Source organism: Ziziphus jujuba, chromosome 7 (genome assembly GCF_031755915.1).
Source record: "Ziziphus jujuba cultivar Dongzao chromosome 7, ASM3175591v1".
Taxonomy (NCBI): Eukaryota; Viridiplantae; Streptophyta; class Magnoliopsida; order Rosales; family Rhamnaceae; genus Ziziphus; species Ziziphus jujuba.
Genome location: NC_083385.1, coordinates 23,621,661 through 23,693,749, shown reverse-complemented (window position 1 = coordinate 23,693,749; position 72,089 = coordinate 23,621,661). Strand labels below are relative to the sequence as shown.

At 32.1% G+C, this 72,089-nt stretch overlaps 1 protein-coding gene, 1 long non-coding RNA gene and 1 other non-coding gene across 5 annotated transcripts; 2 read left to right on the top strand and 1 right to left on the bottom strand.

The window, feature by feature from the left end:
- Nucleotides 1–17,404: 17,404 nt before the first annotated feature.
- On the top strand, nucleotides 17,405–17,511 carry LOC112489760 (small nucleolar RNA R71). The gene has a single exon (XR_003054032.3). It is a non-coding gene; the product is annotated as a small nucleolar RNA R71 (small nucleolar RNA).
- Nucleotides 17,512–21,389: 3,878 nt separating this feature from the next.
- LOC107427204 (uncharacterized) lies at nucleotides 21,390–25,969 on the top strand. Of its 3 annotated transcripts, XR_009639783.1 has the most exons (5): nucleotides 21,404–21,823; nucleotides 25,023–25,226; nucleotides 25,306–25,365; nucleotides 25,509–25,560; nucleotides 25,728–25,969. It is a non-coding gene; the product is annotated as an uncharacterized LOC107427204 (long non-coding RNA). The 3 variants fall into 3 exon arrangements; XR_009639782.1 differs by lacking the exon at nucleotides 25,023–25,226 and having other exon boundaries at nucleotides 21,390–21,823; XR_009639781.1 differs by lacking the exon at nucleotides 21,404–21,823 and having other exon boundaries at nucleotides 21,830–25,226.
- A 3,677-nt stretch (nucleotides 25,970–29,646) lies between these two features.
- LOC107427198 (uridylate kinase PUMPKIN, chloroplastic) lies at nucleotides 29,647–34,587 on the bottom strand. The gene is made up of 7 exons (XM_016037560.4): nucleotides 34,231–34,587; nucleotides 32,586–32,733; nucleotides 32,433–32,486; nucleotides 31,917–32,008; nucleotides 30,972–31,198; nucleotides 30,092–30,268; nucleotides 29,647–29,979 (listed from the first exon to the last, which is right to left on the bottom strand). The coding sequence occupies exons 1-7, from the start codon at nucleotides 34,440–34,442 to the stop codon at nucleotides 29,870–29,872; spliced, it is 1,020 nt and encodes a 339-aa protein (XP_015893046.1). The 5' UTR covers nucleotides 34,443–34,587; the 3' UTR covers nucleotides 29,647–29,869.
- Nucleotides 34,588–72,089: the final 37,502 nt, after the last annotated feature.

Sequence of the window (72,089 nt, the reverse complement as noted above, 5' to 3'; positions counted from 1 at the left end):
ACGTCTCTCTGCCTCCTCCAAGCTCTCCAATTGATCTTCTAAAACTTTAAAACTTTAAAACCCTAAAACCCTTAAGAGAATCTTAGAAACTCCCAAAATTTGGTTTGTTTCTATTTAAGCCTCCTAAAAGCTCTTAAATAACTCTCTAAACTTGTATATCTCCCTTCAATGTAGTGGGGGCTATATATATAGGGCCTTGGGAATCTTTTTCTCTCTTTATTTTCAATGTGGGAGTCTTGGAAGATACCTTTTTTAGGCCATGAAAAGGGTTGGACGAATTTCATGTGTAAAAAGGAAACTGTATCTTACTTGGTCTCTACTACTTTCCTTTTATCTAATTCCTCCTAAAAAATAGTTAATTAGTCTAATTTACCCTTAATGAAGCATGTGACATGACATGTGCCTCATTAATGATAAATTAACCAATTATTGCCACTTGTTTTTATCTTGGCCCTCAAATTGCCTTGATTCCCTCTTTTGATCAATGGTGGAGATTTAACTAGAATATTCCTTTTTATAAATTCCAAACTTTAAATGATGATAACTCTTTGCTCGCACCTCGAAATCTAAAAATAACGAGACATTTGAAATCCTCAGATTGTGATGATTCATATGACATCCACTTCCACCATGAAATTCTCGATAGAATCTTTATGGAATCTTCAAGGTATCTTTCTGGAATCTTTTTAATGCTTAGTCTGTTCGAGCTCAAATCTTGCTTCCCACCATAATTCGACCCAAGGAATCCATCTTTATGGTTGTTTTCTTAAAATTCTTCCTCTTTCACCTAGATTAAGAAAAATACATAATTAAGTATCTTTCCATAACAAATTAACACAAACTAACAAATATTAAGCTATAAATATGGCATAAAATCATCAATATTTTAGACCTAACAGCTAGCAACAAAAACAGCATTTTCGGCCAAAAAACTCCTTTAATGCGTAAACCACCATTTTAGATTCATTTGATTCTATGTTGTCTTGATTACATGACCTTTTATTGATATTCATTGAATTCATGAAGTGTTGGAACCATTCTTTGCAGTCCAGAGTAAAAAAATGCACTAAAACAGCTATCTTGGTCTGTATCAGCCTCCATTACTTAAATGCTTGAAACAGGTTTTAAATCTTCAGGTATTGACAAGCCCTTTTGAGAATTGATAACTCCTTGTATAAGGCCAATCAGATTGCCCTTAAATCTCTTAGCTTGAGCCCTAGTGATTGGCCAAGTCTTCAACTGTAGTAGATCTACACCCTAGCAGGTTTTCGATTGTGCGGGTACGAGCGAATTCTCATCATTCCCCTCCTTTTAAAACGGATTTTTCCTCAAATCAAAATCATCACCTGTAAAAAAGGAGATAAATCAGAAATGTTAAATATAGCACTAACATTATACTCACCCTGTAAGTCAAGTTTATAAGCATTCTCATTAATCCGTTCCAAGACTTGAAAAGGTCTATCCCCTCAAGGCATAAGCTTTGACTTTCTTTGCTTTGGAAACCTCTCCGTTATTAAGTGAAACCAAACCCAATCTCCTGGTTTGAATACTACCTCGAGAAATCTCCTGTAAAAACTAGCCAAACCATGAAAACATCTTACCTGGTAATGGTAACAGGTTTCGGCCACTCTAGTATGGTTTTGATACGAACCTAGGATGATTTGCTCCTAAACCTGTATTATATTAGCTCAGATCTAATTATGTTCAAGTTCTAATGGTCACCTAGACCCCTAACCAACTTGTGATTAGAAACCTTAGTATATAATGAAGACGCCACAATAGGTGATGGAAGGCCTATTGATAAGTCAAACTAAAACACTCATTCACTAATGGTGTTTTAGGTGTTCAAAAGAACAAAGAGAATTCAATCTCACAAATAATTTTCTGTATAAAATTTAAGCTTGATTTCTCATTGAAAATAAGCCTTTAAATAGACTTTGAATGGACAAAATAAAACCCTAAAAGGATTAGGAAATTTCGGCCAACATAGAATCCAATTAGGAAATTGCCTAATTTCACATCATTTCCTAATCTAACTTGGATAAATTAATTCCCTTATTTTGAATTAGGAATTAATTAATTTACAATAAAAATAATAAAATAATAACTTTTCTAAACTTATTTTTTCAGAAAATAAATAAATAAAAAATCAAAAAGTAAAGGTAATTTCCCAAAACAAAAAATAGAAATCAAATTAGGAAACTAGAATACTAGCTTTTTAACTAAGTTGACTTTGATCAATTTGAGCTCCAAATCAGCTTCTATATACCTTTTAGGATGCCAAATAATATTATTATGGAGTCCCACACGTTTCCCTTGGCTTGGAGGAAAGAGAAAAAGCCAACTCAGCAAAATATAGTAAAGCCAGCAAATAATATAGCAAAACCCGGCCATTTTCTCTCTCATGCATACACCTCTTAAATGACCAGAAAAGCTTCAATATTGACCAGATCCCATGACTTCTTAGTGATATCAAGTAAATTTGAGAAGATTTGAATCCATTTCCTGCTATTCGGATTCCATAAATGCACCAAAACCACTATCCAGGTCCGTATCGGATTTCACCAATTGTATGCTCAAAATAGGCCTTGTATCTTTGCGTATGAACAAGCCCTTTTGAGAATGAATTTCCCCTTGGATAAAGTCAGCAAGGTTTTCCTTAAACCTCTTAGCTTGAGCTCTAGTGATCGGTCTGGTCTTCATCCGTATCTAGTCAGCACTTTAGCGGGTTGTCGGTTGTGCGAGTTCGGGCGGATTCACATCAGGTTTTCACCTTGGATTGGTCAACTTTAATTCCTGTAGCACTTACAAAAAATCCTAGAAAAACCAATTCATCTTTACAAAAATCACACTTTTTGAAGTTAGCAAATAATCTCTCCCAAATTTTCAAATTTCCATTAGTTAAAGCTCTCAACAATGCAGATAAAGTTCTATACAACAAAAGCATCTTTATAAATCATGACCAGTAATGGTTTCTTTCTCAAAAGTGCCTTAATAACATCCCTAAAACTAAGATAGAAATTTTTATTTTTCTTCTCTTTCCTCTCTTTTTCTTTCTCACTCATGGATCCCACTACTTTCACCTCACTCTAGGCTTGTCCTCCCCTTTTCTCACTCTCACCTTTAGCTTTGTTTTTCCACTGAAATTTGGGTTTTAGAATACTTACCTAGTTGGTCTTGTTCGGTCTTGCCCCCTTAGATTGGAGTTGAAGCCGTGGGTGCCACACTAGTTCTTTGTTTAAGCTTTTCGGCCTCTCTCCTTTGTTATATTTGAAGTTGGTCTCTAAATACCTCCTTGGGAGTCAATGGTTCCAGCTTAACGTTTTTACCTTTAAATGTAGAAAAAAATAGCATTCTCTCAACCATAATGTATAGTATTTTTATCGAATTGCCATGGTCTACCTAATAAAATGTGTCCGGCATGCATAAGCACAACATCCACATATTTTGTCTACATTGAATTTTACTTTGGCTTGTTTGTTTAGTTTCATTTCACTACTATCATTAAGCCATTATAATCTATATGGTTTGAGATGTTTAATTGTTACTAAGCCTAATTTTTCCACCACAACATTACTAATTACATTTGCACAACTCCTACTGTCAATTATCATACTACAAACTTTACCTTGGATTTCAGAACGAGTATCGAAGATGTTCTCTCTTTGAATTTGATCCTCATCTTTGTACACGGTCAAACTCTCCTACTCACCAAGCTCAATTTGGAATTTGAAGCATTTAATGTTTCGACTTCATCTTCAAGTTCCTCCTCTTCTTGCTCCGTTTCACCTCGAGTTCCTTCACTTTCAGATTCTAACTCACCATTACCTTTCAACACCATGATTCTCCTATTCGAGCATTGGTTAGCAATGTGTCCTCATCCCTGGCACTTAAAACACCCAATGTCATGAGTTCTAGAAGGTTTAGGATCTAATTTACCTTCATTCCTTAGTGCTTGGACAGATTCAATTTTAGCCTCTCTTTTTAGCTGATTGCTGCTTTCATCACCTAGCTTCAGTTTTGGCTTGTTGTCATATGTGGGATTGCTTCGCCAAACATTTGGATTTGACCTCCCACATTTTGATACTCCTCCAAACCACGTACTTATGCCCCTCCTCTTGAATTGAGTCTTAACTTTGATAACCACATGCAACATCTCTTCCAATTCCACATATTGTTGTAATTGTAGTTAAATGGCCATTTCTCGATTCAAGCCTCCCGAAAACCTTGCCATGGTTGCCTCATTTGTCGCCAAGTAGTAATAGGTTCATCACCTACTCTTCTTCGGATACTTTGCTCATTTATCCACCATTGGAGTGCATAATGTCCAAACTCCAAAGCTGCCAATTTAACCTTCTTAACCTCCAAATAGTGATGACAATAAAAAATCATCTCCATTCGCTCCTCCCACTCTAGGTAAGCCTCTGTATCACTTTTTCCCATAAAAGATGGTATGTTGACCTTAATATTTCCAATATCATCATCCTCTTCTCTTACTGGTCTCCCATGGATTGGTCTTCCTTGGAGTGCAAAAATATCATCAATTTCTTCATCAAGGTTATCTCCAAAATTACCTTCCCCGAGTTCCTCTTTAGGTCGCCCTCGGCCTCCTCCGCATCCTCGACCTTGACCTCGGTCCTCCTTGTGAGCTTTCAACTCTGTCCAACCTGTGATCTAGGTGATCAAAACGAGCATTCATCTGTTGGAGTTGTTCCATGATTGTCACCATGTCGGTATGTTAGCCTCCAATTCCCGTTGCCTTAGAATCCCCTTTGAATCCCATGGATTCCTCTTCATTAATTCTTAAAGATCCATCTCCTCTCCTCATCCTTGAATCTGCCATGTTAGTAAAAACAATACAAAAATCCTCACCAAATTCACTTCCTCACGTGTTTCACTTAAACAAGGTCTTGACACTCGTGTTTACACACTAGTTTCGACTTTTACCCTCTTTTAAGCTTACACTCTCTTGCATTTTTCCACTCAAAGAATTATCTTAAAGTTCTAATTAAAATACACACAAAATAGCATCTAGATCACAAGTATGTTCTAATTAAACTTATCAACAAAACATTAGCAAAAAGCAAGCAATACCGAGTGAATTAATAAAACCTAGTTCTCGGTTTTTCTAGCAAAAATAAGGTAAATCAAAAAGCAAATTTTCAGAATGAATAAAAAACTAACCAGAATATTAATGAACCAATAATTCAAGGATAAAATATAGAAAAGAGATTCAAACAACGAACAAAAATCAATTCGAATAAAAATATGGAATAGTTGTTGATTGTTGTTCTTCTAATTTAAGTTTTTGTGTCAAATCCTTTAACAATTTTAATCCAAATAATTTTAGCACTCAAAATTCAAATATCCAGCAGCAAAATTGAATTTCCAGCAACTCCAAATGTCACAATTCAAAATTTCCAGCTCAAACAAATTCTAACTCCCAAATTTCAACAAATCGGCCTTCTTTTTTTTTTTTTTTTTTTTATTCACTCACAGAACTCAAACACAACTCCAGTAGCAAGAATCAACAACAAAAATTGCAGTACTAACAACAAAATTCCACCAAACCTAAGACCTCAATCCAATAATAAGAAATTGCATAATTTTTAGGTTTTTATGCAATATGCTTTCAAAACTCTCCTTTTTATCTTTTTTTTTTTTTTGGGGAATATATTAATGCAGCTAATTAAGATTAAAACAGCAAATAAAAAATAACCCTAAACTAAATTAACAAGAACAATGATGAAAAATAACCAACAAACTAGAAACCAAAAATACGATAAGACAAGAAAAACCTAATTTGACTATGAATAAATTCTTTTTTTTAATATGCAGAATGTGTAGAATAGATGCAACCTTAACCTAATCCTACAATTGCAGATTAACACAAAACAAAATAAACTAAATAAAATAGATCAAACCTGAACAAAATTCAGCTCTAATATCAAATGATATGAACCTAGATCAACTCATGCCTAAACTCATGTTATATTAGTCCGGATCTCAATTAAGTTCAAGTTCTTATGGAAAAAACCTTAACCCTTAACCAACCTATGATTAAAAACCTTGGTATAATGAAGACGCCACAATAGGTGATGGATGTCCTATTGATAAGTGAAAACTAAAACATTCACTCTCTAATGGTGTTTTAGGTGTTTAAAGAGAAGTAAGAGAAGTAAGCTTCGTGAAGTTATAAGCATAAATATTTCTCCTCATCAAAAAGCCTTTGTGCATGGTTACTAGATTGTTGAAAATACAGTTATGGCCTAGGAAATTCTTCATAAAGTCAAGAGTCACAAGGGGAAGAATGGCCTTATGGTTATAAATGTTGATCTAAAAAAGGCATTTCATTGTTTGAATGGAACTTTTTTGTTGAGTGTTGGATTGTTGGGGGTTGGCTGAGGACTTTCATGAGTTGATTTTCAGTTGCTTAGCCTCTATTTGATACTACTATCCTCATTAATGGAAATGTCACGACTTCTGTAATCCTTAAGAGAAGTCTTCAACAATGTCTCCTTTCCTATTTATCCTGTGTTGAAAGATTCTATGAAGCCTATTCTTGGTGACGAAGGCTAAGAATGAGTTGCATGGTATTATGATATCATAAATGCCCCCTCTGAGTCCCATCAATTCATCAATGATTTACTCATTATGTGTCAAGCTAATACCAAAGAGGTTTTTGTGGTGAAGGAATTTTTTGGCACATATTGTGGTTGGTTAGACCGATTAGTGAATCCTAAAAAATCAAGTATTTTCTTTTCAAAATACACTAGAGGAAGAGAAAAAAAAGAATTGTACAACGGAGGTTCTTAGTTTCAAACAAATGGGACCCTCTTCAATTTTCCTAGGCAATAAGTTGATTTTCAGAAGGAACAAATCTAAAGATTTTGGCAAGTTGAAGGAGAATGTCCAAGCTTGGTTAGAAGGTTGCTCCTCTCCAAGGCTAGTAAACTGACTTAAGTCAATTATACAAGCTATCCTTGTTTATTCTATGTCAACATTCTACCTTTTCAAAGTTCTTTGTAACCCCTTAGATGCTTTGATTCAGAAATTTTGGTTGAAGACCAACTCTTGTTCTAAGAAGTTCCTTGCCTTAAAAAGTTGAAAAAAAAAGCTATGCAAAGCTAAAGACAAAAGAGTTCTAAGCTTAGGAGATTATGCGACATGAATTTGGCTTTACTAGTCAAATTGGCTTGGATGGTTACTAAAAGAGAGGATCTAATGTGGGTCAACATGCTTGAGGCTAGATATTTAAAGGGGAACTCTTTCTTTGAGCAATGTCTTGAAAAAAGAAGCCATACAGTTTGGAAAGTAATCATCTATACTAGGCCTTCAATGTCAAAGAGGGCTTGTTTTAAAGTAAGAGATGGCTTTGCTATGAATCCTTAGATCGACCGTTGGATTCTTAAACTCCCTAATTTTTTGCCCAAGTCTAATAAGGATGCCTCTTATTTTTCCCATTCGTAGAGTTATGGAATTCAAAGATTTAGATTCTAACAGCTAGAACAAAGCTCTTATTAGGAGCTTGTTTGGTGAAAGCTTTGCAAATTGTATCCCGTTGAAGTCTTGGCCTAATATTCATTGTCAAGTTAATTAAATCTGGCTTGGTAATAATCTGGGTACCTTCTCTATGAGTAGTTTCTTTTTTCTCAACTTCACTTACCCTTCCAATGCAAATTCTTTTTGGAAAAATCTTTGGAAATCAACATTCACAAGCATCTGAAGATATTTCTTTAGAGAATAGCTATTGAAGTCCTTCCTCCAAAGGAACAGGTGAATAAGAAAATTCAGAATGGTGATACTTTCTGTGCTGCTTATGATGCTACTATTGAAAGCTATTTCCATGTGTTTAAGAAATGCAATGGCTTTCACACATTGGCATTTTCGAATAAATTGTTAAGATTTAACTCAATCTTTAAATTCTTATTTTTTTCCTTGACCCTGGAAATGATTTTTACTTCCAAGGAATGCCAAAGAAGAACATTTCTATCTTCTCATGACTCTCTTTTATTGTTATTAGAATGTTAGTAACAATGTCAAGGCATCAAGAAATTGAATCTTTTAGGGGACACTCGTCGCCTTGAAATTCTAGTTGAAGACTTTAAGAATGCTTTGAAATATGTTGTTTTCACTGATCATGGACCCTCGAGCTTTGAATTTAGGCAGGCCCCTCCCAAAGATTGGAGGAAGATCAACATAAATGCAACTTTTAAAGACAAGAAGGCTGCGCTTTCTATGGTTAGGTGAAATAACAAGGGGGAGATTGAGTTCTCGGCATCAAATATCACTTAAACAAACAATTCTTTTGAAGCTAAAGTTAAAGCCTTTGCTTGGGCTTTAAGTTTTGTTGTTTCTTAAAGTTGGAATTACCTTCAATGGTTTTGAAACTCTTTGGTGGCGGTTAATGAAGTCCTTCCAGAAACAATCCTGCTGGTTGGAATTTTATATATGATATTTTGAAGCTTAGACAATTATTTGCCAATGACACCTGGTCCATTCTATGGAATACTAGGTCCTCCAATAATCTTACTCATAGTTGTGGCTAAGTTTTCTTTAAAAGAAGATTTGTATCTTTATTTTTTATATGGTTAATGTGGATTCTATTCCCTCTCATTTCTTAGATATTGCTATAATTGACATTATGGGATCCTCCCACTCTTTACAAGCCTATCTTTTTGGGGCTTTCTTTTGTGCTTGATGCAGAAGTTTTATTACACAAAGAATAAGTTAAGATAATTGGTTTAATATACACATACATACATACATATATATATATATGTATGTATGTATATGTATATATACAAAATTTCTATCATGAAAGAAGTCACCCAACACTTGGTGGGCAACAAATATCCAATCGTTCGATTTGCATGATCATACAGATTTGACAGCTGATATGTAAAATCAACTCGCAAGTGCACGAATCGTTTTCAAGTAATAAAGTGGAAAAATAGGGTTGTCGTACCCAAGGGATTAAGTATTAAGTACCAAAGATAATTAGGTTTTGATAATATTTGAACTAAAATTTAAGATGGCAATTGAAAACTAAATAAACTAAATTAAACAAAAGCAATCAATTAAAATTAGATCAATTTCAAGTAAGAGAGAGAATTGAATAATTATGAATACTAGGGCATTTGATTTCACCACTAACTATTCCAATTTAATTACTTAAATATGTGAATTTAATTAACTAGTAATTTTGTTAACCATACTTAATCACAAAATTAATCAAAAGTAGTTTCCACTCACAATTGATAATATTCTCATAACCTAATTTATTCCTTCCGGCCTATAAATTAAATCATGCAAATTCATCAAGCATAGATTAAGCAAATAATATGGCATGAGACATAACTATTTTCCAATCAATTATGCATTCATGTAAATCATTGGATATCCATAATATTATCCTTTTCCAAGCTTAAATATTATTAAAATCATTCATTCCTTCCGGCCTATGAAAGCATTAAGTATACCAATGATTTATTAACAAAACATATTACTAATTAAATATAACTCAACATATATTAAAATAATTAAACCTTCATAGTTAGGGCTACATCATAGCCCTAGCTATGAAAATTAGTTCATGGTAAAAATAATTTCAACATCCATAATTATTAAAAATAATTAGATTCACAATTAAAGAGAAAGGAAAAGAGAATAAAAACTATTGAAGAAATTCTCCTCCAAGATCTCAAAGTCGTAGCCTTCTTCTCCAAGCAAGCCCACGTCTCTCTGCCTCCTCCAAGCTCTCCAATTGATCTTCTAAAACTTTAAAACTTTAAAACCCTAAAACCCTTAAGAGAATCTTAGAAACTCCCAAATTTGGTTTGCTTCTATTTAAGCCTCCTAAAAGCTCTTAAATAACTCTCTAAACTTCTATCTCCTCCTTCAATGTGGTGGGGGCTATATATATAGGGTCTTGGGAATCTTTTTCTCTCTTTATTTTCAATGTGGGAGTCTTGGAAGATACCTTTTTTAGGCCATGAAAAGGGTTGGACGAATTTCATGTGTAAAAAGGAAACTGTATATTACTTGCTCTCTACTACTTTCCTTTTATCTAATTCCTCCTAAAAAAATAGTTAATTAGTCTAATTTACCCTTAATGAAGCATGTGACATGACATGTGCCTCATTAATAATAAATTAACCAATTATTGCCACTTGTTTTTATCTTGGCCCTCAAATTGCCTTGATTCCCTTTTTTGATCAATGGTGGAGATTTAACTAGAATATTATTTTTTATAAATTCTAAACTTTAAATGATGATAATTCTTTGCTCGCACCTCGAAATCCAAAAATAATGAGACATTTGAAATCCTCAGATCTTGATGATTCATATGACATCCACTTCCATCATGAAATTCCCAATAGAATCTTTATGGAATCTTCAAGGTATCTTTTTGGAATCTTTTTAATGCTTAGTCCGTTCGAGCTCAAATCTTGCTTTCCACCATAATTCGACCCAAGGAATCCATTTTTATGGTTGTTTTCTTAAAATTCTTCCTCTTTTACCTAGATTAAGAAAAATACATAATTAAGTATCTTTCCATAACAAATTAACACAAACTAACAAATATTAAGCTATAAATATGGCATAAACTCATCAATATTTTAGACCTAACAAATACCCCCAAACTTAAGATTTGCTAGTCCCTAGCAAAGAAAAAGAATAAGAAAATAAAATTTTATTTAAAAAACATAAGATACTTTAATGAGGTGCCTCAAAGATTGTATAACATATGACTTTTCAAATGGTTTCAAAGTAATTATGTAACCCAATACCTTATCTTCCATCCAACACATATGATACTTCCAATGTGTGTGTGTGGAAATCAATTTATACACTAAATTATCATATGCTTGAATAAATTTACAAGAATTAGAGATTTATAATAAAGTATGAACTACCATATGCTTGACTTAACTATCACTCTCCACTAATGTAGGTTAATGCACCACCTTAAATCATTAGGACTTCATGGTTTCTATTGTTAAGGCTAATGGATAAGGCTAAGAAAGAAAAGGATAGAATAAATCAAAGAAAGAAAGCTAAAATTAAATATTAATGAATAAATTACTTGTAAAATTTGTTTCTTTATTAGAACTTCTTTTCTTATTTTAACTTCAGTTTCAATATCCTTTTTCTCCTTTTTATTGTGCATACATTCTTCAAATCACACATATTCTTTCTTTATTTCCCTTTTTTTTTTTTTTCTTTCTTTTCCACTAGACCCCCAAACTTATTTTTCTTCTTATTGCACATTCAAACCTCCAATTTACACAAAAATGCATACTAGAGCCAAATTCACCAAATACTTAACCTCCAAACTTTATTTATTTATTTATTTTCCTTTTTTTCATGTTTTTTTCTTTTTCAACACTCAAATAAGCTCACAAGCATATATTCATATCAATTCAATTAAAGCTCTCTTTGTAGTATGTTCAAGGTAGGAAAAAGAAATTTAAGGCTCAAAAAGGGTAAGTAAATGTGCTTCAATGAAGAAAAGGCTCTAATAGATCTTTATGCATCCTAAAGGCTCAAATAAGGTACTAGTGGAAGATAATGTATTAGGTTGGCTTGAAAGGCTCAAACTTAAACAAAGATGGCCTAAATCATATTCTTAGTAATGCATTCACCTAGGATTTCGCCTCAAGCAATAATCAAGCAAGTTCTAGAGTTCAATTAATAATAAAGTACTCTAATTCATGCAAACCTTCTTCAAAACACAATCTAAATTATGCATTATTGATTATGTGCTCAAAAGTTATTGAAAGTAACAATATGCGAATATAACTTCAAGCATTTAAGCATACACAAAAACAAATCCACCATCTAAAAACCAATTTATTTTCAATCATAGTCTTATCATTGGCTCATTAAAGTACTTAAGAAAACACCACAAAAACAATTTTTTTTTTATTTTTTTTAATTTTATAATAATGAAGGAAAATAAAAACTAAAACTAACATTTTTGAAAACTTATAAAAACAATTAAATGGACAAGATTTAAAAGATGCAAAGCATGCTTTTCACCCCCAAACTTAAAATGAACAATGTCCTCATTGTGAAAAACATAAAATAAAGCAAAAGTAAATAAAAGGTAAAGAATACTCCCCTTTGAAGATATGGAATGTTCCTCGTAATGTGAACAAATTTGATGTACTCCAATGCATATTCAAGGTGGTTATACTCCAGAAACCTAACTTTAGACTGAAATTCTCAACATTCGTCTTTTGCTCTTTTACACCTAAACATCTTAAAACCTTGCAAAAACTCAAACAAAACACATCAAAACAACCTAAAAACAAGAAAACAACTAAAATAAATAGATAAATATAAGGTAAAGAAAGAAACTTGGGTTGCCTCCCAAGAGCGCTTGTTTAAAGTCATTAGCTTGACTTCATCCTTTAACTTAATTAAGATCATCCAAGTAGAGGCTAGTCTTAAGCACTCCACCTTCATAATATGGCTTCAACCGCTGCCCATTCACCTTAAAACTTTCATGTCCCGGTTTGGTGATTTCAATTGCTCCACTTGGAAAAATTTGTACAATATCATATGGTCCACTCCATCTTGATCTTAATTTACCTGGAAACAATTTAAGTATAGAGTTATAAAGAAGTACCTTTTGTCCAACATGAAAATTCCTCTTTTTAATCATCTTGTCGTGCCATCTCTTTGTCTTTTCTTTGTAAATCTTTGCATTCTCGAAAGCATCCATCCTAAATTCTTCAAGTTCATCCAATTGCAATAGCCTATTCTTGCCAATAGCCTCTTGATCAAAATTGAGAAACTTGGTTGCCCAATATGCTTTATGCTCCAATTCCACGGGAAGATGACATTCCTTACCAAAAACCAGTTTATACGGAGAAGTACCAATGGGGGTCTTGTAGGCGGTCTGGTATGCCGAAAGTGCATCATCTAGCTTCAAGCTCCAATCCTTTCTTGAAGCATTGACCGTCTTCTCCAAAATCCTCTTTATTTCCCTATTTGAAATTTCTACTTGCCCACTAGTTTGTGGGTGGTAAGGAGTAGCAATTTTATGTCTAACACCATATTTAGCAAGAAGGGATTCAAATTCTTTGTTGCAAAAATGTGTGCCACCATCACTAATGATTGCTCGGGGTGTACCAAATCTAGTAAAAATGTATTTTTTTAAAAATTTCACTACAACTCGTGCATCATTAGTAGGTAGTGCACTAGCTTCAACCCATTTAGAAACATAATCCACAGCAACTAAAATATATTTATTACCACAAGAAGAAGGAAAAGGACCCATGAAATCAATACCCCAAACATCAAATAATTCTACCTCAAGGATATTCTTCAAAGGCATCTCATTCTTCCTTGATATGTTCCCGGTTCTCTGGCACCTATCACACCCTTGCACATAAATATTAGTATCTTTAAACATAGATGGCCAATAAAATCCAGAATTTAAAATTTTTGCTATGGTTTTTCTAGTCCCAAAATACCCCCCCATACTCACTAGAATGACAACTTTTAATAATGGACATTGTCTCTTCTCTAGCAACACACCTCCTAATTATACCATCGGCACACTTCTTAAAAAGATAAGGGTCATCCCAAAAGTAATACCTACTTTCCTTAAGAAACTTATTCTTTTCATATGGTTTTTCCAAACTAGGCGGCATAACATTAGTAACCAAATAATTAACAATGTCAGCATACTAAGGTACATCAAACATACCATCAACCTTAAACACTTTCTCATCTGGAAAACACTCTTCTATATCTCTTTCTTCTTTTTCCTCACTCAATTCCAACCTAGACAAGTGATCAGCTACTAGGTTTTCTACTCCTTTTTTATCCAAAATTTCTAAGTCAAACTCTTGAAGTAACAAAACCCATCTAATTAACCTAGGTTTAGACTCTTTCTTACTCATGAGGTACTTAATTGCACTATAATCGGTATAGACAATGGTCTTAGAACCTAACAAATATGCTCTAAACTTATCAAAAGCAAAGACAATGGCAAGCATCTCTTTTTCAGTAGTAGCATAATTAAGTTCAGCATCATTCAAAGTTCTGGAAGCATAATAAATAACATGCAGTTTTTTATCTTTCCTTTGTCCCAAAACAGCTCCTATAGCATAATCACTAGCATCACACATAATTTCAAAAGGTAGATTCCAATTAGGAGTACACATAATGGGAGCACATATTAATTTTTCTTTCAAAAGATTAAAAGCATGCATGCATTCATCATCAAAAACAAAGGGAACATCTTTATTCAACAAGTTACAAAGAGGTTTAGTTATCTTGGAAAAATCCTTAATAAATCTCCTATAAAAGCCCGCATGCCCAAGAAAACTCCTAATACCTTTTATTGAAGTCGGTGGAGGCAATTTCTCTATAACTTCTATTTTAGCTTTATCTACCTCAATTCCCCTTTTAGAAACCTTATGACCTAAAACTATGCCCTCTTAAACCATAAAGTGACATTTTTTCCCAATTAAGCACAAGATTCGTTTCTTTACACCTTAGAAGAACCCTAGATAAATTTTGCAAGCAAGAGGTAAAAGAATCACCAAATACACTAAAATCATCCATAAAGATTTCAATGATATCTTCTACCATATCCGAAAAGATGGACATCATACACCTTTGAAAGGTTGCAGGTGCATTGCATAAACCAAAAGGCATCCTTCTATAAGCAAAAGTTCCATAAGGACAAGTAAAAGTAGTATTTTCTTGATCATCAGGGGCAATAGCTATTTGATTGTAACCACTATAACCATCTAGAAAACAATAATATTCCTTACCGGCTAACCTTTCTAACATTTGATCAATGAATGGCAAAGGAAAATGGTCTTTTCTAGTGGCCTTATTAAGCTTCCTATAATCAATACACACTTTCCACCCAGCTAACCTAGTAGGAATAAGCTCACTCTTATCATTCTCTTGCACAGTCATCCCACCTTTCTTAGGAACTACTTGAATAGGACTTACCCAATTACTATCCGAAATAGGATAGATAATCCCGGCATCTAAAAACTTTAAAATCTCACCATGAACCACTTTCTTAAGATTAGGATTAAGCCTCCTTTGATGTTCTACAGTCGGTTTATAGTCTTCCTCCATAAGTATTTTGTGCATACAAATAGAGGGGCTAATACCCTTAATATCAGCTATAGTCCAACCTAGTGCAGTTTTATGTTCTCTTAAAACTTCTAAAAGTTTGGCTTCTTGGTCCTCACTAAGGGCGGATGAAATTATTACTGGAAGGGTATTATTAAATCCTAGAAAAGCATATTTTAAATGACTAGGTAGTGGCTTCAAATCAATTATAGGTGGGTGCTCCACACTCGGTATCTTTCTAGGTCCACTCTCAACTAAATCCTCAAACTTTCCAACATAATCTACCTCACAGTGGGTGGCTATATCTATGATGTTACACTCTTGTTTTTCTTCTTCTGTACATGGTCCAAATAACTCACTCAATCCTAAGGGATCTAAATTACTTTTCTTTGCCATATCATTTACCAATTCATCACATGCATCGACAAGAAAGCAGCAAGAAATTTCATCAAGATTAGGAAATTTAACAACATTAGGGATTTGAAAACTTACCTCCTCATTGAGTACTCTAAGGGTTACTTGCCTTTGTTGTACATCAATTAGGGCACGTCCGGTTGCAAGAAATGGTCTTCCAAGAATGATTGGAATGTTGTCATCTTCCTCCATATCAAGTATCACAAAGTCTGCAGGGAATATGAACTTGTTTACTTTTACAAGTACATCCTCCAATATTCCCCTTGGCCTTTTTATGCTTCGATCTGCCATTTGAAGAGTCACTGTGGTAGGCTTCACATCTCTCACTCCAAGCTTCCTGTAAATGCTATATGGCATCAAATTAATGCTAGCACCTAAATCACAAAGAGCCATAAAATTATAATGTCCAATGTTACACGGGATATCAAAGCTTCCTGGATCTTTTAACTTGGGTGGAATCCTATGGTGTAACCTAGCACTACTCTCCTCACTCAAAGCTACTAACTCATAATTCTCCCACCTCCTCTTGTTTGACAATATCTCCTTCAAAAACTTAACATAGGAAGGCATTTGTTCTAAGGCATCTATGAAAGGGATATTTACATGCAATTGCTTAAATACATCAAGAAACTTTTTAAATTGATTATCTAACTTTGCATTCCTAAACCTAGATGGGAAAGGTGGAGGTGGGGTTTTCTTATAGGCTTGATTCTTCTCCTCATTTTCGTTGTGCTTGTCAATAGGTTTGGTTAGGTAAGGTGATGGTTCAACTTCCTTTGATCCAGTTGGTGAGCTCTCGGCCTCTCTTACATGTGGTGGTATGTACTTTGTTGGTGGAGACTTCATGGCATCACTTAAACCTTCATCTTTTCTCCTATAAACCTCATTATGCTCCACATTTGATTTGGAGTTGTCATGTGTGACCAAGTGTGATGTTGAGTCTATAGCGCTCTCTTCATCTTCATCATCAAGAATTACCATCCCTTTGTCACTTTCTTTAGGCCCGGCTACTTGCTTTCCACTTCTTAATGTAATGGCTTGAACCTGCTCCTTTGGGTTCTTCTCCGTTTGGTTTGGCAAAGTTCCTTGACTTCTTTGGAATTGAGTTGCTAATTGACCTATTTGGTTCTCCAAGCTTTTGATTGCAGCCATTTGGTTGTTGAACATTTGACTATGGTTTGTCAATTGTTACTCAGTTCTCTGCATGAAAGAATTAGTATTATTAGATAACTCTTGCAAGGATTGTTCAAGTGAAGAAAATTGAGTTTGAGCTTGAGAAGAATTTTGATTTTGATGTGCAAGTTGCGGCTTTTGGTAGAATGGAGATTGGAATTGTTGTCTTTGAAACCCTCCACTTTGTCCTTGATTAGACCCTTGCTGGTTGTTGTTAGACCATGAAAAATTTGGGTGGTTCCTCCATCCTGGATTATATGTGTTAGAATATGGATTGTTTTGTTGCTTTTGGAAGTTCCCTACAAAATTAACATCATCAGAAGCAAAGGGATTTCCAACTTGGCAATCCACACTCTTATGATCATGAGCACCACATAAATCACAAAATAAAAAATTATTAGTAGATTGGATAGAATTCACCCCTATTTGACCAAATTGAGTGTTCAAGGTCTTCATGAATTGGGTTGCAAGTTGAGCTCCTAAGTTGTTAATATCAACGTCTTCCACGGCCTTTACTTGACCTCTTCCATTTAGTCTCCTCTCACTTGGATATTGGTAGTTATTATGGGCCATCTCTTCAATTAATTCAAATTCTTCTGATTGCCTCTTCTTCATTAAAGAACCTCCTGCAGCTGCATCTACCAATTGTTTGTTACCATAATCTAGACCATTATAGAAAATCTGTACCTGTATCCATGTTGGAAAACCATGGTGTGGGCATCTTCTTAATAGTTCCTTGAAGCGCTCCCATGTATCATACAAAGTCTCTTGGTCCCATTGACAAAAATTGTTTATATCACTTTTCAATTTTGCGGTCTTTGATGGAGGAAAGAATTTGTCTAGGAATTTTACCTCCATAGCATCCCATGTAGTGATAGTACCTGCAGGTAAAGAATTTAATCACACTTTTGCCTTGTCTCTTAGAGACCAAGGAAAAAGTCTTAATCGAAAAGCATCATCAGAAACACCATTTTGTTTAGACATATCACACAATTGAAGAAAACTAGAAATATGCATGTTTGGATCTTCATGAGGCAAACCACAAAATTGAACATTATTAAGCAAAGAAGTAGTAGATGCTTCAATTTTAAAATTGTTTGATTCAATGGGTGGTCTCCTTATGCAAGACAAATCACCAACTTTCTTGTGAGCAGCATACTCGCATATGGGCAAATCATCTTCTCTTTGGTTGGCCATTGCGCCTTCTTGAGTTCCTTGGTCTATACGTACCCAAGTACCCCTTATGGCTTGTTTTCTAGGTGCTGGTTTATTTTCTAAGTCAACTCCCTCCTTGAACTCTTGATCACCACTATGACTCATACACAACACCTAATTCCTAAAAAGAGAGCAAGTAAAATAAATTAGAAAGAAAATTAGAAAATTGAACAAGAAGAAAAAAAAAATTATTAGAATTCTAATGGCTCTAACTAATCTAACAATTAAAATCAATTAGCAATAAAGAAAAACAAACTAACACTTAACTAAAAGATAAATGAAAATAACTCTAGGAAATAATGAACCAAACGAATTGAATGCAAAAAAAATTAAACCCTTTTGTGCAGGTATGCTTTTAAAGTAAACAATTATGGCAAACTAAAATTTCAACTAAAAGTAAGCTAAACCTAATCTTATTCAACCAAACAAATAAAAAATAATACTAAAATCCCTAAGTATGCTAGACTTGTAACCTAAGCACCAATAAATTAAAAACACAATTTTGGTTTCAAGTACAACAAAATAAGTATTAAAAATTCAAAGCAAGTTGGCCAAACAAGCAAAGAATTAAAACCCTAGCATGCAACACTAAAACCAAAATTAAGAAACAAATATAAAAATTTAAAATAAGAAAACAATGATCAAAGTACTACTAAACCCAATCTGAATTAATATTAATGCCTTAATCCTCGGCAACGGTGCCAAAAACTTGATATGTAAAATCAACTCGCAAGTGCACGAATCGTTTTCAAGTAATAAAGTGGAAAAATAGGGTTGTCGTACCCAAGGGATTAAGTATTAAGTACCAAAGATAATTAGGTTTTGATAATATTTGAACTAAAATTTAAGATGGCAATTGAAAACTAAATAAACTAAATTAAACAAAAGCAATCAATTAAAATTAGATCAATTTCAAGTAAGAGAGAGAATTGAATAATTATGAATACTAGGGCATTTGATTTCACCACTAACTATTCCAATTTAATTACTTAAATATGTGAATTTAATTAACTAGTAATTTTGTTAACCACACTTAATCACAAAATTAATCAAAAGTAGTTTCCACTCACAATTGATAATATTCTCATAATCTAATTTATTCCTTCCGGCCTATAAATTAAATCATGCAAATTCATCAAGCATAGATTAAGCAAATAATATGGCATGAGACATAACTATTTTCCAATCAATTATGCATTCATGTAAATCATTGGATATCCATAATATTATCCTTTTCCAAGCTTAAATATTATTAAAATCATTCATTCCTTCCGGCCTATGAAAGCATTAAGTATACCAATGATTTATTAACAAAACATATTACTAATTAAATATAACTCAACATATATTAAAATAATTAAACCTTCATAGTTAGGGCTACATCATAGCCCTAGCTATGAAAATTAGTTCATGGTAAAAATAATTTCAACATCCATAATTATTAAAAATAATTAGATTCACAATTAAAGAGAAAGGAAAAGAGAATAAAAACTATTGAAGAAATTCTCCTCCAAGAGCTCTCAAAGTAGTAGCCTTCTTCTCCAAGCAAGCCCATGTCTCTCTGCCTCCTCCAAGCTCTCCAATTGATCTTCTAAAACTTTAAAACTTTAAAACCCTAAAACCCTTAAAAGAATCTTAGAAACTCCCAAAATTTGGTTTGCTTCTATTTAAGCCTCCTAAAAGCTCTTAAATAACTCTCTAAACTTGTATATCTTCCTTCAATATGGTGGGGGCTATATATATAGGACCTTGGGAATCTTTTTCTCTCTTTATTTTCAATGTGGGAGTCTTGGAAGATACCTTTTTTAGGCCATGAAAAGGGTTGGACGAATTTCATGTGTAAAAAAGAAACTGTATATTACTTGCTCTCTACTACTTTCCTTTTATCTAATTCTTCCTAAAAAAATAGTTAATTAGTCTAATTTACCCTTAATGAAGCATGTGACATGACATGTGCCTCATTAATAATAAATTAACCAATTATTGCCACTTGTTTTTATCTTGGCTCTCAAATTGCCTTGATTCCCTCTTTTGATCAATGGTGGAGATTTAACTAGAATATTATTTTTTATAAATTCTAAACTTTAAATGATGATAACGCTTTGCTTGCGCCTCGAAATCCAAAAATAACGAGACATTTGAAATCCTCAGATCGTGATGATTCATATGACATCCACTTCCATCATGAAATTCCCGATAGAATCTTTATGGAATCTTCAAGGTATCTTTTTGGAGTCTTTTTAATGCTTAGTCCGTTCGAGCTCAAATCTTGCTTTCCACCATAATTCAACCCAAGGAATCCATTTTTATGGTTGTTTTCTTAAAATTCTTCCTTTTTTACCTAGATTAAGAAAAATACATAATTAAGTATCTTTCCATAATAAATTAACACAAACTAACAAATATTAAGCTATAAATATGGCATAAACTCATCAATATTTTAGACCTAACAACAGCTCTGGATGATTATCACTCACCATATGATGCCTGATTTCACCCACTATAGAACTCCTGTGTGTGTATATATATATATATATATATGTATGTATATGTAAAGTCTAGTTCAAATCACGATGATCTGATAGTTTTAATATTAAGTCTTTTTTTTATTAGTCCATGAATCATATTAAAAGCTAGGATTTAAAATTAAAAAATGATAAAATTCAAATTTGTTAACATAAATGTGATTTTCAATATAAACCATCAATGTGATCTAAAAGTTAAAAAAAAATAATTCTTAATATTTATCCTAATATTAAAGATTTGATTTAAACCTAATTTTATATGTGTGTGTGTATATATATATATATATATATATATGAAATATATATATATATATGAAAATTGATTGATTTAAAAAAGAAAATATATTTATATATTTATATACACAAACCTATACATACTAAAATTTTGAATAATAGGCTTAAACAAGTGACCTTTTGGGTTAGTTAAAATGCCTTTAGAATGAATAATTGGGGGCTTCTACTTGGTTAAAAGAGAACTTTTCTCTTCATGACCAAAATATCTATTCCCACTGCATTTTTTTTTTTTTTTTTGTAAATTTACTAAAATTCCCCTTGAAATTTTCTTTTCTCCATGATTTGCCTAACCAATTTTCTTTTCCATTGGAGTTTATTTTTATTGCCATATCTAGCTCCATTTTTGTGGCAATCATGAATGACTAATGGCAGCACTACTTGAAGGTTGGACAACAGATATCTAACCACCTCCGGCGATGCTTCATCATCGGAACTAAAATTTTGCTGAAAATTTTTGCAACTTTATTTAAAGGTATCTTCGCCTATCATTTAAACATCTTGTATGAATAGTTGATTGCTACAATTCAATGCATAGAGTAATTTAATATTATTGAGTACTTGGAATTTTACTCGCATAAGGAAAGGGGAGAGAGAGAGAGAGATACACTTTTATGCAAAAAGATAAAGGGATATTATGACATGAAGTCCTTATACTATGCAATTCGTGACACTTTGGTCCCTAAATTATTTTTTTTAACAATTAAATCCCTAAACTCATTGAAATTATTTACCGTTACAACAAAAATCAATTTTGTCAATAATGTTAACAGAAAAAACATGTGAGAGGAACATGCCCATTTGACAAGGACAATCAAGGTCATTCTCATGTATTCCCCTGTCCCTCATCGTGTATTCCCGTTTGCAAAGGGAAGAGAAAATTTGGGGAAAAAAGATCTAGGGTTTTAATTATGAAGTGTGATAGATTGATCAAACAAGCAAATTAAAGTTTATTTCTTTCTTTTCAATGGAACCTCACGAAGTTGTTAGGGAGAAAGATCAAAGCATGTATCAGACAAGCAAACTGAAGCTTATTTCTAGTTTGATGGAACCTTGGAAAGTTATTAAAGAGAAAAATCAACCCATAGATTGTAAGTATTCCCTTTTAAATTTTGAAGTTTGACCATTGTAAAATATGCTCTGCAACTGTGTATTAAACTTTGAATTCTTGTCTGAGTCAATATGTGATGAAAGTTGAGAAACATGGAATGGGTATCTAATTCTCAAAACAAAAGAAAATGCATTAGTCTATACCAGTTAAGACTTTGTGGAATGGAAGAAAGCTTCCGACTAAAATTAGATTTAAATCTCTATTTGTCGAAACTAAGTAAAACCAAAGCCTTTGTATATGTATTCTTTGTATGAAATATTGGCAAATGGCAACAAAGTTGAATACTATTTATATATTTTATATATATAACTTTAAAGAAATTATATTTTTTTTCAAAAAAAAAAAATTAAAAAGGTTTCATGATTGGATTGGACATTGAAATCAACAAGTGTGCTTTCAAAAAGGAAAATTGTTTGAATTTGAGTCCATCGTATTATAAAACAGAGTTTTTAAAGAATTAATTTGTGAGGAAAAAATACTAAGTGAGAACTATTTAAAAAGAGAAGACCAAATAATAGATGAATCATCTAGATGTTTTTGGTTCTTGTCCATGTTGTAACTATTAAACAGAATGCTTTGGATCGACTCTGTTATTATTTTTTCTATATTATATACATTAAAAAATTAAAAGCCTCCTAATTAAGCATTTAACTAATATAATATTATATATATACACACACATATATAGAAGGATACAATAAAGATCTATTCCAAGTTGATATTTGTAGCCTGTAGAGACATATTTTTTGCATAGATTTTATCTTTTATTTTGTGTGGTTGAATTGTTTAGTCTATGAATATGCTAAAAGTTTCTATGGTCATGATCCACTAGTATAATTTTTTGTATTTGTTTATAAAAGTGGTCTACCATTGATATGACATAGTATATTTTATAGTTATTTTAGTGTTTGCATGTTGTCCTACGAAGAAAATAATGGTTGTTTGTACTTGATTTGACCTAACATGCATTAACTGCTTTTATTGGGGTTGTTATGTGCTGAAATAAATTGTGGTCTTTAGGTTTAATAACTGTAAATTAGGAAGCCACATGAAATCGTATCCTTGAATAGTGAAACTTTAAATGATGGCATGCAAGTAGAATCACAATACATATCAACATTATCTTGGCCACAGTCACAACCACAGCCAGAGACTTAACCACAACCTAAATCAATGAAAAAGCCCAAACCAGTGACCCAATCCGATTTCCATTCTAGTGGCCAAACCCAAACCCATCCTCATCTTCAACCTAATATCCAGTCTTACATAGATGAATTATTATTTGATGACTTTGTCTTTTATGTTGATTTTGATTTGCCTAACCTTACGCCTCATTAACCATCAAAACCAACCGTAAACTAAAAATAGAACTAGAAATACTAATGATATTGAGGACGAAAATGAGTATGAGGGTGATGATCCTAATTTACAACAATTTGAATTTGAGCAGAGTGATAATGATGATGTAGCTTTTATGGACAATATTGATCCCACTATTGAGTTCGCTAGTTTTGAAAGTGTTGGTTATGTTAATTCAGATTATGGTGAGGATGATGAGATAAAGAGTATTTATGGTTCATCAAGTGATGAGGATGGAGTAAGAAGACAATAGTTTCATGAGTTCAATGTCGAGACACATATGGGTCATCTGGAGTTCAAATTAGGAATGTTATTTTCTTCGATTGATGACCTTAGACAAGCAATGAAAGAATATGGGATTAAATCTCAAAGGGACATAAAGTATTAAAAAAAAAAAGATAAAAAGAGGTTTCGAGCACTATGTAATGGTAAGAAGTGTGAATAGATTTTGTATGCTGCAATAATGAAGGACAATAAGACTTTTCATATTAGAAATTATTTTGGATCCACACTCATAGCTGCAAAGGAAATTCAACAACCCTAATGTGAACTCTAGTTGGATGGCCAAGAAATATGACAATAAATTTAGTTCAAATCCTAACTAGAGTTTGAATCATTCTTGGACACAATTAGGAATGACCTTGTCATAGAAGTAAGCAGACAACAATATTATAGGACTGAAAGGTAAGCCATGAGGATGATACAAGGAGGTATTGAGAAGTAATATGGGCCGATTTGGGATTATTATGAAGAGTTGAAGAGAAGCAATGAAAATAGCACAGTTGTTATGAAAAATGAATTTCAATGGGAGGTTAGTAGATTTCAAAGGATTTATATCTGCCTAGGAACTTGTAAAAAAGGGTTTAAAGAGGGGTGTAGGCCATTGATTGGCTTTGATGGTTGCCACATCAGAGGACAACATCAAGGCCAACTATTAACTATTGTGGGAATTGATAGTAACAATGCAATGTTTCCAATTGCATATTCATTGGTTGAAGTTGAAAACAAAGACACTTGGAGTTGCTTTTTGGAGTTTCTTATTCAAGACCTTGATATAGGGAACTCTAATGGTTGGACATTTATCTTAGATAGTTGGTGAATGCATTAAAGGACTTCTTGTCTAATGCAGAACATTAGCACTGTGTTAGACATTTTTACAACAACTTTAAAACAAGTTTTAAGAGTTTGGCTTTGAAACAAAGGCTATGGTGTGCAACTAAAGCTAGTACAGTGGCAAGATATGAAGCTGAGATGACTAAGATAAAGGAATTATCTGGTGATGCTTTCAAATGGGTAAGTGAGAAGGTTCCTAAGCATTAGTCTAGATCATATTTTATGACTATGCCAAAATGTGATATTCTGTTGAATAATTTATATAAGGCTTTTAAATGGAGCATAATAGCAGTTAGAGATAAGCCTATTATAACCCTATTGTAGTGTATTAGATGCAAAATCATGTATAGAACGGCATCTAAAAGAGAGGCAGTGAATAAGTGGAATGGGGAGCTTGGACCAAGGGTGTCAAAAATATTTTAAAAAATGGAGTTTAATGGAAGGATTTGCATACCTGATTAGGTAGGACAACTAAAATTCCAAGATAGAATGGTAGATGGATGTCAATATGTGGTAGATCTACAACAATACACTTGCTCTTGTAGAAACTAGGATTTAACAGGGATTCCATGCCCTCTTGCCATATCTGCTATTATGTTAAGAGACATGGAACCTTTTTTGGCATTTGTAAACCCATGGTACAAAAAGGATGCCTATATGAAAGCCTACTCCCCTATTGTGGCCTAATGAATGGCCTAAATTTATAGCCGAAGTCTCGATTTCCTCCATTGTATCCACCCAAATTTCACAAGCTACCTGGTAGACCAAGGAGAGTTAGAAGAAAGGAACCAGATGAACAGCCATCCAAAAAGTTAAGGAAGAGTGGTGTGATAATGACCTGTAGAAAATGTGGATCAACTGGCCATAACTCTAGGTTGTGCAAAGCATCTTGTGCAGAAGCAATTACAAAGGTGGAATACGCTTTTTACCTTTTGTTTCAATCGTATTTAATTTTTTCTTTTTTTTTTAACATGTTTTGCATAATTTCAGCAGCTTAATGGAAGGCAAACTACTGCATTAATAGCAAATGAACCAACACAAAATACAGTGGTAAACTTTCAGATTTTCTTTATATATTAAAACTTTTAAGCTTTCACCATGAATAATGTATATATGGTTTCATATTGATATTTTAGTTTCAATGATATTTAATTTTAACTTGCTTTTTTTGACATGTTATACAAATTCAACAGGTGAGTGGAAGGCAAACTACTGCATCAAATGGCAAATGAACCAACTAAAAAAGTAAATGTAAACTTTCATATTCTCTTTATATATTAAGACTTTAAAGGGACACCATATAATATATATATATATATATGGTTTTATATTCAATAACATTCTTATTCTAGTATCTGGCTTTATATTAGTATTGGATAAACACTAATTTATGTATTGGTGTTTTTGCATAGCATCAGGATAGATAAGCTACCAGTAAAGGGGTCATCAAATAGAAAATGAAGCATTGCCATACACATGTTTTTGGGGTTGTACATTGTATTTGTGGCTTTCATTTTGAAACAGTTATTTATTATTTTTTTTAGGACACTAGAAAATGAATATTGTATAGTCAATATTGGTAAAGTACCAATATGTGACAGATGCTATTTTTATTGGTAAAGCACCATATTTTATGAAATAAATATTTGTTAAATGTTGTTTATGAGTAAGAAAATGGCACATGACGTTTCCATATACATGTAATATTTTGGAACAAAATGATCAAATATTAATGAAATATATTTTGACCAATGATTGTCCAAATTTATGTATTATGCTTTATTCACATTTATGTGTTAGCTCAAATTGAAAATAAATATTTCAATGGCTGTAGCATGTCTATTTTTTGAAAGTAAACATAAAATACAGCATGTAAAGTTTTTGAATATCTAATTAGTTAGACAAATTAAATACACTATAAATTTACATTGTCATTTCACTCCATTTGATTAAGTACAAATATCTAAGATGTTCAATATCAGCACTCGAGATGTTACATAAAAAAGTGCCTTATCGACTCTCAAAAATCAAAGCTAATTAGTTACTTGGTTAACTTAATTTCTATAATGGATCCTTTTCTTTTGGATCCCAGGCAAACTGGCAAAGCCAACTTTGGCCCTACCCTTTAGCCAGCCACACTCTCCGTGTTTTTATTACAATTTTAATAAAGTTGCAGTGTGTACTTTCTGACATATCCAGGCATGCACTTCCACAACTAGCTCACTCCCAACAAACCGAATCTGGATCAGAAAACCGTATTGGGGCCAATATGGTAACAAATTATAATGAAACGAAGCAAGATATTAACATTGCCACAAATATATATGATGTCTGGCTCGAGGGCAATACAATTTCAACAGCTAAAGTATGAACTGGATCATATGGTATAATAGAAGATACTTATCAATGGTGTTGAACCATAAGCTGTCCTTGTGCAACGGTGGAAAAATGATGGAAGCATGGTACAGGAGAAAAATGTGAGATATGTAATATTAAAACACTTTTATGGGAAATATATATGTGGCTTTAAAATTTACAAATAAATGAGTTTCATTGTCAAAGAAGCACTCTTTCAACCGATAAATACAGAGACTAGTCAATAAAGATCGCCAAAACTGCCCCAGACTTTATTATTAACTTAAGAGCTTAATATAAACATGAATTTTCCAGTATATGAGGAATAGGTATAATGACAGGAACATTTATTAGTAATTACGAACAAATATAACTGCAGGATGAATAATTAAGCATGGGAGCATCATACCTTACAAACAACAGCAGTGAACACAAGCAAAAGATAACTCAAGCAATGAAGTCTCACATATTTCTTGATGACATATATATCCTGCATATTAAGACAAGAAGTAGTTAGCGCATTTTTGAAAGTCAATAAGGCATAAGTAACTTCAACTTCCACACCCCCCCCCCCCCCCCCCCCCCCAAAAAAAAAAAAAAAAAAAAGCAAAAAAGAGCCAAAAATCATTAAAAAGTGCTCCACTTCAATCCTGTACTCAAGGCTAATTAGTTACTTGGTTTCATTACTTCCTAACAACATCTAGCTATCATTAATAAAACATAGTTTACTAAGAACTTTGTCTCTCTTATATGACACGTAAATTTCTTTGCTATTCTTAAATTAGTTCTTTTTTATTTGCAAAGAGAAATGGAAAAGACCTATGGATTATGGAAAGAATGAAGGCAAATAGGGACTGTGGCTATGTTAAAAAGCTTGCACCAATAAACAAACATTTATTCATTCCCACATACATAAATAAATATGGATTTTCAATATTTAATGAAAAGTAATTGTAAGTTTCCGAATACACCATTAGACATTCATGGGAGACCTTTCAAAAAATTAAACTGCCCTCATTTTCACTTATAGATTTCAAATCATTCCTTAATTTTATCCTTAATAAATCATAGTCTTAAATTCAAATAAAATAAATATTAGATAAATTAATATTCGTAGATTTAGTATACTCAATTACTCACTTACAGGACTCATTTATGTCATTAATAGGATTGACTTGTTTATTAATTTATAGTAGGGCTCTTAATCCCACACTTTTTGTAATATTTCTGTTAGTCCATTGGATTGGAGACTAACTTTTTTTTTTTAAGCTCATTGACTTACCCATATTTTTATTATTATTATATTATTAAATAATTATTTTTTTGTGTGTGTTAAAATTAATGAGTAAGTCTGATTTGCAGAGACTATAAAATATCTAGGACAAGCAAATAGATATAGGATGGTATTTTGTGATTAGGGTTTTAGATATTAGTTTGAGAATAGTATATTCATAGGCACTATTATTATGTTGTTTTCTATTTTGCAGGATTAAAGATTTAATTTATCAATGACTGCATTTGGAGGTCAGTAATTTATGCTTTAATAGAATTTGTTATATATATTTAAGGTCCGTAAATTTTAACAAATACAGTTAAACTTTAATCAAAACCGAATAACTACCTCAATATTTATTTTTATAATTAAAAAAAATAAATAAATAAATAAAACAAGAATTAGAAAGAAACCTTATTTTTTGACAACCATGGAACCTTCTTCCTACATTTAAGTTAGTCCAAGATGTCTTTTCGGCAACAAGGCATCCATCATGGCTCACTTTTCAGTCCATTTTTATTTTCTTCTATGATTTGCGAATTCCATCTTACATTTCTTAATTCCAAAATCAAAGTTGCAGACCTAAGTTTTTACAGGATTTGGGGAAGAGACGTGATTGGTATCGAGTGCAAATGACCTTGGTTGCCCTAGTCAAATAGGCATGTACATCTCACATGCTCTTTCTGTTAACATTATTAACGGAATTAATGTTTTGTCCCAACGGTGTATAATTCCAATGAATTCCAGGATTTATTTGTTAAAAAAAATAGTTTAGGAACCAAAATATCACATACCCGATAATTCAGGGACTTCATGCGATAATATCTCAAAAATAAAATAAAAACAAAAAACCATAACACCCATCTCATTAGTCATCACTGATAAGTTTGCCGTCAAGAGAAGAAATTTTTAAAAGGAAATAAATTAAAAATCAAAGGGCTTTCGGTAATGTCATAAGAGAAGGCAGTTTAGCACGAAATTGGCATCATGTAAAAAGAATCAACCGATTAAAAATATGAGCTGAAGTGAAAGATAAATGAGTTTAAAGTTTAGGACAATTTAACCTACCTAAGACTACAAGACAAAAAATACCATTTATTAGTTTAATGTAAGATTATTTCATTATTATTAGGTTAAAAATTTTCAAATGTGTCATTTATTAATAAAAATAATCTAGATTAAATTTATACTGTATAACTTGTAATAATCAAATCAATCTCCAATCAAAATCTCCAGCGCTATCTTTTGTATAAAAATAATTTTGTTTAGATAAAATATAAATTTTCAATTTAAGTCTATTGGGTTCTTTGTATCAAAATTGAGTATTAACAGTGTTTACATTTAACAACTAAAATACATTTTTTTTAATCAAAAAATAAAAGCATGCTTTTATTTTTTTTAAAAGAACTCATTTAATATTGTATTTCTTAATAGAAAATATTAATTCCATTACCTATATTAAAAGATTTAACAAAATTAGGTTTTAAAAGTTCAAGTTTATAGGAAGAAATGTACTATTAATTCCAGTACCATAATTATAAGATTTAACAAAAATTAGGTTTCACATACTCAAGTTTTCAGAAAGAAATCTTTTTGTTTTTAAATTAAATATACAGCTACTGTTTTGACTGATCTTCCACGTACAATTGGAATTTTACATTTTGCTACTAAACCAATAAATTGGTCGTGGTTAGGAAATGCAATAAAATAAAAACCGTAAAAAGAATTTTATTCGCTTGGGAGAAATAAACCTGAAATTAGAGCCAAATTAATTCTTTTTAATCTTTTTCAACATCCACAAAAATTATTTACAAATTAGATGCTGAGTAACAGTTTTCTTCCACTTCAACTTTCAATCTTCAAATGCTTCACTAGCAAACTAGCATCCACAACTCTTTGAGATCAAAAACCCATCCATCATCATCATCATGTTTTCGCTGCCATAGAATTCCTTGTTCCTCCAATAATTGTGCCAACCCTCTCTCCTTTTATGGCTCTTGAGATGTAACCTGGTTTGGATAGATTGAAGACAACAACTGCAGCAAAGCAAAGAAGCTCAGGCCTATATGTGACGTTTACTTACTAGATTGTTATATATAAGCCCTTAAGTGTGGGCATAAAGCTTAATTATCTTCAACATAAACATACCAGGAATGTTATTTTCTTGACAGAGAGTAATTGCAGTCATGTCCATTACGGAAAGATCTTTCGAAGTCACCTCCTGATATGTTAGAGTGTCAAGAAGACGAGCATTTGGATTTCTCCTTGGATCATCATCATAGACCCCATCAACATTTGTAGCTTTCAGCACCACCTCTGCATTAACTGGGTCATCATTTGAATAATGATTAATAGTTCAAAATCAAAGTTGTTAGTTTGAGAAATCATTGTCAACCAAAACAAGTTGTAAATATGCAACTAAAATCCTATAAATCCCAACTTTTGTCTTTTCATATTTTTCCCAAATGAATTTTCCACTGCCCGAAAAACTTTAGATGTTTAAGCAGCAAGCCGTAGCATTTTCCTTGTCATTTTGGGAAATTATGGAAACCTAAAAATTTGGAATTCCTTTTCCTCTTGATATCAGGAGTATCATGACTACGTTAGGATAGGAGTAAGGAAAAAAATTATACGTGAATGGATAATCTAGCAAAATTCCATATGAAAATCTCACATACATTTCACATTATGATTAATATGTTAGTACCAAACAAAAGAAAAAGTGTAGAATAAAATAGGAGAGAGAAACAGGGTGAAAGAGAAGCATGCAGAGTGAGGGGAAAATGAGAATAGCAAGGGAGGTAAGTTGATAGTCTTAACATCTCTAAAATTACCCATATGCAAACTCAACATTAAGTATAAACTATCTGAAATAAATAAGGAAATCCCAAATAAAATAAATAGTTAAAATTAATAAGGAAAGGCAGAACCTAAATAGAAACTAAACACTAGGGGATAGACTATTATCTTCACCATTAATAAATACCAAAAGCACTTGCGTATTCCATATAAACAACTAAAAACTTACTTTCTGCACAACGAAGGGCAGCAGCGGTATCTGTAGTGAAAAATGGATTTCCTGTCCCAGCTGCAAAAATTACAACCCTCCCTTTTTCCAAATGCCTTACAGCCCTTCTACGTATATAAGGCTCTGCAACCTCAGACATTCGGAATGCAGTCTGCACTCGAGTAGGGATGCCAATACTCTCCATCGTTGCTTGAAGAAATATGGCGTTCATGACAGTTGCCAACATCCTATAAATTCAGTAAATAAAATAAAGGAACAGGGAACTTTAATTGATTTTTTTAATTATATAAAATAAATCAAATAAATCCTCCTATAAACTATGATTTAAAACTTTTCTTGAACCTTGTCTTTTCTGAATCACCAAGTTATATGTTTTTACTGTCCCACATAATCCTCATATCTCAAGTCTTCTTCCCTCTTAAACTCCCTTTTAGATTTGGGATATTAGAGTAAAATAGAAAATATACATACAAACATATGGATATATTATATAGTGGCAATGTGCTAACTGTGGTGTCCAAATCTTAACTAAATGGATGGAACCGTAAAAGTAGTATTGGTATTTAGTGCCTACTGACAAAGAATCCTAAATTTTTGAAGGAATCATTAAAAGATTCAGTATAAAAGCCTCTGTCTCGAAATCCTTCTATGGTACAGACAATAAAAAAACATATTTACAGATAAATGTTGCAACACTGACAAAAATTTAAAGCAAAAATAATTTTGCATCCGTAACGTAATTCTGTATGTACTTTAGGTTGTGGTGTCCAATCAATTACTAAAAAACTATATTACCTCAAAGCCTCACTTGCAACTTTTACACAAACAAAACGAAAACGTGTACAGAACAAAAAATAAACCATATCAGTGGTAAATGACTTGAAGGAAAAATGCAGCTCCTTCGAGCTCACACTGCATCTAGTCAATCCAGATAAAAGGGAATACCCAATGTAATCAGCAGATGAACGGTCAAGACCACTACTTCCAGCCCAGGAGGAGCCACGGAATATATTCCCTCCACCAACCACAATTGCTACCTGCAGCATTTGCTTAAGATGATCAAGACATTCACTAAAACCAAGAAATTAAATTCTATATCACTTGATCTTTATTGTAACAATTTAATGAAATATATCATATTTTATTTGGAAAGTACATGTAAAGAACATTGCAACTGATCCAAAATATTATTATGGTTTCTAATTTTTCTGTATAATTCAACAATTAAAACCTACTTCACTTGTTATAAACATAAAGTGTATCCAAAATTGCATATTATTCCCTGCAATCAGTTGAAAGTGTACAGTAGTCAACAATAAAAATCACAAAACAAACTGCAAAACCAACACCACTTGACCTTATATATTTGTATCTGTGTTTGTGTCTAAATATTTACATGTTTGTTCATGCACGCATGCATTCCATATGTACATAATCTAGCTGGTCGTGTTGAAAATATACCTCAATGCCAAGGCGAGTCACAGCTGCAACCTCTCTTGCAATTGACATCGTGATCTAGTATTTTAGGCAAAAGAAAATTATAGCCATGCTTCAAAAACCGTCTTCAGGAGATTCAAATAAAATAAACAGAGATATAATCATTGACAGTCTGACCTTCGGGTCAATATTCTGTGTTTGATCCCCAGCAAGTGCTTCTCCACTTACTTTAAGCAAGACCCTTTGCCATTTATAAGATGTTCTTGACATGGTGGTTTCACTCATTGTCAACCCAAATGAAGATGCAGATGAAATTTGTGACCGCCTGATAAAGAAAATGAAGTTAAAAGTTGGACAACTGAGCGTTGCTGTTGATAGCTATAACTAACAATGAAGTTGCTGTTGCAAGTGGCACAAAATCAAAGCTTCAGCAAATAAATGTATAAAATAGTGAACCCAGTTAAGTTTTGGATAGTTAAGAATTGAAATAGCATTAATTTACAGATGAATACAATTCCTGAGAGCTCACTGGTTCAACTTTGCAAGAAAGACTTGGTGAGGTTTACACCAATATCACCATTATAGTAGTGTACTGCAGAAGGCTTTTGAGTCAACAACCTAACGATAATACCTCTATACTGCTCTCCTGTAAGATAAAACAAACTATAATGGTGCAAACAAATGCATTGACCCATAACCTGCCTTTGAGCTAAAATATTGCACTTGAATATATTTTCAATGCTGATGGTTAGGAATCTTGCATCATAACCTCAGTGTACAAAAGATAATTTCAGATAGAGTAGTCCAGATTCTTAGGAAGGTACTTATTGGTGTTGTAGAACAAATAACAGGAGAAAATCTTATAGAAGAAATTTTTTATCTTTCGGGTAAATAAAATATTAAAAGATGTTCTACGGCATGTAACTGCAGGAACAGCCAACACAGCTCCAAATAAGAATTACAGAAAACTATATTTTCTCGTAAGGAAGGGCCAAAATGTTGTAAGACCCTTTTTACACTATAATTATCCAATGGGTACTAAAGCAAGTAATGTATTTGTTTATTTTTATGTTTAGCAGCAAAATGGTAAGACCGCGTTCACAAACTAATTGTCTAATTGCGACCAAAATAAGTTGGTCATGTATTGAAGTTATAAAATTTCTTCATTTTTTAACTAGCTATTCTCCAGAGAATCAACTGGAGAAGTAATTCGTGTTTAATTTACCCCAGTAAAATTGCATACTCATAACTTTTCAATAAGAAGAACGATAGTTGTCAGTAAACTCCTAGAGTGGTAAGTCCATATCAAACTGCAAATGAAAACAAGCTCTTAAGTTGAAATTACTAGTTTAAAGACCATGTGCACTCTGTCATGTCTTTACAAGTTCATTTCAATCCACAGCAATTAATCTGCTTCGGTTTGGAAAATTATGCGGAGGATAACTTTCCAACCAATTAATATTTAAGTGTAAAACAGACAAAAATAAGTCTGATAGAAATAAGTGAAAGCTGTCATAATAATAGAATATGTTCCATCACAAGGAATACAGAAACGAAACATTAAAGCAGTCTGCAATTCTACAACTTTATAAATATTCTGCAGAATACGCTCAACATTCTAAAGTCAAACACTAGCAATATTTATTAACCCAGTTAAAAAATCACAACATATCAGCATCAAAATGCAATCTTTAAGACCATTCCACTTAGACATTTGAGCAAACACCCAATACTCGCAATTCCATGTATACTCCACAAACAACTTAGAAATTCTGATAACCCATTAAACAAAAATAGAAAGAAAGACAAGTCTTTCACATACCCATTTCCTATATTCATGGTGTCAGAGTTGGAATCCATCTGAGAAGATGAACAGCTAAGCACCAAGCGCCTATTTGAGCTTGGTTTACCAACCTTCAAACCGTAATGGTGTTTCAAAGAACCCAAAGATGGTTTTGTAAATGAAGAAGAAAAAGACGAGGAAGTAGAGGGTATGGAATTGAAGACGGCGAAAAAGTTAGTAGAGATTGCCATCACAAACAGAGAGTGATGATGAAACTTCCACTTCTTCTTCTTCTTCTGTTTGCTCGCCCTACCACCGAGGCTTTCGTTCAATTTTCAGGGGCTTCACTAGTGGATAATTCTATTTATTTTATTTTTTGGATTTTATTTTTGTTTTATTTTTTGTTAACTTGTGGGTTTTCCAAAAATAAATGTTAACTTCTACAGTCAGAATAATAATAATAATAATAATATCATTTTTCTCAATAAATTTACATTTTCCTGCGTACCAGAAAAATATCTAGATCTTGTGAGAAACCGATCAAGGAATATCCAAATTTGTTTCATTGAAAAACAAAAAATAAAATAAAAAAATTGGTTTTTGGCTTCGGTCTATTTATTCCCTTCCCCTTACCCCCCGGCCCCTTTTTGGATTTAGGAAAAACCACAAATTAAGCGTAATTTTCATCCATATATTTTAAGCAGTTTTTCTCTTTAATAGTTTCATTTCCAATTTTTTTTTTTTTTGAAAACAATACAAATATTCAAATTCTTGCTAATATAAACAATATATGTGTAAATAGTAATATTTATTTGTATAAAAAAAAAATTATCAAACATAGAAAGAAGAACGGGAATAAGAATTGTTTTAGTTCATCTTTTACCAATTTTGATATATGTATTTAAAAAAAATTAAAACAATTAAAAAAAGTAAAAAAGTAAAAAAGTAAAAATAAATAATAAATAATAAATAATGAAAAGGATAGTTGACTATATAATAGTAACTAATTTGAAAAGTAGCATGTCAATTTCGTCAAATTCCTCTAAAATATTTTAGAAAGGCGTTTAAGCAGTTTGTCTTTTTAACAGTTTCAACCCCAAATTTTTTTTAAGACAGTAAAAATATTCAAATTAATTGCAATTATAAACAATATATGTTTAAATAGTAATATTTCTTTGTATAAAAAAATTATCAGGCATAGAAAGAAAACAGAGAAAAAAAAATTGTTTTAGTTCATCTTTTATCAATTTTGATGTGAGAAGTACTAGTTATATTAACAAACAAATTCTATATAGTTTTATTATAAATTTATATTTTTATCTTTATTTAAAATTATTATTAAAAATATTTACTAATTAAAAAATATTTCTATTCAAAATTATATGATTGAACATTTCAAATGGTATTCAGAAATATATGATTAAATTTTTTAAATATATTTAGAAGTAGGTGATTGAACGTCTTTAAAATATATATATCTCATGCATATTTAGAAATATACGACTAAACATCTTAAATGCATTCAGAAATACACAGCTAAGCTTCTTCAAATACAAACATCTCAATTATATTCAGAAATATGTGATTGAACATCTCAAATGTATTCAAAAGTATACGATCGAGTATCTTTAGAAACTTTTATAATTTTAAGACCGAACATTCCAACAAATACATTTTTCCATTGCCTAAAAGTGTTCTAATGAGAAAGAAAATTTTATGGAATTTCTATAACTATTAATTTTATCCAAAAGTGTCGTGAAGAATTTTCTTAGAGTGGTGTTTGATTTGTAAGCAATTTGTAAAAAAAATAAGTATTTTTTTAGCTTAATTAAGACTATGAATTATAGATAGTTTAGGTATTAGAAATTTTTTTTTTTATATTTTTTAAATTGTGAAAAAATCTCTCTTTCAGTATATGTATATTAAAATAATAATAATAATAAAAGGGATAATTAACTATATAATTTATATTAGCAACCATTTTGAAAAGTAATATGTCAATTTTGTCACATGAACTCTACATAGTATCATTCTTTACATACTATCATTTAAATATATAAAAAATAAAAGTTAACTTTATACAGTATTTCTAATATCTAAAATACCCACAATTCATAGAGTCTTAACTAAGTTAAAAAAAATATATATTTTTTTTCTTTCTTTCACAAATCGCTTACAAATCAAACATCACTTCACAAAAACTCTTTACAATGCTTTTAAACTAAATTGATAGTCATGGAAATTCAACAAAAAAAATTTTCGGTTAGAACACTTTTGGACAATGGAAAGATTTATTCGTTAGAGTATTTAGTCTCAAAATTATGAACGTCTCTAAAGATATTTGATCGTATAGTTTTGAACACATTTGAGATGTTCAATCACATACTTTTGAATATATTTAAAATGCTAGTATCTGAATATGTTGAGTCACATCCTTCTGAACATATTTGAGCTATTCGTATCTGAAGATATTAAGTTGCATACTTTTAAATACATTTAATATGTTTAGGGATGAGAATTCGCCCGTGCCCGCACAATCGACAACCCGCTGGGGTGTTGACCCAATACAGATGAAGATCGGACCGATCACTAAGGCTCAAGCCAAGAGATTTAAGGACAATTTGGCTGCATTTATACAGGGAATAACCAATTCTCAAAAAAGCTTGTCAATACTCGAAGAAGGCTTGTCAATACCCGAAGATACAAGCCTGTTTTAAGCATCCAAGTGGTGGAAGCCGTTACAGACCCGGGTAGCTGTTTTAGTGCAAATATGGACTCCAAGCATCACGAATGGACCCAACACTTCCTGGATCCAAAGGATATCACCAAGAGGCCATAGAATCATGACAAGGCAGAATCAAAAGCACCTAAAAACCTACTTGTACAGAAAGCATCTTAATTTGGCCAAATATGTGCTATTTAGCCACTGACTTTGACTTTTCTTCTTATTCAAGCAAGTTTAACTTATTCCAATCAAGGACAACATGTGGGAATCATTATTAATCATATTTGGCATCCTACATATCATATGGAAGCTGATTTGATGCTCAAACAAGCTAGACATTGGTCAAAATACCTTAGTAGTCAAACTAGTCAATTAGTTTTCTAAGTTGATTTTGACTTTTTGTTTTAAGAAATTAGTCTTATATTTGGTTTCTATTTCTTTATTTGCTGGATAAATCAACTTAGGAAAGTTATTATTTTATTATTTTATTATAAATTAATTAATTTCTAATTCAAAATAAAGGAATTAATTCATCCAAATTAGTTTAGGAAAGTAGGTGAATTTCGGCCAACATGTTTCCTTTTCTCTTTGGTGGCCGATTTTAACCTAAATTTTTAGAGTTTATTATTTTGTGACACTAGCCTATTTAAGGGCTTAATTTTGAGGAAGAATATACCTTCAATAATATTCAAAAAATTAATTTGTGAGATTGAATTTCTCTTTGTTCTCTTTGAACACCTAAAACACCATTAGAGAGTGAGCGTTTTAATTTTGACTTATCAACAGAAAATCCATCACCTATTGTAGTGTCTTTATTATACCAAAGTTTCTAATCACAGGTTGGTTAGGGTTTAAGGTTTTTCCATAAAAACTTGAATTTAATTGAAATCCGGACTAATATAATATGGGTTTAGGCGCGAGTCAACCTAGGGTTGTACCATTTGGTATCAGAGCCAAGATTTTGTTTAGGTTTGATCTCTCGTATTTGTTTTACTTTGTTTTTTGTACTTTGCAATTTTAGCATTAGATTAAGGTTGCTTCTATCACCATACACATTATTCATATTAACAAAAAAAAAATCTCATTCCTAGTCAAATTAGATTTTCCTTGTTTTACCGTATTTTTGCTTCCTAGTTTGTTAGTTTTTTTCATTTTTGTTCTTATTAATTTAGTTTATTGTTGATTTTTCTTTACTGTTTTGATCTTAATTATTTGCATTCATATATTCAAAAAAAAGAAAAAGAAAAAAAGACAGAGTTTTTCTTTTTGTTGGAGAATCGTGTTTGTTAAATTTGGCATTGAAGTTCGAGGATTGTATTGTTTTTGGTACTGCTGGTATTTGTGTTGCATTGTTCCATTTGTGATATAAAAAAAATAAAAAAATAAAAAGAAAAAGAAGAGGAATTGCGGCAACATATATAAATTTACAAAAAAAATTGCAGATTTGTATTTTGTTATTGGTGGTCACAAGTTTGGTGGCATCTTGGTGTTGGATTTGCAATTTTGTTGTTAATTTTTGCTACTACAGTTGAGTTCATATCTGTGAGTAAAAAGAAGAAGAAGAAGAAGAAGAAGAAGAAGCTTAATAAATAAATAAAAATTTAGAAGGCCGGTTTTGGTTGAAGTTTAGAGTGTGAATTTGTTTGAGCTGGAAATTTGGTTTGTGATATTTTGGAGTTGTTGGAATTTTATATTGCTGCTGGAAATTTGTATTTTTAAGTGCTAAAATTATTTGGATTAAAATTAGTTAAAGGATTTGATACAAAAATTTGAATCACAAAGAACAACAACCAACAACTATCCGATATTTTTGTTCGATTTGATTCTTGTTTGTATTTGAATTTCTTTCTCTAAATTTTATTCTTGAATTCTTAATTTCTTACCATCTGATCCCGTTCTTATTGATTCTAAAATTTTCTTTGTTAAATTGCCTTATTTTTGCTTAGAAAAGCCGAGAATTAGGTGTTTAAATTCACTCGGTATTTGTTCAACTTTTGTTGTTGTTTTATTGATAAGTTTAAATTAAGGTATACTTGTGATCTTATTGCTATTTAAGTGTGTTTTAACTAGAACTTTGAGTTAATTCTTTGAGTTGAAAAAGGCAAGAAAGTGTGAACTCAATAGAGGGTTAAAGGCCGAAACTAGTGTGCAAACACGAGTATTGAGACATTTGTTTGAGTCAAACATGTAAGGGAGTGATTTTGGTGAGGTTCTATTTTATTTTTGTGTTATTCATACTAACATGGAAGATTCAAGGGTGAGAAAAGAAGATGTACCATTAAGAATTAATGAAGAGGAATTTGTAGGATTCAAGGGTGATTCCCGAGCTTTGAGAAGTGGAGGTGAGCACACAGACATGATGGCGGTCTTGGAGCAATACAGCGGATAAATGCTCACTTTGATCACCTAGATCAAAGGATGGACAGGTTGGAAACATCACAAAGTGGCCGAATTTGAGGCAAGAATTCCATAGTGGCCAAGGTCGAGGAGGTCGTGGACACCATAAGGAGAATTTTGAAGGGGGAAATTATGGAGATAATTTAGAGGAGGATTTTGAAGACATCTATGCTCTCCAAGGAAGGAAAAACCATGGTAGACCAGCAAGGGAGGAGGATGATAATCTTGAAAATATTAAAGTCAATATACCACCTTGAGAAAAAGTGATCCGGAGGCTTATTTAGAGTGGGAGAAATGTATGGAGATGATATTCGATTGTTATAACTATTCAGAGACTAAGAAGGTAAAAGTGGTAGTAAAGGAATTTGGACATTGTGCACTTCAATGGTGGACAAATGAACCAAATACCTGAAGAAGAGTAGGTGATGAATTGATTACTACTTGGCGATAAATGAAAGGAGCCATGAGGAAGCGAGAGGAAACTTTGCGCAGAGTTCCACTACCATTAATGGGTGGCTCCACGATTTCTCATGGGAATAGGCATCTCAAGTAATTCAGTCCTATGGTTCTTCATTATCTGTATATGCCCTTTTTTTCCCAGATGCTCACTTTGTATTTGTACTGACTTATTACCATAGGTTGCTACATCAAAGGTTACAATCATTATCATAAGGTAGTAGGTCCGTGGAAGATTATTACAAAGAGATGGAGATACTCATGATGAGATTAAGTATGAATGAAGATAGAGAAGCAATCATGGCAAGGTTTCTAGGTGGGTTGAACGTGAGATAGCCAATCAATTGGAATTACAACAATATGTGGAATTGGAAGAGATGTTGCATGTGGCTATCAAACTTGAGAATCAATTCAAGAGGAGGGGTACAAGCTCACGGTTTAGAAGAGTTTCAAATAGCGGGAGATCGAATCTAAGTGCTTGGAGAAGGAATCCCACCTTTGAAGCAAGATAAATGCTGAATCTTGGAGAAGAAAGCACCAATCAGCCAAAAAAGGAGTACAAAGCTGAATCTGTCCAAGCACCAAAGAATGAAGATAAATCTGATCCTAAACCTCCTAGAACTCATGATATTGTGTGTTTTAAGTGCCAGGGACAAGCACACATTGCTAGTCAATGCTCGAATAGGAAAATGATGGTGTTAAAAGGTAATGGTGAGTTAGAATCCGAAAGTGAAGAAAGTGAAGGAGAAGCCGAATTTGATGATGAAGAAGTTGGAGATGAAGGGCATGATGAATTTGAAACACTCAAATCATCTAGGCCTGAATTGAGTTTGGTGGCAAGAAAAGTTCTAATCGTGTACAAAAATGAGGACCAAATTCCAAGTGAGAATATCTTCCACACCCGATGTGAAATTCAATGTAACATTTGTAGTATGATAGTTGATAATGGAAGTTATGCAAATGTAATTTGTAATTTGGTAGTTGATAAATTGGGATTAGCAACCATTAAATATCCAAAACCATATAGATTATAATGTCTTAATGATTATGGTGAGAAGAAAGTAAAAAAACAAGCCAAAGTAAAATTCAGCATTGATAAATGTGTGAATGTTGTATTGTGTTATGTTGTTCCTATGCATGCGGGTCATATTTTGTTGGGTAGACCATGGCAATTTGGTAAGGATGCCATACATTATGGGAGAGAGAATTCCATTGTAGTTAAATTTAAAGAGAAAAAGATTCAGCTGGAGCCATTAACTCCAAAGGAAGTATTTAGAGATCAACTTCAAATGCAACAAAGGAGGGAGGCCGAACAGCTTAAACAAAAGGCTAGTGTAGCATCCATGACTTCAACTCCTATCCAAGGGGCCAAAGCCGAACATAACCAACCAGGTAAGTGTCCTAAACTCAAACTTGAGGGGAAAGAAAGAGAGCAAAACCCAAGAGTGAGAGTGGAAAAGGAAAATCCGTGAGTATGAAAGAAAAAAAGAGGAAAGAAAAGAAAAAGAAATTTTTTTATCTTAGCTTAGGTGAGCTTAAAAAGGAATTTGTGAGTAATACATCTATGCTAGTTATGATTTATAAAGATGCTTATTTAAAGATGTTTTTGTTGTATAAAACTTTATTTGCATTGTTGAGAGCTTTATTGAGTGGAAATTTGAAAATTTGGGAGAGATTATTTGCTAATTTTAAAAAGTGTGATTTATGTAAAGATAAATTAGTATTTCTAGGATTTGTTCTGATAATATTTGACCCAGGAGATTGTGTTTAGTTGCACTTAAGGAATGAGAGGTTTTCCAAACAAAAGAAGTCCAAGCTTATGCCACGTGAAGATGGACTTTTTCAAGTTTTGAAATGAATTAATGAAAATGTTTACAAACTTGATTTATCGGGTGAGTATAATATTAGTGCTACATTTAATGTTGCTGACTTATCTCCTTTTGCTGCAGGTGATGATTTCAATTTAAGGGCAAATCCTTTTCAAGAGGAGGAGAATGATGAGAATCGCTCCGTGCTTGCACAACCGACAACCCGTTGTGGTGCCCTGTTTTGAGCATCCAAGTAGTGGAAGCTGTTACGAATCCGGATAGTTATTTTAGTGCAAATATGGACTCCGGGCAGCCACGAATGGATCCAACACTTTTTTGATTCGATGGATATCACCAAGAGGTCATGGAATCATGACAAGACAGAATCAAAAACACCTAAAACTAGCTTGTACAGACAGCATCTTCACTTGGCCAAGAATGTGTTGTTTAGCCGCTAGCTTTGACGTTTCTTCTTGTTCAAGCAAGTTTGACTTATTTCAACCAAGAGGCAACATGTGGGAATAATTATTAATCATATCTGGCATCCTTCATGTCATATGAAAGCTGATTTGGAGCTTAAACAAGCTAGACATTGGTCAAAATACCTTAGTAGTCAGACTAGTCAATTAGTTTCCTAATTTGAATTTGACTTTTTGTTTTAGGAAATTAGTCTTATATTTGGTTTCTATTTATTTATTTACTAGAAAAATCAACTTAGTAAAGTTATTGTTTTATTATTCTCATTGTAAATTAATTAATTTCTAATTCAAAATTAAGGAATTAATTAATCCAAATTAGTTTAGGAAAGTAGGTGAATTTCAGGCAACATATTTCCTTTTCTTTTTGGTGGTCGATTTTAACCTAAATTTTTAGAGTTTATTGTTTTATGACTTTAGCCTATTTAAGGCCTTAATTTTAAGGAAGAACACACCTCCGATAATATTCAAAAAATTAATTTGTGAGATTGAATTTCTGTTAATTCTCTTTGAACACCTAAAAAACCATTAGAGAGTGAGTGTTTTAATTTTGATTTATCAATAGAAAATCCATCACCTATTGTGACGTCTTCATTATATCAAGGTTTCTAATCATATGTTGGTTAGGGGTTAAGGTTTTCCCATAAGAACTTGAACTTAATTGAGATTCGAGCTAATATAATACGGTTTAGGCGCAAGTCTACTTAGATTTGTATCATTTAGCCGCATAATTTTGAACACATATGAGATATTTATATTTAAAAATGTTCAATCGCATATTTTTATTTTTAAATATATTTAAAATGTTCAATTACATATTTCCGTACATCATTTGAAATGTTCAAGCTTATACTTCTGAACATAAATATATTTAATTTATAAATATCCTTAATAATAATTTTAAATGAGAGTAAAAATATAAATTTATAATGACACTGTCTAGAGTTTATTTAGTAGTGCAATTAAAACTTCTTTTCGAGATTCTACTAAAATATTTTATAAATGCAAGCAATTTGACATTATATGTTAGTTTTGGCAACAAATTAAATTTTAATGAGCAAAAATTGATATATGGGTGAAATTTGAGAGGCATTGTCTCTTTTTTATTATTATTTTAGTTTGGATGGTTCCAATTCACATTATGAAATTCAAGAACCATACTACATTTTAATTATATATTTATATTCCAAAAATATTTTTAAGAAAAGTCATAAATACATTTAAGCACATATATAATATAAAATAAAATATCATGTACATTACAAGGGAGGTTTAGAAAAAATAATAAATCCTAAATAATGGAGACGATGAAGTTTAGTTATTAAGAGAAAACGATAGATAAAAATAATTGACGAATTATTCATTCCAACCCTAAAAATGTAAATGTTTAGGTTTTCTTTATTATTTATTTGTTTTCTCTATGTGTCTTTTTATCCGTTTTTTCCTCTTTTTTTCTTTTCTTTAATTTTGTTTTATCTATTCTTAGCAAGATTTATTTTAATTTTCATCTTACATACTCTAAAGGCATTCAATATACATGACACATACAATTCGAACTCATCTAGATTATGTATACAAAAGAAAGTAAATGTTTCCAAAATATATAAATCAAAAGAAATACAACAATGTGTGTAATCATCCGATATATATAATTGAACCTGTCCAAGCTGCATATACAAATAATTCTAGTTCTATTCAAATTATATAAACCAAATGAAAATTCAAAAATGTGTGAATCTGTCTAGTACATATAACCCTAGCCATTTGAACCCATCTAACTTACGTATATCAAATGACTTTGATTCTATATAGATAATATAAGCTAAGCATAAACACAACAATACGTGAAGTCATATGGTATATATAACCCATACGATTTGAACCCATTTGGGTTATGTATATGAAAAACTTTAAATACATCTAAGATTATATAAAGCAAACGAAAATACAATGATATATGGACTTGTCTTGTATATATGAACTTGTTTTGCCAATAGGAGCAAAAGTTTTGATCTAGTTTGGTGCTCTGCTTACAAATGTTAAGAAATGAAGCAATGAGAAGGATTTTGAAATTAGTGTAGTTGGATGGCATTATTTATTTCAAAAGGAGTTAAGAGTAAAAATACAGAGCATATATATTTAATTATATTTGAGGGTGCGTAGAATTAATCGATATAAGTAGTAAAAGTTGAATTAAAAGTGAGTGTGTAGAGAATGTGTTGTAGTTATTTGATTTTGTAGTGTGCATGGAATCATCCTTTTAGTTTTACACACTTTTTTGGCATTCTTTTAATTATTCATTTATTTTTGTTGATATGAAAACAAGTAAACTTAAATATAGTTGAAAATCCAAAAAATTTATTTAGGATAGGCTTTATAAACACCACGTTTGTTTAATAATATGGCAAATGATGCATTATAATTTTATTAGTTGATGTAAATATTGATAAGTGAACTCTTAAAAAAAAATTAAACTTAATGTAAACTAATAAAATAATCTTACATTATTTATCAACTCAATTAGTAAATTATTGCATTAGATTAATAATTATGTGTGGAAAATTTTGTTTATACTTTTGAGTTAGATTAAAAATCCAATTAAGATTATGAAACAATTGCCATAAAAAAAAGATATAAAATAACTTCATGAAAATAAAGCAAGCTTTTACCAAAACTATAATTTGAGAAGTTGTCGATATGGGGGTATATTTCATTATTACCTAAATATCTAAACAAATAAGGAAGATAAACCTAATATGCTTCAATCACAAAACAAATAGGATTTTGTGGTTCAATCTATTCAAATTGTGGTCCAATTTATTTAGATTGTTCAAATATACAAAGATTGAGAATCTTAATTAGATTATTTATCCCTTAGTAATATTTATTTCACCTTATATTTTTCCTACTTAAACCTTAATTATGAACCTATAGAAAGACCAGAAGCTGTCAAATAATCATTCTACAAGCTTATTTCTCTTTTTCTTTCTGTTTGTCATGCAAGTCCAAAGTTCACTTTTTGATTTGATCATCAGAAGGTCTTTGACTAGTATCAACTGACGCCCCTAAAGGACTTATAACGGTGTTATTCCTATTTTGTAGGTCAAAGGTTCATCAAAGATGAAGATGCATGCATAAACATTAACTATTTTTTGTTACATTAATAGTTTGGCACACCAAGTACATGCTTAGTTCAAGATTTTATTCTTCATTATTCACAGGGTCCAACTTCACCATATGTACATCATAAAAAAGCTAAGTTTTTTTTTCTTTTACATTTACGTCGATATAGCTCCCTTTATCACTCTGTTGGAGTAAATTTATCCTCATAAGTCTATTTATTCTATTTAATAGTATTACATGTCAACAAATGGAATTTCTTGCTATCCAAATAAACAAAAAAAAAAGAAAAAGAAAAAAGATTTAAATATAGTCATATCGAACACAGTGTACGATCCTTTGAATCTTTTCGTTTTGTAGATGTATTTATGAAAAGGAGCAATTGCTCAAGTTTTATGGATTGACTTCTTGAAAAGTTGAGAATTTAATATACATATATATAGTCAGACTCAAATCAGAGCTTTAATATGAGGATTTTTTTTTTCAACCCTTAAATTATATATCAGAGGCTGAGATTTACAATTGTATTTATTAATTATCGGATCCAAACAAGGTTTTCTTTCCTTGAATAGTATTTTAATGTGTCATTAAACCTATATTTGACCATTTTCTCAATTCGAAATCCTAGGTTTTGATTTAAGGACTTAAAAAAGTAAGTCTGACCTTAAAACAATTACATTATCCTGATATAAATCTAACTCTTGATATATATATATATATATATGTATATAGGACTAGACTCTTGCTAGGTCTTTTAAGTTCAAGATTTTATTTGGACTAATGTCCCGCAACATGTTACAATTTTCTCTTACAACATGTTGTCGGGCATCGGTGTAGACAAAGTTATGAACTTAATGTAATAACCCATATGAAGAAAACGCTTAGAATTTGAATCCTTAAGTCATTTGACCAAGCTTTATCAAGTTTGATCGAGTTTTGACTTTTAAGTGGAGCTAAGTTTGATCTTTCCTTTTTAATATAAAACTTGGATTTGTCTCTTGTACCAATATGTAGAGCTCGTCGATACAAGTACACGGACATGTCAAACAACAAAATCGAGGCTATAGTTTGAAAGTTATAGTCAAAATAATTTAGTGGTTTTTTTGTAATTATAGGACACAAAAACTATGTAAAATTAGGTCATTTTATTCATATCCCCACCCAAAAAAAAATCAGCCACTATTGGCATATTTCCCTAAACTTTTTTCCTTCTAAACCTACAACTTCAAAATCTCATAACTTATTCGATTGACCTTTATTTACTGTTACATTTATGATGTTGTAAAGCTTGCTGACGAAAAAAAAAATATTTTCAAATAAAAACCCAACCAGATAGTTGCTAGAACCTTACCAAAATCTCACTAGAAAGTTCATGGATTCCATTTTTTCGAACTACACTTCGTCTTTTGATTTTTCAGTAAACCAAGTTACTCCATTTCAAGATAGTTTCTCTTAAGCTTCATTTCAGTATTGGGTCAAATAGATTTGAACAAATTCCAATCATCATGGTGGTCTCCAATGACTTAGCTTGACCATTTAAGATTCCAAATGATGTAAATCTACCCATGCCTGCACAACCCATAACCCGCTAGAGTGTTGACCCGATACGGATGAAGACTAGACCGATCATTAGGGCTCAAGATAAGAAGTTTAAGGACAACCTTACTGCCTTTATCCAGGGAGTAATTCATTCTCAAGAGGGCTTGTCCATACCCGAAGATCCACAACCTGTTTTGAGCATACAAATGGCAAAAGCCGATACAGATCCGGATAGCGGTTTTGGTGTATTTATGGATTCCGGGCAGCGAAAAATCGGTTAAATATTTTTGAATTCACTTGATATCACTAAGAAGTCATAGGAACGGGTCAAGACCAAAGCTTTGCTGGTCATTTAAGTGGTGTGTGCATGAGAGAGAAAATGGCCAGTTTTTGCTGTATAATTTGCTAGCTTTATTATATTTTGCTGAGTTGGCTTTTTCTCTTTCCTCTAAGCAAGGGCAACGTGTGGGACTCCATAATAATCTTATTTAGGATCCTAAAAAGCATATAGAAGCAGATTTGAAGCTCAAATTGGTCAAAGATTGGTCAAAGTCAACTTAGTCAAAAAGCTAGTATTTTAGTTTCCTAATTTAATTTCTGCTTTCTGTTTTAGGAAATTACCTTTACTTTTGGTTTCTATTTATTTATTTGCTAGAAAAAGTGATTTAGGAAAGTTAATATTTTATTGTTTTAGTTGTAAATTAATTAATTCCTAATTCCAAAATAAATGAATTAATTAATTAGAAATTAGACTTAGGAAAGTAGTGGACTTCGACCACCATGATGTTTCGTAATGTTGGCCAATTTTACCCTAGATTTTTAGGGTTTAATTTGTGACTTTGTAGACTATTTAAAGGCTTATTTTCTTAATAAGAATACAGCTTGAATTTTATACAGAAAATTATTTGTGAGATTGAATTCTCTTTATTCTTTTGAACACCTAAAACACCATTAGTGAATGAGTGTTTTAGTTTGACTTATCAATAGGCCTTCCATCACCTATTGTGGCATCTTCATTATATACCAAGGTTTCTAATCACAGGTTGGTTAGGGGTCAAGGTGACCATTAGAACTTGAACATAATTAGATTCAGGCTAATATAATACGTGTTTAGGTACAGGTCGTCCTAGATTCGTATCATTTGGTATGAGAGACGAATTTTGTTCAGGTTTGATCTATCTTTATTTGCTTTCTTTGTTTTTGTGTTAATTTGTAATTTTAGCATTAGGTTAAGGTTGCTTCTATCATCATACACGTTCTGCATATTTAAAAAAAAAAAAAAAAACTCATTCCTAGTTAAATTAGGATTTCCTAGTTTTACAGTATTTTTTAGTTCCTAGTTTGTTGGTTGTTTTCATCATTATTCTTGTTAATTTTGGTTTTTTTAGATTTTTATTTGCTGTTTTAGTCTTAAATATTTGCATTCATATATTCAAACAAAAAAAAAGCCAAACAGATATAAAAAATAAAAAATAAAAACAATTGCACAATTTGTATTTTGTTTGGGAGGTCACGAGTTTGATGATTGTTTGGTGTTGGAATTGAAATTTTGGTGTTTATTCTTGATACTTTAGTTGTTTTATGTTTTGTGAGTTAAAAAAAAAGTGAAAAAAAGCCAAATAAAAAAAAAAATTTCGGTTTGTTGAATTTGGTGCTGAAATTTATTGCTGGAAATTTCTTGGAGCTGCTGATTTGTTGATTATTTATTCAATATTTGGAGTTGCTGGAGAATTATTTTGTTGCTGGATATTTGAATTTTGGGTGCTTAAATTATTGGATTAAAATTAGTTAAAGGAATTGATACAAAACTAGAATTACAAGAACAACAACCAACACTACTCTTTAATTTTGTTCAATTGTTCTTGTTTGAGTTTGAATTTCTTTCTCTAAAATTTCATTTTTGGATTATTAATTTCTTACCATCTAGTCCAGTTCTTATTAATTCCAAAAGTTCCTTGTTGATTTGCCTTTTTCTGCCTAGAAAAGCCAAAAACTAGGCTTTGTTAATTCATTCAGTATTATTTGCTTTTTGCTACTGTTTTGTTGATAAGTTTAATTAAAACATACTTATGATCTAATTGTTTTTTTATGGGTGTTTTAATTAGAACTTTGAGATAATTCATTGAGTAGAAAAAGGCAAGAGTGTGTGAGCTTAAAAGAGGGTAAAAGCCGAAACTAGTGTGAAAACATGAGTGTCGAGACCTTGATTGAGTGAAACACATGAGGGAGTGATATTATTTGTGAGATTGAAACACGTGAATGGAATTCGGCCACCATGATGTTTCCTAATGTTGGCCGGTTTTGCCCTAGATTTTTAGGGTTTTATTTGTGACTTTGTAGCCTATTTAAAGGCTTATTTTCTCAATAAGAATACAGCTTGAATTTTATACAGAAAATTATTTGTGAGATTGAATTTTCTTTGTTCTTTTGAATACCTAAAACATCATTAGTGAATGAGTGTTTTAGTTTGACATATCCATAGGCCTTCCATCACCTACTGTGGCATCTTCATTATATACCACAAGGTTTCTAATTACAAGTTGGTTAAAGATCAAGGTGACCATTAGAACTTGAATATAATTAGATTCGGGCTAATATAATACGGGTTTAGGCACAGGTCATCCTTAGTTCGTATCACCAAGTATTTCTTAAATACTTTCAAAAGGTTTAATTGATTGAAATCATGGAAATAATGAAAAATCACATGCTTATGAGAATGAATTAGGAAGTTTAAAATGCACTTGTGGAGTTGTATATATTTTTATAGACTAATTTAGTATCTTGGTACTATTTTAGAAATCTATAACGATATTGAAGTTGATCTTATAGCGGATTGGATTTGAGCTAAAATATATAAGTAGACTTTTATTTTCAAAAATGATTTGATTATGATGTATATTAGCTTGAAAATGATTTTAATTACATATATATATATATTAGCTATGGGAAGATATTTGATTTTTCATTTTTCTGGTATATTACAAGGATTGTTTTGTAATGATATGTCTACAGTGTGCGTGTATATATATATATATATTGAATCATAGGTTGGATACTAGTTGGCAGATTTATTTTATACCATGCAATACCATGGTTACGGGTTTGAGGGATTTTTGTGATGCACACTTTATTAATTATCCCATGCTTAATCATGTCATTTTAAAGGTTGGATGTATGGTCCCAGTCTGCAATGCCTTAGGATGCTAGGGTCGTATGAAGTTTTCTTCCCTCTAATAGTTTGCAATACACTGAGACATTAGGTATGGTTATATGACTGGTTATAGTAATGGTTATGGTACATATGAATATTATATGGTACACAGAGATATTATATAGTATATTGAGATATTATATGGTAAATATAGATATTTCACATATATATATATATATATATATAAAGATATGGATTTTATTTGGACTATAATATATGGAAATGTTATTTAAATTATGAAATTATGGGAAATTTTGATACTATCTATTATATCTTATGCAAAATGAGAATTGTTATGTTTTGGAAATAATTATGGGCTTCTAAAAGCTAGTTTTAAAACAAGTAAACATTCAAAGAGCAAAAGTGGGGTTTTAAGATAAATAATTTTAAGGGATAATGAATATTTTTTGAATATACTAAATGTTCACTCATTGTGCTTGTCTTATAGCTTCAAACGTTTCCTCTAGTTCTTAGCTGGCAAGCTACATATGTCACATCCAGACATCTTAATTGCTCACATATTATGTTGCTATCCATGTATTGTTCTTTTCCTTCGACTTTGATGATGTTATATATTCTTTCTTTCACTATTATGATATATAAATTACATTGATTACTTTCGATATTTTACATTAGGTCAATTGTACTTCTTAGACTACTTTAGCGGATTAACCCATATATGAAAAACCCTTTTATTGTCCATATTGATTCTGAAATAACTGTAGTTACTATTGTTGTAGAGAAATATTTTAAAAGTGTTTTCTTACATATAAACAATTTTTCAAGTCGATGAAGTTTCTACAATGTTTCAATAGAGATTTAAATGAGGCTTTTCCCAAACGAGACCATGTCAAGTGTTTAGGAAAGACATTGAGGTGTTCCTATCAACTTGTTATTAGAACACTAGATTTTTTATTTCTGTGGACTTGCACCTATGTGTGCATCATTCCCTTATGTTTTAGGACCTGACCTTTCCAAGGTCATGTCGCGAAGATATTAGTTAACCTAATGTCACTAAATAGTCCAGTCCATCTAGTAGCCTTTGCCTTTGAAGAGCTATTCATCCAATCATGGCCTAACCTCCGTGTTTGGAGGGTTTTGTTAGATCACCAACAACAACATCAAGAATAATACTAACTTAAAAAACCATCTATTCTAAATGTAAATCCCTAACCACTACATACCAAAATATTCATCCGTCATGTTTAGAATTATAGATTACAAGTTTATTATAAACAAAATACTTAACCTTAAATTAAACATAATCAAAAGCATTCCAAGTTCCAATTTTCGTGCCCCATAATAATAAAAATATCTCTAACTTATATTAGCCATAACTTTTAACTCTTAGCTTTGCTTTCAATATTCAATATGTCTACGAACTTGTATCAACAAACTTTATGTACTGGTACAAAAATCAAAGCCAAATTTTATCTTGAAAAAGTCAAACTTAGTCCCACTTAAATGTCAAAACTCAATTAAACATTGTCAACCTCGATCAAACTGTTTAAAAATTCAAATTCCAGGCATTTCTCTTGATGGGTTATTACAACCTACCCCCTTATAAAAATTACATCTTTAAAATTTCACACCTTATTATTTGAATAAGTATGGTCAAAATAGGAGCTGAAATCAACTTTCTCTTTACTTTTTAGAAGCTTTGCTCACACTTGTCATTTCGCTTAAACTAAACCCTTTCCTGGTCAATTAGTAAAACGATCAACACTACTTCTACCTTTTGAGGATCCACATATATATCATTAGCATAAGCTATATGTCTAAGAAATCCCACTCAATCTAACCAAACCTCACACTTGTTAAACTTAGTATACAAGTTACAACTAGTGTTGCCTTGGGGTCTGTAATAACCAACTTAAGTGCATCTCATGCTTTGTCCCATTTCTTAAGTACATCAAGATGTTATCTATGAAAACAATGACCAAACAAACCCAAAAAAAAGATGGAAAACCAGGTTCATTAAATCCACACATGCCGCAGAGGCATTGGGAGTCGAAAAAGACACCATTTGAAACTCATAATGCCTATATTTGATCCTAAATATGGTATTAAGAATATCTTAATCCTAATCCTCAATTGATGGTCTCCTGGCCATAAGTCAATCTTGGAGAACATTAATGCTACTTGGTGAAAACTACTAATTACTCGCCTTCCAATCTTACAAAGAATAACACGTCTAGAGTTCCACATAAAAATAGTAATAATAATAATGATAATAATTAATTAATTTGTTAATTAATTGCTTAAATACTACGACTATAGTATAAAACCAACTTTAATGTCTCCACAAGTATTCCCAAATCAAAAATAAAACTCTTGATAAATGCTTAAACATAAATAGAAATCACTCATAACTTTCCCAACAAAAAATTGTATAAGCACATATTTCCCATAAATCAATTTCAAGGTTATCTCATGAGCATCAATATCACCTTTATGAGAACCACATCTCTTACAAGTTGTAACTAGAGAAGAAAATTTAAATCTTAAGTCTAATTCCCCTTAATCAAATACTAGTGACACAAAGTTAAAATTGGGTTTGTTCTTGCCTTTTACCTTAGCACCTTCAATTGTAAGATCCAGATTCCTAATTGATTCTCAAATCCTCCAAAAACCAATCATGATAGTCCTTTTCTTACCAGAGTAACAAAATGAAAATTCTCACACTTATTCTAATAGAAAGACTTAAATCTCTTGTAAAGCCTAAACCCGTATTATATTAACCCGGATCACAATTAAGCTTAGGTTCTAATGCTCACCTTAACCCCTAATCAACTTGAAATTAGAAACCTTGGTATATGATGAATACGCTACAATAAGTGATGGATGTCCTATTAATAAGTCAAACTAAAACACTTGATCTCTATTAAGTGTTTTAGGTGTTCAAAGAGAATAAAGGGAATTCTTTCTCACAATGATTTTGAATAATAATCTATGATGCTTTCTTATTGAAAAATAAGATTTTAAATAGGCCAAGAGTACAAAACAAAAACCCCATAATATTAGGGTAAAATTTGACCAACATTGGTGAACAAAAGGAAATTGCCAAATTTTACACCCTTTCCTAATCTAATTTGTATTAATTAATTCTCTAATTTTGAAATATGAATTAATTAATTTACAATAAAAATAATAAAATTCTAACTTTCCTAAAGTAATTTTTTCAGCAAATAAATAAACAAAAACCAAAATAAAGACTATTTCCTAAAACGAAATTCAAATGTTCGTATTAGGAAACTAGTTGACTAGTTTTCCAACTAAGCCGTCTTTATTTAATCACCAGCTAGTTTATGTTGGGGTGAGAAGGTTATGACCAAGAGCAAGCTAGCTTGAAGTGTTAGCAACAAGCAAGCTTTTGGTGATGCTCTTGGGAATGGTTGTGTGTGAGTTGTGTTTTTAGGTTTTGGTTATGATGTTTTCTGGTTTTTAGGGTTCCTAGAGTGTTCTAAGGTGTTGAAGAAGAGATAAGAAGAAGAGGAACACGTTGGCTTTTGAAAATAAGGCTTAGATGTATAGCCATTTCATTCATTTTACTATATAAGCTTGAAATTACAACTAGTTCACACATGCCAAGCATGTGAGCTTACAAAATGAGTAAAGTATTTGAAATTTAAAAAATAAAATGGTCAACACCTAACTTTTCATACACAAAAGAGTCAAAAACCAGCTGCAACATGTCTATTCCAAATATAGTAAAAACTGGCACATGGTTTTGAACTAAGTTCCTATTGTTTAACTAGTTTGGGTAAACAACCGAACTAGCTTCACCTACTTAGTTCCCCTTTGTATCTGCTTATGAAACTTGGTTTGAAGCATCCTTGGTCATCAATAAATATTGTTCCAAGAGCTAGGAAAGTTCTGGAACCGGATCATGGGCCAAACAGCTCCAAAACTGGCCCATACTCTGCATACTGGGCCCATCAGATACAGCAATCTGTTTGGAATATAAAATAGACTTTCCCATGTCATTTTAACCTGAAATTTAAACCATAGTCTTCTATATATGTCTGTAGACATCCCTAAAAATTTCAGCCCAAAACGCTATTTGCAACCGGCGATATAAGATAAATAGTGGAACTATGTTGCTGGAAATTATGAATCCAGCACCATAGGCACTTCAAGCATAACATTCCTACTCTTTTGTGCATAATTTTGCCTATAATTTTGGATACATAACTTAGGCACAAAAAATTATCAAAATATACCTTGAATCAATTAAAAACATACAAAAAATATAAACTCATAAAAGGAAAGGATTTGATACCAAGGTGTGCATGCTAGCCGGTGACATGCACCATCAAGTGGCAAAATTGCCACACTTCAACACTCCTCCTTGGCAATTTTGTATGAGACATTGAGAAGTCCTCTCAATATCTCAAATCTCTTCTTTCCCAATGGCTTGGTGAAGATATCCGCCAAGTTCTCCTCGAAAGTCACATACCCCAACTTCACTTCACCACGTGCTTCAAATTCCCTTAAGGAATGATACTTGACCAGTATATGCTTGGTCCTCCCATGTTGGACTGGATTTTGTGCAATTGCTATTGCTGAAGTATTGTCACACAATATTACCGTGGCTTCCTCTTGCTTCAAGCTCAAGTCCTCCAATAATTTCCTAAGCCAAACACCTTGATTAGCACAACTTGAGCAAGCAATATACTCGGCTTCCGCAGTGCTTTGTGCAACGGTTTGTTGCTTCTTGGAATTCCATGAGAAAGGACCATTTCCAAGAGTGTAAATGTAGCCAGATGTGCTCTTGCTATCATCCAAAGAACCAGCCCAATCACTATCACTATAACCAAGCAAAGCTTCATTCATGCCATCCTTGTACCATATACCAAAATCACTAGTACCTTTCAAATACCTTAGGATTCTTTTTGCACAACTAAGATGATTTTGTGATGGACTATGCATAAATCTTGACAAAACAGCCACACTAAACATGATATCCGGTCTAGTAGAGCATACATATAAAAGGCTACCAATTAAACTTCTATAGATGGAAGGATTTACCTTTGGAGAATCATCATCCTTCACCAACTTGGTGCCTTCATTCATAGGTGTGGCAACGCTATTACAATCCTCCATGTCAAACTTCTTGAGCAACTCCTTCACATAGCTTTCTTGAGATATGAAGATGCACTTGGATGATTGGACAACTTCAATTCCAAGAAAGTATTTCATCTCTCCAAGGCTAGACATCTCAAAGTTCAATTCTAGCTCACCTTTGAAATTGCTCACTTCTTTCTCATTACCACCGGTCACTAGGAGGTCATCAACATAAAGAGACACCAACACCATGCAACCATGAGTCCTAATATACAATGTAGGCTCATTAGGACTCCTCCTAAATCCATGCTTTGTCAAAAAACCATCTATCTTGGCATACCATGCCCTAGGAGCTTGTTTAAGGCCATACAAGGCCTTGTGTAGCTTGTATACCTTCTCTTCACTTCCTTTCTTCACAAAACCTTCGGGTTGCATAACATAGACCTCTTCCTTCAATATTCCATTCAAGAAGGCTGACTTCACATCAAGGTGATATACTTTCCAAGACTTTTGTGCCGAAATTGCAAGGAGAAGTCTTATGGTTTCCATCCTTGCAACCGGTGCAAAAGTCTCTCCATAATCCACACCGGCTTGTTGTGCATATCCTTTGACAACAAGCCTTGCCTTGTGCTTATTTATGGACCCATCCGGATTGTTCTTGGTCCTAAAGATCCACTTCACCCCAATAGCATTCTTTCCCTTTGGTTTTGCTACCAAGCTCCAAGTGTCATTCTTGTTTATCACATCAATTTCATCTTGCATGGCTTGTCTCCACTCTTTTCTTGCCATAGCCTTATGGAAATTGATTGGATCACTCAATGCCACATTACACCTTTCATAAATCTCATTAAGAGGTCTTGTGCCTCTCACACCATCACCAATCTCCAAGTCAGCCCCTATGGAGATTTCTAGCTCATTCTCATCATATTCATCATCATGGGCAGCACCTTCATCATTTCCTTGTTCCTCATCATTATCATGAGCTTCAAGTCGATTGTCTTCATCCATACTAGCCAACTCCTCTTTACTACAAACCCATTTAGCTTCCTCATCAACTTTCACATCTCTACTTATCACAAATTTCTTGGTTTCCAAGTTATACACTCTATATCCCTTGGTCACATCACTATAGCCAACCAAGACACCAACTTGTGACCTTTCATCAAGCTTTCCTCTCTTCTCTTGTGGTACTAGGATGTAACAAATGCTTCCAAATACCCTTAGATGATCAAGAGAAGGCTTATATCCAAACCAAAGCTCAAATGGGGTTTTACTCCTCAAAGACTTGGAGTAAAGCCTATTTTGGATGTAGATGGATGTATTAACTCCTTCAGCCCAAAACTTCTTTGGCAAGCCACTTTCAAACAACAAACATCTAGCCATCTCCATGATGGTACGGTTCTTCCTTTCACATACACTATTTTGTTGTGGTGTGTATGGTGTAGTGAATTGATGAACTATACCATGATCCTTACAAAGTTGTTTGAAACCCTCACTTGTGTATTCCCCACCATTGTCCGTCCTTAACACCTTTATAGTGCAACCGGATTGATTTTGCACTAACTTCATAAATTCTACAAATTTCTCCAAAGCTTGTGATTTTCTTTCAAGGAAATACACCCAACACATTCTTGAGTAATCATCAATGAAAGTTATGAAATACTTGCTGCCATTTAAGGATGGAACACTCATAGGACCACAAATATCCGAATGTATAAGTCCTAACTTCTCCTTTGATCTCCAAGAACAAGATTGAAATGCTAGCCTAGTATGCTTTCCTTTTTGACACACTTCACACACATGTTCTTGCTTCTCCACCAATGGCATGTCTCTAACAAGTTCATGTGTGCCTACCAATGACTTAAAGCTAGCATGGCCTAGTCTTTTATGCCAAAGTTGAGAGGTGTTCTCAACTTTGGTGTTCAATGCAACCGATGCACCATTTTCATCCATATTCAACCTAAAATTCTTGTTCTTCATTCCAACACACATTAATTCATTTCCATGTGGATCAACTATAGTGCATGTCATGTTTGAGAAGTGTAATGCATATTTGTTCTCAAGCATTTGACCTACACTAAGTAAGTTCTCACATAAAGAAGGTACATAGAGAACATCATGGATAGTTTTGATACCTTTGGTGGTGTGTATCACCACATCTCCTTTGCCTTTCACTTCCATCAAGGCTCCATTTCCAATTTTGACTTTGTTGTGGCTGCTCCTATCCAAGTTTTTGAACCACTCATGCTTGTGAGACATATGGTGTGTTGCTCCACTATCAATGATCCATCCTTCATCATTCTTGATGCTACTAAAATAAGTAGCAACAAACAACTCTTCGGATTCACTATCACTTGCATTATCTTTAGCAACATTTGCTTGTTGCTTATCTTTCTTGTTTGCCTTGCATACTCTCTCCACATGACCCTTTTGTTGGCATTTATGGCAAAATGCATCCGGCCTCCACCAACACCCTCTTGGATGATGACCTTTCTTCTTGCAATGGTGACAAGGTTCATAGGACTTCCTCTCGGGTTTGCTAGTTTCACCTTTCTCCTTTATGACCTTAAGCTTGTTCTTCTTTTGATTTTGGGTTTTTTGATGTTGTTTAGACACAAATGCAGCCTCCATTGATTCTTCATGTCTAATCCTCCTCCTTTGCTCCGTAGCTTGCAAGGCATTCACCAACTCGGTCAAGGAAATTTCATTTAGGTTCCTTGACTCCTCCAATGAAGATATCTTAGCTTCAAACCTCTCGGGCAAGGAGACCAACACCTTCTCCACAATCCTTTGGTCACTTAATCTTTCACCTAGCACCCTAATTTGATTCACCACATTAAGAAGCCTTGTGGTGAACTCCTTAACCGTTTCTTTGTCTTTCATCTTGATAGTCTCAAACTCCCTCCTTAGGTTAAGGATTTGCATTTGCCTTGTCCTTGCACTCCCTTGGAACTCATCATAAAGTTTGTCCCAAGCTTCTTTGGCACTCTCACATGCCATTATCCTTGTGAAAATGGTATCACTAATACAAGAATGAATGGCGGTGAGAGCCTTGAAACCTTTAGCCAATTCCTCCTCATGGTGCTTGATTTGGTTGACCGTTGCCCCTTGTCTCAAAGGCTCGGGTTCTTGGGGATTTATGGTGATCTCCCAAAGACCATAAGCCTTCAAGTAGGCTTGCATCTTGATACTCCAAATGTTGTAGTTCTCCCCATTGAAGATAGGAGGAGAAGGAGTTGAAAAACTTGAAGAAGCCATGTGAATGTTGCTTTCGAGTATGAAAGAATATGAAAATATATTTGTGCTTTCAAGTATCTCTTCACTCTCAAGGAACGAACCAGCCCAAAAACCTCACAAATCTCACAAAAATGTGCCTTGCTCTGATACCACTTTGTTGGGGTGAGAAGGTTATGACCAAGAGCAAGCTAGCTTGAAGTGTTAGCAACAAGCAAGCTTTTGGTGATGCTCTTGGGAATGGTTGTGTGTGAGTTGTGTTTTTAGGTTTTGGTTATGATGTTTTCTGGTTTTTAGGGTTCCTAGAGTGTTCTAAGGTGTTGAAGAAGAGATAAGAAGAAGAGGAACACGTTGGCTTTTGAAAATAAGGCTTAGATGTATAGCCATTTCATTCATTTTACTATATAAGCTTGAAATTACAACTAGTTCACACATGCCAAGCATGTGAGCTTACAAAATGAGTAAAGTATTTGAAATTTAAAAAATAAAATGGTCAACACCTAACTTTTCATACACAAAAGAGTCAAAAACCAGCTGCAACATGTCTATTCCAAATATAGTAAAAACTGGCACATGGTTTTGAACTAAGTTCCTATTGTTTAACTAGTTTGGGTAAACAACCGAACTAGCTTCACCTACTTAGTTCCCCTTTGTATCTGCTTATAAAACCTGGTTTGAAGCATCCTTGGTCATCAATAAATATTGTTCCAAGAGCTAGGAAAGTTCTGGAACCGGATCATGGGCCAAACAGCTCCAAAACTGGCCCATACTCTGCATACTGGGCCCATCAGATACAGCAATCTGTGTGGAATAGAAAATGGACTTTCCCATGTCATTTTGACCTTAAATTTAAACCATAGTCTTCTATATATGTCTATAGACATCCCTAAAAATTTCAGCCCAAAACTCCATTTGCAACCTGAGATATAAGATAAATAGTGGAACTATGTTGCTGGAAATTATGAATCCAGCACCATAGGCACTTCAAGCATAACATTCCTACTCTTTTGTGCATAATTTTGCCTATAATTTTGGATACATAACTTAGGCACAAAACATTATCAAAATATACCTTGAATCAATTAAAAACATACAAAAAATATAAACTCATAAAAGGAAAGGATTTGATACCAAGGTGTGCATGCTAGCCGGTGACATGCACCATCAAGTGGCAAAATTGCCACACTTCAATAGTTTAGGCTCCAAATCAGCTCCAATATGACATGTAGGATGCCAAATAGGATTCAGATTGATTTCCATACTGATACAAATCCGTCTGTGCCCGCACAACCGACAACCCACTGGGTTGCTGACCGGATATGGATAAAGATTGGGCCGATCACTAGGGCTCAAGCTAAGAGGTTTAGGAAAAACTTTAGCCGAAAATCGCTGTATTGCTTGCTTGATTTATTGTATTTTGCTGAGTTGGCTTTTTCTCTTTCCTCCAAGCAAGTGCAACGTGTGGAACTCCATAATAATCCTATTTTGCATCCTAAAAAGCATATAGAAGTTGATTTGGAGTCCAAAATTGGTCAAAGATTGGTCAAAATCAACTTAGTCAAAAAGCTACTATTTTAGTTTCCTAATTTGATTTTACTTTTCGTTTTAGAAAATTACCATTACTTATTTATTTATTTACTGGACAAATAAGTTTAGGAAAGTTATTATTTTATTATTTTCATTGTAAATTAATTAATTCCTAATCCAAAATAAAGAAATTAATTAATCCAAATTAGATTAGGAAATGAGGAGACTTTCAGCCAAATTAAGATTCTTCATTGCATGGTCGGTTTTTCCTTTTTGCTTTAGGGTTTTATTTTGTTTTCTCTTAGCCTATAAAAAGGCTTTTTTTTTAAGGAAAAACACACCATTAATAATATTCAGAATTTATTTTGTGAGATTGAATTTCTCTTTATTCTTTTAAACAGCTAAAACTCATTAGTGAATGAGTGTTTTTGTTTATTTTATTAATAGGCCTTCCATCACCTATTGTGGTGTCTTCATTATACACTAAGGTTTCTAATTACAAGTTGGTTAGGGGTCAAGGTGACCATTAGAACTTGAACATAATTAGATCTGGGCTAATATAATACGAGTTTAGGAGTAGGTCGTCCTAGGTTCGTATCACATACGTTGCCCCTTGATTGGAATAAGTCAAACTTACTTGATCAACAAAGGAAGTCAAAACTAGTGCTGAAACATGCATTTTCAACCAATACTGTTCGATGGTTTTTAATACTGTTCGATGGTTTTTTGACCAAATGATGAAAAACCATCGAACAGTATTAACTATAAGAACTAAGTATCCAATACACCCCTTATGAAGTAAACGTCTCACAATAAAAACATAAATCAAATCTGAGTGTAGCTGCCCCTTCTTTCTATAACAAACTTTCTTGAGTATCTCTCTAAAGCATAATGACATAATCACTCCATATCCTTCTTGGACACTCGAAGTGGCCCCGACTAAGAAAACTTTACCGAATTTCTCATCAAAATCACAGTAAAACTTCTCCCATAAACATTTTTAATAAAATTCTCACAAAATCATTAGTCAAAGATAATATAAGAGTTATACATATTAGGTTAATCTATCAGAGTATTCTATGAGGTACAAATGAACAAATATAAAATATGAAAAGTGCTCAATATAATGTATAGATCATAATCACCAATAAAGAATATTTATGATGATCTAAGTCAAAGCAACAAAAAAATACATAAGTGGGAGGACAACATACAAATAACAAAGATGATTGGACGTGATGAACATAACCTGTCAACTGAGGCCTAAGGGAGCAATAAAAATCAAAACTATGAGATAAGCTTAGTGAGTGGAGTATAATAATAAAATGAAAATGATCATTATCTTCAAAACCCATCTCTCAAAATCGCATTTTCACTCTTCTGAAAGTTCTCTTGTTTTAGAAAATGTCTTTCACAAAACCCATGAATTTCTCTTTAAAATATATCAAATCACATATTTCGTATGAAAATATTTATAATTATGATATTAGTCTTAACCTCCTATACATAAATAAATAAATCATATTTTCCGCTATAAACCCTAAGAAAAAAATAATAGTTTCATAACCATAATCCATACGATACCAAAAACTATATGACATGCTCAATGCCAAATCCTGTCATACAACCTTTATCATCCTAAGGTATTGTAGAGCTAATTGGGGAGCGAGAAACTATCAGAGGTTCTTCGACGTCCCAAGGGCATCGCAAAGATGGACCTCTCAAACCAACCTCTATATCACGTGCTAATAGCAGGGGTTGAATAATATGTATATATATAACCACAATTATATCCATATTCATATATGAAACAAATCATCATGAGCAACATATGGAATTTGAAATTTTTTGTTGGCTTAACTAAGATTAGCCAAGTTTAACTGAATTGGACTTTTAAGTGGGACCAAATTCGACTTTTCTTTTGAAATTGATTTTTGTATTAACTCTTACATCAAGGAATAGAACTCGTCGATGCAGGTTTGTAGATTGGTAACACACCTAATTCTCAGTTATGATTATAAAGTTATGGTTTTTGAAAGTTTATAAATATTAGTATTTATCTATGTTTAAACTAGTCCCGCCTTTTAACTTTTAGTAGACCCTATGCCTATATATATGTATTGGGAAGCATACCTTTATTAAACAATTTAAAAACTATCCAAAAAGTCCCACAAATCCATTTAGATTGACAAACCTAACCCACGACCTATGAACTCGTTTTACACCTTAATCAAGTCGATTGGATTCAACTCTCCTCTAGCCATCAAAAGACAACATGCATCAACCACTAAGGCATCCATGTCCCACTAGCCAGAAACCCAAAATCCCATGGTCGATCGCTGCTGGATGCTCCGAGGATCGGCCATCTAACGTTGGTGATGGTGGCCATGAGTTTCGCGAAGTTTGGTCTTTTTTGACCATTTTAGGTGATCACATATACCCTCTCCCCTATTGTGGACCATCTTAGCTTGAATCTGGCCTTTGTATGTCAAAATTCTTTACCATTTGAGAGATCCATCAACATCAAATTTGGTTGAATTTTCTAACGTGTTTTTTGACCATTAATGATATTTTTAGGCCAAGTTGAGCTTAGATTGTTTTTACCTATTTCACAAGCTTTCCATTGATATCAAAAGTCTAATTTTTTATGTTATTTGATAATTTTTCCATTTTTTTCCATTTTTTTGATAAAATTGGATTGTTAGGACACAATGGAAAAATTGAACAAAATGGAAGTTGTATTAATGTAATTGGCTGTTAATGAGATCCAATAGAAGGTCTAATTTCATTAAATTGGATTTCTAATATGAAAATAAAAAAAATAAAATAAAAACCCTAATTTTGGGTATTAGGTATTGAGATTTTATAGTATAATTAGCTCATTTAAGGACCAATTTTGATAATTAGAGTGTTGTAAAAGTTATTTAAAGATATTTGATACAAATTAATGTTCTAATTTAATTTTTAGAAGCCTAAAAAGCATTATTGTTATATTTTAGATACCAAGTGGGAGACTATAGGTGATCAGATAGCTGATTATAAGTGAAATTATCTCTGTGAGTGGATTTATTTTCCTACATATTTTTTTGCGGCATGTTAAATTGATGGTTCATGGTTTTCAAAGTTTTATATAAATTTTGGTCATATAATTATATATGCTTATATATGTGAATATATATAAAGTAATCATTTCATATGATTTTTGACAAGTTTTTAATTGTTTGCAAATTTAACTATGCTTCTGATGAAATTGTCGATTTTCATATTTCAAAAGTTTTGGTAGTTGGATTGATTTGTTGCTATATAACTTTCCATGATAATATTTTTGGCATGAAAGACATATTTATAATTTGATTATTTTATTTAGTCTATTTATATACAATTTCATACTACATATCAAATAGTCACAAAGAGCTTTGGGTATGGATATAAGGAAATAATTGATATTTTGTTATGGAATATATGTGAGATATAGATTGGTAATATTGTATGCCAAGCAATATCAAAGTTACAAATATAGATATGGATTTGTTTATGGATACAATTATGATTGTACATATGACTCAATCCTCTACTATTATCACTTGATATAAAAGCTTATTAAGAGGTCCTAGCTTTATTATGCTTCAAGGACACTGAGGATCATATGAAAGTTTCCATTTTCCCTATTGGCTCTATGATACCTCAAGACGCTAAGGGTCATATGACAAGATTTAGTATTGGGCATGATACACAATTTCTCGTATCATATGGACTATGATTATAGAACTATTATTTTTGCTAATCTGTTATACATGAGCATCTTGCTGTGTCATAGCAAAACTTAGCCTTGACTTGATGGTCATCCTTATTGACCAATACTCTTACCAAATTAATGCATATTATAACCTAGCGCTGGGAAAAACACCTCGATCTTACATGTTTGAGTATTCTGCTTCCTTGTACCATTAGTCTACTAATGTGGAAAGCTAGGTTTGGAAACCCTAACAACACCTTGCATGAGAAGAAGGAAAATTTATCTTGGCCAAGTTATTCACCTTAGAAGCACTCGTTGATTGTCCATTAAATCCCAATGTGAAATTTTCCATAAGAGCTATATGAAACATGATAATCACTCAATTAAACCGTCCAAAATAATAAGAACAATTGACTCAAACCATTAATTGCGAACTAGTATTATGCACGAAAATAACTCCATAAACTCTACGACCCCTAACACCACTACTATCTCCTATAATATTGACACTACCAGATAAGCCAGAATTATAATAGCCCCTTTTGAATAATTTTTTATTGAAAACACCCAAAGAAAGACCATTATAAAGTTAATGTCGAGATTTAAGCAACACACTATGCCTTTCAAACTCAGCAACTACACCTTAAATAGTTTTTGCAAAAATGTGATCTATATAATTTATAAGATCCACCATCTGTATAGTAAAAATAACACTTCCATCTAACTTATGCTGAATCCTAAGCCCACTAGAAGGCATCTTTAAATCAATATGAAAGAAAAGTGAACTCGTATGTCATATTCTAGCCAATCAATACAATTGTAATAAATACACATGTCTAGAAAGAAAATCATCATTGACAAACAAAAGAATTTTAACACTAAATTCAGAAATCATATCCTAACCAATAACAATTGTAATAAATGCACATGTTTGAAAATAAAACCATCATCAAAAAACAAAAAGATTATAACACCCTACCTCTGCTGGTGGACCTATTATTCTCTACCAATATTGTCCCCGATTTAGCCATTGCACTGGGTATAGAAGGTTTTCCTCAAAGCATCCTAGGTGGATTACTCTCGCCTAAGCAATCTTAATTTTTAAGTTCTTTTGAGCCCTGAAGCCAACCACTCTAAAAAGGCTTCAATGCTATGACAGTGACCAATACTACATTTGAATCATCCCCTAATCTACACTCTAGCAATGTGGGATTGGACATCAGGTAGCCTGATAGTGCCCCGCATCCACCATACTAGTCATCATAAGGATATTGCTGCACAAATATCACTACTTAGCCAAACAAATATCAAGATAGAATGTAAATATCTAGAAGAATAAAATAATATTGAAAGGAAATGGTAATATAACTTAAATGTCATATTGCCATCAAGCCAATATCAAGAACGAGAACAAATGTCGAAAACGATAAAGCAAATATCATAAGGACATGATGCACACATAGGTACGAGTCCATAAGAAAAAGAAACCTCATACTCTAATGCCAAGTTGACAAAACTGCCCTCAAGGTTCCTCCCGAACACCAAAGTCGTCCCACCTAGAGAAAGCCCACTAAAATATATAATGAAACTCGGGTAGAACCTTCCTTACAAAGTTGGATATTACCCTGAAAATAGTTTGTGTGTAATAAATACTTTTAAAATATTTCTCACCAACAATAACAAGTACAATAATTTCATAATCAACATAAACAAAAAAAAAGGTTCTGCATATATGGTTCAATCCACTAGAGTAGTCTAAGGAGTACAAAAGTACTCAATGTAAATTTATACATCAAAATCAAAAAAATAAAAAATACATATTATCATTAGAATCAAAGGAATAGAACAATACATCAGTAGTAGAATGATATGCAAACAATAAGATGCCTAGACGTAATGTATGTAACCTGTTAGTATAGGCTTAAGGAAAAAGTTTAAGAAACAAAATTATGAGACAAGGTCAATGAGTGAACAATTGATATATTTTGAAAATATTCATTATCCTTTAAAACTATTTTTCTCAAGACCTCAAGTTCGGTCTTTTAAGTTCTCTACTTTAAAATAAATTTCACAAAACTCATAATTACTCCTGAAACATAACAGTTCTTATATCACATAAGATAAAATGAATAGCATCGAAAGTTTCCATAATTTCATAAGTAAAATAATATTTGCATATATAATAATTCAAATAATCTCTATCCTTATATATATATATATATATATATATAATATCCAGCGTACTGTAATCATTATAATATATTGCCATATAATCATACTAAGCACCCTAGTTTGTCATAGATTACCACAGGAGGAGGGAATTGTCATACGGCCCCAGCATCCTAAGGCCTCATAGATTAGGATGTCTCATCTAACTTCAAGAATCACGTAATCAAATAAGGATAGTCAATAATAAAACATACATAACCAAAATCCATCAAATTAATAATTATGGTACAATACGGTACACAAATAAATCCACCAACCAATATCCAACCCATAATATGATATATATATATATATATATATAACATAATTATCATGATAAAATATGTGAACAAACACCAGCAAATATGTTGCAAACAAAATTTCACAAAAACAATCCTCGTAATATACTAAAAAAATGATAAAAAAGATATTTTCCCCCAGTATAAAATAAAGGATACAATTTTAATAGTTTACGAGCATAATATGTATCATAATCAAATATATAAATACCCCAAAATCATTTTTTTGAAAGTAAAAGTTCACTCATATATTTTAGTTCAAGCCTAATCCGCTGTAGGATCATATCCAATGCTGCTATAGATTCCTAAAATAGTATCAAGGTACTAATTAGTCTTTAACCTATATACAAATCCACAAGTATATTCTAAACTTCCTAATTCACTCTTATATGCCCAAAAGTCTTAATATCAATTATAGAACAGTCTAATTCAACCAAAATATCTAAAATCTATAGACATTAAAATTAGTATTTTTCATTATTTCCATAATTTCAATCAATTACACCTTTCAAAAGTATCTAAGAAGTACTTAAAGCCTAAAACGATCAAGCTAAGTCATTGGAAACCACCATGGTAATCTGAATTTGGTCAAAGCCATTCTTCAAAATTTAATTTTCTCAAAACTTAACCAAAATATGCAATATATATATCAAAACAAAGCTTGAGCGATATAGAAAAAGAAACTACCTTCAAACAAAACCAATGGTGACCATAGACACTGCAAAATCGAAGACAAAGTGTTGTTGGAACTTTGCTTTGTTGTTAAAAACAAAAAACAAAAAAAAAACAAAAAAAGGAGATACTTTTGAGCTTAGAGAATGCCAAAAATAAACTCAAGAGATCGAAAACCTTTTGAAAAGAACCTTTTTCCATTGCCAAAAAAGTCTAGATTGTGGAGATTGAAAAATGGAATCTATGAACTTTTTGATAAGATTTTGGTAACTGTCCAATCAAATTTTTATTGGAAAATATTCCTCATCGCACAAGATTTTCAATGCCATAAATGGCAAAGTTAACAAATGTTAGTAGAGTAAGTTATAAAGTTTTGAAATTGTGGGTTTAGAAAGAGAAAGCTTGACAGGGAGACAACAATTGTAGCTAATATTTTAGGATGAGGAGGGGAAGAAAATGACAAAAAACCTAAAAGTTTTGTACCCTATAATTACAAAGATGCCACTAACTTGTTTTGACCATAACTTTCAAAATATAGTTTTTAATCTTGATGCTCCACACGTACACGAACTTGTATCAGTAAGCCCTATGCATTAGTACAAGAGTTAAAGCCAAATTTTATCCTTAAAAAAAATCAAAATTAGTCCTAATTAAAAGTTAAAACTTAGTCAACCTTAGTCAAACCATTTAAAAATTCTTTTTTTAGGCCCTTATTAGGGGCAGGTTGTTATAGAAACCAATTGAAAGAACTTTGCCCCCCCCCCCCCTCTCTTTCCCGCGGCGAAACCAAATGCATTTTCATTCCTCTATGCAACACTACAGTTTACAGACATCAACTTGCATTCCTAAATGTTCCCACTATCATGGTACCAACCTCCTTAGTCATATAAGCTAGTAGGAAATTATAAATTTGTGTTCAAATTATAGTTTTAGATAAAGAAATTTTCTATAGGACTGAGTCACCCACCATATCCTCCATTAAAACTAAAGCTCTAGCAAAATGCCAGGACATACTTCTTATCTTGTAAACTAGGGAACTGACACAAAATAGTATTATAGTTGACCTCTTCAAAAATTATTGGACTTGATGCTCACCACGGACTATGCATCATATCCATGAAAGCTTTTTTATTGAAATGATTCTATTCTAAGTATAAACCTGAACTAAAATACAAATCTTCATATCTTATATACCAGCAGATTACTTTGATTGCTTTATAAATAAAGATTCATTTTCATCTTCAATGGACCATAACCCATGGCAAAACAATTTTTGGACTTCTTTAATCGTGACAAAACCTTCTCCCAAACTAAAACGAGAAAACTAACAAACTCATGCTAAAAGCATGAGCGAAAACCTCTTCCTTATGAAGAGAGTAGAAACAACCTAATCTAATTTAAAGATGCCAACTTGTATAGGACTCTTAAGGTACTTTAGGAAATATTTGTATATAATAACTTAATAATTAGCTAGTTGGCTTTTTAATTAGTCATCTTGACTTGTACAAAATCATCTTACAGTAGCAATTTTTTTTTTTTTTTTTTTGATGAATCATCATACAATAGTATGTTATTTATGCAAAATCACGTAAAAATATTTTCAAGTATTTATAAAATGTTTCCAAACTTACCCCAAAAAAATGTTTCCAAATCATCTTTCATAGTCTTTCTACATCATTATCCATTTTCTATCAACTTAAAATCTTATAACAAGTTAAATTACTATTTTTTCAAAAGTTTAATCTAATGGGAGATGGGCCATCATTCCATTTATATATATATATATATATAATATTTTAACCTCTCAAAGAATCAACCTAAAAGTAGTTATGTGCTAATCTGTCTTCCAATTTTTTTTTAACGGAATTTTGGCCCATCACCCATCCAAATAGAGTGTAAACAATAGATGCCCACCCATCTTTAGTATTTTTTTTATTCTATCCACCTTTAGCCATTATACCCCTCAATTAAAAGAAATTAAAAAATAAAACATTTTTTTCTTAAAGAGGCTTCTCCTTCCTCTGGACCATGCCCTTACAACCCACCTCTTATTTTGCTTTGCAATCTTTGTCTTCTTCAAGCTTGTCTCCAACCTCATCTCTCTGATTATTTCACACTTTGTGCAAGACTCACTTGATGCCTCTTCTTGTTGTCTCTATATTCTTCAGTTTGAAGAATCTAGGTTAAAATATTATTTTCTTAATCAATTTGATTTCTAATTCCTCTCCAATTGAATATCTGTTTAATTTCTACATTCATCTTCTATCTTAAATATACTCCTAGTTTTTGTTTTTTATGGTTAGTTTTGATGGACATTAAATGAAAATTTTTGCTGTTAGTTCATATCCATCTTTGAATTTTGGAAGTTATAGATTTAGTTAATATCCATCTTCATCGCTTCTTTTGCCTTTGATCTAAAATCTGTCTTCTATTGCTTTTTTTTGGAAAATTTATTCAAATTATCTTTTTTTTTTTTTTGGTTCGGTTGTCAAGAAAAATAGCTTATTATAACAAAAGCTTACTCGAGTCTAATAGTTGTTTAAGTTCTTAGAACCTCAAACTTCCATGGACCCTTCCTAAACAAAATCTTAAATTGATTTCAGAGGTTCTAGTGCCATATAAAAAAACTTCAAAAATTTTAGTGTCATAATATCATTAAGATATAAAAAATAAAATTAAAAATTAAAAAAAAATCTTTTATTTGAGCATATGTTTGCACTGTAATTGTTAAAACTTGAGTCGAAGTTCTTCAAAATTCTCCTATCGCATAGATAGTTTTGCAACATCCTTTTAAGATTAATCCAATAATAAAGCTACTTTTTTGTGTTTCTCAACCCCAGAAGTCCTCTTTCTTTTTTACAATCACCTTTGCCTGTCTATACATATATAATACTCTTTGTAAGCAAGAATCCACAAACAACCAAAAAAAAAAAAAAAAAGGAGAAAAAGAGAAGATATAAACTATAACATAAAAAGAATATCGTAATTATGAAGCATTCTCTATTGGATATAATTTTTAATAACTAATTCCAAGCCCTACCAATAACTCCTTAATATCACAACTTCCAACTCTACTTTATCAAAGACTAAATCTTAAATAGATGATAGCCACCAAAAAAGTGTAACATTATTTATTACCTTACATAGTATATATAATCCATAGGTAGATACAAAACACAAATAAGAAAAATATACCCAAATCCTGCACCATTTCAATAAATTATCTTAGTCACAAAATCAAGCTTGAAAGCTAGTAATTATAAATATATATATATATATATATATATCTAATAAATTTTCCATATGTACCAGAAATGAATAAGTAAAATACATGTGAGAATGACTCTTAATGTTGGATATAGCAGAAGAATCCATGGAATGATTGGTCTAAGAATGTTTTTCTTGATCATTATAATTAGTTGGAAGAAGTATTAACAATCTAACTAAAGAGCAAACCACAAAGAGTTTGATAATGCAAATTAATTAAGCACATGCTTCAAATTAATGAAAACATTCCCAAAAAACACATTTCAAAAACAAAGTAAAACAAGCCCATTTAAGAAACTTGTAATTCCATGGAATGATTGGTCCTAGAATGTCATTCTTGACCATTATAATTAGTTGGAAGAAGTATTTAACTATGCTCAATGCAAAACTTTAACAATTAATCGTAAATAGTAAGTTAGATTATTTAATATTCTTTCATAATTAACACAATAGCAGTTGAGTCTTTCATTTGTGCCTTAATTCTCTTACTTCTTGGTTGAGTTGAGTTGTTGCCTTGCCTGAAGCTTGAGCCTCATGTCCTGGTATTTTTGATATAGCATCATATTTCATAGATGTGACATTATATGAAGTAGGCAATTGAGAAAAAAAAAACTTTTTTTATTTCTTTCTATAAGGAACTAGAAATAATTAGATAAAAGAATGAGTAGCACAATCTTAGTAATTAAAGGAACAAAAAAAAATACATACTATCGTCTTTCCAATGAATTCAATCACTAGTTTTCCGTCTTTCTATGTTTGTGCATTATTTCTAATCATTTTTTTTTTTTTAGCGTTTTGGTTATCTGTGATCTTGAAGATTGGCTCATCATCAAAGAGCGTTGGTACCAATATTTTCAATTTGTTTATTACCTATTGTTCTAATATTTTGCAAACATTGATTACATATCCTAATTTCGAATGGTGCCAAGAAAAAAGAACCTATGATCTCATTCAAAGAAGGAATGTATAAAGCTGCAACCCAAAAAGTGCAATGAAAGCAAGTCACCACATTTCTCGAAACATTAACAAACTTCTAAGCTGCAATCCCAACCCAAGAAAAAAAGCACTAAGCTATAATCTCAATCTCAAAAATAAAAAATAAAAAATAAAAAAGCAGTTAGCTGCAATCTCAATTCATAAGAAAATGCACTAAGCTGCAATATCAATCGAAAAGCTGTGTAAGCACTCCACCACCTTCCTTAAAATGTCAACAAACTTCTGAACACATTATTCCTCCAACCAAGCTCCCAGTCAATATCCCAATGTCCTCTCCCCCACCTAGGTTTACAAGTTTTAATGTATCTTGGTGCTTTGAACATGTAAACAATTGCGTGTTGAATTTGTGGTTTAGTTTGAGGCTCAGCTCATGCATGTTTTACTATATTTATTATAAATATGCAAAATTATTAGATTTTGATATGCATTGTTTTGAATTTTGTGTGAGTTATATTGATATTATTGATAATATGTCTTAAATGATTTATTCATGATTGTCAATAGCCTTGGTAGTTAATTACAAAAAAAAACTTCTCCCAATGGTCTTCAGTAACTGCTGATAGGCCATTGAGAATCTTTTTAGTTTGTTGTGGCTTGATTACCAAAGACTTTATCAGTAACACCGCTTGCTTAATAACTTTAACTGATAGTTGAATTGGTTTGAATATATTAATGTCAAGTTAGGGTAGGAAAATGGTATATGGGCAAAGGATTAACTTCCATTCAATTCATGTACACATTATTTTGCACACTACTATAGCTCCTAGATGGAAGGAGCATATTGATACGAACCTAGGACGACCTGCTCCTAAACCCGTATTATATTAGCCCGGATCTTAATTAAGTTCAAGTTCTAATGGAATGGACGTCAACCCTTAACCAACCTGTGGTTAGAAACCTTGGTATAATGTAGACGCCACAATAGGGGATGGAAAACCTATTGATAAGTCAAGCTAAAACAACCAATTCTCTAATGGTGTTTTAGGTGTTCTCAAAGAACAAAGAGATAATTAATCTCACAAGTATTTTCTTTATCAAATCAAAGTTGTATTGTTATTGATCACTAAGCCTTTAAATAGGCTACAAAGCCACGAAATAAAACCCTAGAACATAATGAAAACCGGCCACCACACATAAAGAAACCTAGTTGGCCGAAACTA

Coding starts and splice junctions, on each gene's coding strand:
- LOC107427198 (XM_016037560.4), bottom strand. CDS start 34,442: ATGGCAATCTCTACTAACTTTTTCGCCGTCTTCAATTCCATACCCTCT. Junction 32,734..34,230: donor ACCATGAATATAGGAAATGG/GTATGTGAAAGA, acceptor TTTCTTTATCAG/GCGGTCACAAATTTCATCTG. Junction 31,199..31,916: donor TCATCTGCTGATTACATTGG/GTATTCCCTTTT, acceptor CTGAATTTATAG/GATGTTGGCAACTGTCATGA.